At 38.3% G+C, this 71,754-nt stretch overlaps 8 protein-coding genes across 8 annotated transcripts; all 8 read left to right on the top strand.

The window, feature by feature from the left end:
• The first annotated feature begins 10,804 nt into the window (after nt 1-10,804).
• On the top strand, nt 10,805-11,979 carry LOC120058006 (homeobox protein Hox-D13-like). The gene is made up of 2 exons (XM_039006491.1): nt 10,805-11,393; nt 11,720-11,979. Exons 1-2 carry the CDS (start codon nt 10,805-10,807, stop codon nt 11,977-11,979), a joined length of 849 nt encoding a protein of 282 aa, XP_038862419.1.
• Nucleotides 11,980-15,266: 3,287 nt separating this feature from the next.
• Nucleotides 15,267-16,567, top strand: LOC120057875 (homeobox protein Hox-D12a-like). Its single transcript, XM_039006351.1, has 2 exons — nt 15,267-15,870; nt 16,097-16,567. The coding sequence occupies exons 1-2, from the start codon at nt 15,300-15,302 to the stop codon at nt 16,333-16,335; spliced, it is 810 nt and encodes a 269-aa protein (XP_038862279.1). The 5' UTR covers nt 15,267-15,299; the 3' UTR covers nt 16,336-16,567.
• Nucleotides 16,568-21,051: 4,484 nt separating this feature from the next.
• hoxd11a (homeobox D11a) lies at nt 21,052-22,629 on the top strand. The gene is made up of 2 exons (XM_039006352.1): nt 21,052-21,670; nt 22,339-22,629. The coding sequence occupies exons 1-2, from the start codon at nt 21,052-21,054 to the stop codon at nt 22,569-22,571; spliced, it is 852 nt and encodes a 283-aa protein (XP_038862280.1). The 3' UTR covers nt 22,572-22,629.
• A 4,376-nt stretch (nt 22,630-27,005) lies between these two features.
• On the top strand, nt 27,006-29,001 carry LOC120057877 (homeobox protein Hox-D10a-like). The gene is made up of 2 exons (XM_039006353.1): nt 27,006-27,881; nt 28,613-29,001. The coding sequence occupies exons 1-2, from the start codon at nt 27,146-27,148 to the stop codon at nt 28,885-28,887; spliced, it is 1,011 nt and encodes a 336-aa protein (XP_038862281.1). The 5' UTR covers nt 27,006-27,145; the 3' UTR covers nt 28,888-29,001.
• A 2,780-nt stretch (nt 29,002-31,781) lies between these two features.
• On the top strand, nt 31,782-33,336 carry LOC120057878 (homeobox protein Hox-D9a-like). The gene is made up of 2 exons (XM_039006354.1): nt 31,782-32,447; nt 32,750-33,336. Exons 1-2 carry the CDS (start codon nt 31,889-31,891, stop codon nt 32,992-32,994), a joined length of 804 nt encoding a protein of 267 aa, XP_038862282.1. The 5' UTR covers nt 31,782-31,888; the 3' UTR covers nt 32,995-33,336.
• Nucleotides 33,337-46,684: 13,348 nt separating this feature from the next.
• Nucleotides 46,685-48,388, top strand: LOC120057879 (homeobox protein Hox-D4a-like). The gene is made up of 2 exons (XM_039006355.1): nt 46,685-47,153; nt 47,579-48,388. Exons 1-2 carry the CDS (start codon nt 46,685-46,687, stop codon nt 47,878-47,880), a joined length of 771 nt encoding a protein of 256 aa, XP_038862283.1. The 3' UTR covers nt 47,881-48,388.
• Nucleotides 48,389-57,715: 9,327 nt separating this feature from the next.
• On the top strand, nt 57,716-59,427 carry LOC120057881 (homeobox protein Hox-D3a). The gene is made up of 2 exons (XM_039006356.1): nt 57,716-58,443; nt 58,688-59,427. The coding sequence occupies exons 1-2, from the start codon at nt 57,990-57,992 to the stop codon at nt 59,425-59,427; spliced, it is 1,194 nt and encodes a 397-aa protein (XP_038862284.1). The 5' UTR covers nt 57,716-57,989.
• Nucleotides 59,428-63,105: 3,678 nt separating this feature from the next.
• Nucleotides 63,106-64,634, top strand: LOC120057882 (homeobox protein Hox-D1-like). The gene is made up of 2 exons (XM_039006357.1): nt 63,106-63,907; nt 64,017-64,634. Exons 1-2 carry the CDS (start codon nt 63,343-63,345, stop codon nt 64,355-64,357), a joined length of 906 nt encoding a protein of 301 aa, XP_038862285.1. The 5' UTR covers nt 63,106-63,342; the 3' UTR covers nt 64,358-64,634.
• Nucleotides 64,635-71,754: the final 7,120 nt, after the last annotated feature.

Below are 71,754 nucleotides of genomic sequence, written 5' to 3' on the forward strand. Positions count from 1 at the left end.
CGCTTGAGGCGGAAGTCCTTCCCGTGATGTACAAGGCTATACACTGTGTGATCCATCTCTTGCTAAAATCATATGGGCTAACCCTTTGGAGTCAATATGACGGGTTAAAAGAATTGTAGTCGCTCTGTACTGTGATCATTTTAAGCAATAAGGCCCGAGGAGGTGTGGTATATGGCCAATATACCACGGCTTTGGGCTGTTCATTATATAACGCAAATAAACGCAAAAATAGGACGCAATGCGGAGTGCCTGGATACAGCCCTTAGCCGTGGTATATTGGCCATATACCACAAACCCCCGAGGTGCTTTATTGCTAGTATAAACTGGTTACCAACGGAATTAGATCAGTAGAAATAGGTGTTTTGTCATAACCATGGTATACGGTCTGATATACCACGGCTGTCAGCCAATCAGCATTCAGGGCTCGAACCACCCAATTTATAATGAAAACTATGTCATATGGGCTTCTTAAATATTTGTAGAAGGGGAATGGGAATTAGGGCATTCATTAAAAAACACAAACATTGTGGATGTTTTGAGAAAAATAAAGTGGACTAGCTCAATCGTTGGAATTAGAATACCGTTTTTTGATCTTAACAATGGCCGATTTCATTGATGCATGAATAGGCTATTATATCACCTGATATAGCTGTCATTTTGTCAGTATAAAAGCCATGTAGCCTTCGTGTTTTTCCTTTACGATCCATGAATAGACTATTATGTCACCTGAAATAGGCTAGCTGTCATTTGTTAGTAAAAGCCGTATAGAGTATTGTAACAATACTCAAATATAACAATTATATATTCATGAAATTGCCTACAATGAAACAAATAGTATAATTATTGGTTGATTCATATTATGATGTGCTTATACAATCTGTAGTATTTGAATTTGTCAGACCAGAGGCATATTTATATCTAAATATATACTCTGTGTCCGTTTTATTGTAGGCCTAGATGCATTAGCCACCATGATACTTAGGTGCTATCATTGGAATAATTCAGCGTTATCTATTTTATTTTAGACCTATTTAATTAACTTAAATTAAGGACCTCTATTCCGAAAGCTCTTCATCAAGTAGGTTTTGGCCTTTCTAGGGAGTTTTTCCTAGCCACCGTGCTTCTACACCTGCATTGCTTGCTGTTTGGGGTTTTAGGCTGGGTTTCTGTACAGCACTTCGAGATATTAGCTGATGTACGAAGGGCTATATAAAATAAACTTGATTTGATTTGATCAAGTATAATTGTTACATATGTGACTCATTTATGATGTCCTTGAAGTTAGGTGGACAAACTCTGCTCTCTCACTTCTCTCAAGTTTTACAGTGAGACACCCGTTTGAGTAGAAGTCAAAGACAAAACCGTAGGTTGGAAAGCACAATTCGAAGTCGTTAAGGAATTCGTTTAAGGCCAGGTGTGGCTAACACGCTGGAACTGGCTTCTGACTGGGGTGGATATTCTAGTCTCCACAATTTATGAATTCCTTTTCAATGCAAACTGATAGAGCCATCTAGTGATAACTTTATACCATTGCAGGCTACCACCCTTAAGAGCGGGGTCTGTGTGGTTAAAGGTTTAGCCGTCTCCTATTCATTAGCTTAACAGAACGCAACCATTGTGCCCCAAACGGGAGACTCACATCCAAAGCTCACATTCGACATTGACTGAGTTGACCGGTTAGGAATTCAACTCGTTTTGAATATTCATAGACACGTATATTATGTTTGTGACACTGTTGTTGCCTTCAGAAACACGGGATATATGAAGGAACTATAACCGTCTTCACTTTTGAAGTGCAGCTACGATGTGTGTTGCATGATTCCTGTTTCAGACCTTTCCTTACACTCTTAGAAAAAAAGGTTCCATATTGAACCAAAAAGGGTTATATCACTTGTTTCAGATATGGAACCCTTAAAAGTTCTATATAGGACCCTTGTATATCGTTCTTTGATCAGAACCCTAGGGATCCTTCTTCACTGAACCAACATTGGTTCCAGATAGAACCATGTATGGTGTCATTCATGAATTGTGGCTTCTAATGAAGAGTAATATTTCTAGCTAAGAATAGCCTACAATATATTAAACAATTAAACTATGGTCAAAATAATACCAGCATAGTTTAGAGATTGTAATTATATAGATGCGGTAAAGAGATCAATGGAACGCAGACCCGTGGGATTGAAAAATGAAGGCGGAATAACGCACATTCAACAAATCTGGGCCTCGTTTCACATAGCCTTTGTAGCGTTAAGACCATCGTTAGAACCATATTACGATGTATCTTTAGTAGTCGCTGTTTCTCAGAGCCTTCGTCAGTAACGTTGCTCTTAAAAACCTTCGCGCATCTACGAGTGAACCAGACCGCTTGTAGAGCAGCCAAAATGCATCGTTTTATGTTTTTTGCCTTTCTGCGTCACTTTATTCATACATGAACAACGCTAAACATAGAATCAAGATGTTTAGGCTAGGTAGGCTATCTGTCTGACTGTGACCGCGGATAACTTCAGAACGAAGTTGACCACAAATACAAAGTTGACAAAGTATTTGCAATTGTTACAAACAAGTGAAAGATAAAACGATGTTTCAAATAAAAAATTAGATGACTGCTTTAAAATGTAAGTACATGGCCCTATAGGCCTATATTTAAATCATATTGAAATCATATTGCGTTGTATTTTTCCACGGGGGTACTGTCTGTAATAGGTTTAATGATGTGTGACAAGAGTTGGGCAATTACGTGCGCAATCTGTGATTTAGCCTAGTGTATTATTATTGGGTAAGCATAACAAGCCGCCTCCATATTTGCAGCTACAGGTAGTAATATCTCGCTAGGAGCTGATCCGTTTTCAGTGTTGTGGAATAAATCTAATGTTAAGGTAAAATATGAGTGGAGAAGGCTGGGCCCAGTTTCCTTATAGTGACGGAATTTAGGCATAGAAGTGTTTTAACCAGTAGAGGTGCGTGGGTAAAATCACTTGAGAAGCCAAGTCCCCCTCCAAAAATATATTACAACCTATGTGTTGTGATAATTGCGTTGTTTGCTCCATAACCTGTTAATTCATATGCCTTGCGATTGTGATTTATAGGCCTAAAGGCCGAGACAATAAGAAGACACAGTGGCAGAATACATTCAACCACACCCTTGTTATATCACAAAACCCGATAGCAACCTCTGTCCAGTGAAGTCCACAAAGCATATTGCATGTACAGTAACAGACAGTTACATGATCTACAGCATGGTCAAGCAAGTACATTTTTCAGACGTTTTTGGACCACTAAACAACTATTGATTTGGAACCACAGAGAGTTACCGTAAGTCGCAAAGAAAACAGGAGCTGCCTCCACTATTCCAGCACCATTTCAACTTCAACAATTCAAAATCATGCTTAGTCGAATACAGTGACATCTAAAAGATACCCAATACAATTTAGTTCAATCAACGTAAGCTAAGCTAAATATGATGTGGTTGTCCATGGTTCTGATTTCTGTGTGCATGTGTGTGTGTGTGTGTGTGCGCGCGTTCGTGCAAGTAGAAAAACATGTTGTCTAACCCTACATGCAGAGAAACGCCAATGTCATCCTCCTCTCTTTCATGTTTATGAAACTGTTTATCACTCTGTCATACAGTACACGCTTTTATTTTTTGTTGTCCTAGGCTACCTAGCTAAAATTCTTACTCGCTAGCCTAACTTCCATTCATGGGCAACATTAATAGTTAACATTAGCCTTCTACATCTAGCTACATATTGAACTTCCATCCTCTCAGGCCAGGGGTACAACAATGTATGAATTAACTCTTAATGGTTGGATCAGAATCACCATTATAATCATTGACCAGTATGGACAATTAAGTTTTCTTATATTCTTATATTCTTTGGACACTGTGTTAACAACCCTCCAGGCGAGCTTCAATGCCATACAACTCTCCTTCTATGGCCTCCAATTGCTCTTAAATACAAGTAAAACTAAATGCATGCTCGTCAACCGATCGCTGCCTGTACCTGCCCGCCTGTCCAACATAACTACTCTGGACGGCTCTGACTTAGAATATGTGGACAACAACAAATACCTAGGTGTCTGGTTAGACTGTAAACTCTCCTTCCAGACTCACATCAAACATCTCCAATCCAAAGTTAAATCTAGAATTGGCTTCCTATTCCGCAACAAAGCATCCTTCACTCATGCTGCCAAACATACCCTTGTAAAACTGACCATCCTACCAATCCTCGACTTCGGTGATGTCATTTACAAAATAGCCTCCAATACCCTACTCAATAAATTGGATGCAGTCTATCACAGTGCCATCCGTTTTGTCACCAAAGCCCCATATACTACCCACCACTGCGACCTGTACACTCTCGTTGGCTGGCCCTCGCTTCATACTCGTCGCCAAACCCACTGGCTCCAGGTCATCTACAAGACCCTGCTAGGTAAAGTCCCCCCTTATCTCAGCTCGCTGGTCACCATAGCAGCACCCACCTGTAGCACGCGCTCCAGCAAGTATATCTCTCTGGTCACCCCCAAAACCAATTCTTCCTTTGGCCGCCTCTCCTTCCAGTTCTCTGCTGCCAATGACTGGAACGAACTACAAAAATCTCTGAAACTGGAAACACTTATCTCCCTCACTAGCTTTAAGCACCAGCTGTCAAAGCAGCTCATAGATTACTGCACCTGTACATAGCCCATCTATAATTTAGCCCAAACAACTACCTCTTTCCCTACTGTATTTATTTATTTATTTATTTATTTTGCTCCTTTGCACCCCATTATTTCTATCTCTACTTTGCACATTCTTCCACTGCAAATCAACCATTCCAGTGTTTTACTTGCTATATTGTATTTACTTCGCCACCATGGCCTTTTTTTGCCTTCACCTCCCTTATCTCATCTCACTTGCTCACATTGTATATAGACCTGTTTTTCTACTGTATTATTGACTGTATGTTTGTTTTACTCCATGTGTAACCCTAGTGTAGTTGTATATGTCGAACTGCTTTGCTTTATCTTGGCCAGGTCGCAATTGTAAATGAGAACGTGTTCTCAACTTGACTATCTGGTTAAATAAAGGTGAAATAAAAGTAAAACGACCATCAAAATCACTATCTCCATCCATGGCTAATTTAGGAAAGGGCTAATTTAAGCTAGCTTGCTAGCTAGCCAACGGAGGAGAACAACACAATGAGATGCAACAGTTCAAGTTTTTCTGTGAATGATTTATGCTCTCAATGGGATTTGATAGGAGTGACGCCAAATCCAAGTTTGCTTCCCTTGACACTTTTTTTTTGGTGGGCCAGGACCATTCACAGCTGAGCTCGCTAAGTTTAGCTCAACGCTGATTGTCAAATTTTTTATACTTTTTTTGTCAAGGGAGGCCAGATGCTCACTTGCTTCCCTTGCCTTCAATGCTGCGGACGGCAACAATGTCATACTCGTTTGGACCAGACAGCATCAGATAGGTGGCCTACACATAGAGAGACAAAGGGGTGCTGTTTCGTTCGCTCGGGTGTTTTCTCCTGTGAGATACATTCAGCCTCTAGCAAATTGAAGGAAAAATATGAAACACAGAGACAAAATATATATTTTTGTATGTTTGTATTGGTCAATTTTTTGGGGAAGCCTGACTTCCCTCGGCTTCCATGAATACACGCTTACAGAAATCGGTGGTGGTAGTCAGTCGTTTTGAACTGTAATGCAGTTAATTGGCGATGATGACAACAAATCGAATATATTTTAATTTGCCACATGCACCGAATACAATAGGTGTAGACTTTATTGTGAAACGCTTACTTACGAGCCCTTTCCCAACAATGCAGAGTTAAAAACTAAGAACATGAGCACAAAAAACAACAACTAAATAGAAACACAATAAAATAACAATAATGAAGCTATATACAAGGAGCACATGTACCGAGTCAATGTGCTGGGGTATGAGTTGTTGAGGTGATTGAGGTAATATGTACATGTAGGTAGGGGTAAAAGTCACTAGGCAATCAAGATAGATAATAAACAGAGTAGCAGCAGGGTGTTTGAAGAGAGAGAAAGAGTGTGTGTGTGTGTTGGAGTGTCAGTGTAGTATATGTGAGTGTGTGGGTAGAGTGAGTCTGCATAGAGCCAGTGCAAGAGAGTCTGCGCAAAATAAATAAGGGGGTCAATGCAAATAGTCCGGGTAGTCATTTGATTAACTGTTCAGCAGTCTTATGGCTTGGGGTTAGAAGCTGTTCAGGAGCATTTTGGTACCAGACTTGGTGCTCCAGTGCCGCTTACCGTGCGGTAGCAGAGAGAACAGTCTATGACTTGGGTGGCTGGAGTCATTGACAATTTTTAGAGCCTTCCTCTGACACCATTTGGTATTGAGTTTGTGGATGGCAGGGAGCTTGGCCCCAGTGATGTACTGGGCCATACACACTACCCTCTGTAACCCCTTGTGGTTGAATACCAAGCAGTTGCCATATCAAGCGATGATGCAGCCAGTCAAGATGGTGCAGCTGTAGAACTTTTTGAGGATCTGAGGGTCCATGCCAAATCTTTTCAGCCTCCTGAGGGGGAAGAGGTGTTGTCGTGCCCTCTTCATGACTGTGTTTTTGTGTTTGGACCATGTGATGTGGACACAAGGAACTTGATGCTCTCAACCTCTCCACTACAGCCCAATCGATGTGAATGGAAGCGGGCTTGGCCCTCCATTTCCTGTAATCCACAATAAGCTAATTTGTCTTGCTAACGTTGAGGGAGAGGTTGTTGTCCTGGCATCACACTGCCAGGTCTCTGACCTCCTCCCTGTAGGCTGTCTAATGGTTGCCTGTGATAAGGCCTACCACTGTTGTATCGTCTGCAAACTTAATGATGGTGTTGGAGTTGTGCGTGGCCACATAGTCATGGGTGAACAGGGACTACAGGAGGGGACTAAGCACGCACCCATGAGGGGCCCCAGTGTTAAGGGTCAGCGTGGCAGATGTGTTATTGCCTGTTTAATCCCAGGGTTCTTAACTTGGTGATGAGCTTGGAAGGCACTATGGTGTTGAACGCTGAGTTCAATAGAGATTGCGTCATCTGTGGAACTGTTGAGGCGGTATATGAATTGCAGTGGGTCCAGGGTGTCTGGGATGATGGTGTTGATGTGAGCCATGACCAGCCTTTCCAAGCATTTTATGGCTACAGATGTGAGTGCTATGGGGCAATAGTCATTTAGACATGTTACCTTGGGTTTCTTGGGCACAGGGACTATGGTGTAGGTATTACAGACTGGGTCAAGGAGAGGTTGAAAATGTCATTGAAGACACTTGCCAGCTGGTCAGCGCATAGTCTGAATATGTGTCCTGGTAATCCGTATGGCCTTGTAACCTTGTGAATGTTAACCTGTTTAAAAATCTTACTCACATCGGCTACGGAGAGTGTGATCACACAGTCGTCTGGAACAGCTGATGCTCTCATGCATAGTTCAGTGTTGCTTGCCTTGCAGAGAGCATAGAAGGCATTTAGCTTGCGTCACTGGGCAGCTAGAGACTGGGTCTCCCTTTGTAAAAGACATGAACGTGTATTGGGACTGACACAAGGATTATACTCAGATTTTTTACCTCAACATAGTGTGGAATACACATATAAATAATAGCCTAAATGTAGACAAATTTTGCTGGGGGACAACAGAGGTGCCATGCCCATAGGGGGCACAGGTGCACTTGTCCCCTCAGATTTGTCCTGTTAAAATAATAATAATAATCATGATCTTTTTGTAATACTACTAGCCACTTAGTAATTTTATGAAGTTGGCTTTAGCTAGCCAAGATAGGTTCCCAATCTCCCAACACTATAATTAGCTACCAAAAAGCCATTTCAGGCTATCAAGCTAGTTAGACAAGCTAGCTACTCTATCTTAGCTGGCATGCCTGCTGGCAAGGTTGGTAGACTTTATAAAAGCAAGCAAAAACTAAATATACTGAATAAGACTCACATTCCTTTCAATATTTTACCCAGATTTCAGCAGAGATGCAGAGAAGCATATTTAGTTTATTTAAAAAAAAAGAACCACCCATCAAGAGGATACAGACAGCTCAAGAGGTATGCAGAGATATGCAGAAAAATATAAAAAATGTTTTTACATAGAATTAAATGGAATGAGTTTGACTCTAGATTGCAGGAAGAAGCTGCTTCAGGTTTTTGAAAAATGCAAAATTCTTAAATTTACGGACCGGGGGCGTAGCCCCCCTACTGACCACCCCCCAGTCATCTTCACGTACTTTGTGCCCACTCAGAGTTTTGGGGTACATGACGCCCCTGGGGGGCAATGAGGAGATTTGGGATCTTTCCCCCACAGCATCTTTCCCACACGCGTTTAAATGGCATTTCCATTGTTTTGGTCGAGTTCCATTGACATCTTTACCGCATCTATGCAAACATACTGAAGTTTGGAAATATGCACTGATGGCCAGGGAGGGATCTTTGTTTGAATGATGACCTATGTCAATCTTGGTACCAACTCTGGCAGACTTCTTTACAGAACAGTAGGCCTACAGTAGCTTATGGGTTGTTGCCTGGCTGGTTCCTAAGAATAAGAAAAAAGGAGCAAAATCATGAGTTAATCTGCTAAAATGAAGACAAAATGCTACGCAGATACAGTATAATTATTAGGATGTAGAAGAACAATTTACATGCAGTTGTTGTCAGCAGCAGCAGAAAGAGAGATCCTCTGCCTCTGATAGGTGGGTTACTGTCAGACAGTAAAACATAGATAGTATTTTAAAAGTAATGTAGGCTAATGATTAACTAGGCTATTGAATCACCAAGACTTATTATAAATAATTTATTATAAATAATTTAGATAGCTACGTACCTCCTTTCAGTCAGCCCACTGCCCACCACGTGCGTTCAACAGAGGTCAGCAACAGTAATGTCTTCATGAAACATAGTCCCCTCATCTGGCTCAACACTGAAATGCTGAAATAAGTAACAATTAGATAATTGACAATGTCATGCTGTAGTCTATAGCTCTATTTGGCATATTCAATAACAAACATGTACATTTATTTGTAATAGCTAGCTAGCTATCTTCTGAAGTGGCTAATTAAAGTAGCCTATCCCATAAGCTTTTTCCTGTCTAGCATTAGCTGATTCTGAAATAACCGTATCTACCTAGCCTTTAGTTCATTATATGATTATGGCCCAATGTGTTTCAATTAAATAATCAACTTTGCTTAACTTAATAAATGTAAAAAATGACGTGCATATTGGTAGGGTATTTGCAACAACCTTGCTCCTGCGTCTTCATGCTGGAATGGCCGTTGATGCCTATATAGAACGCCATTATTTTTGTTTTAATCTAAGAGTGTATACTTTTATTAAACGCATTATTTCCACTTGCTTCTATGTAGCATTTAGTTTGCAACAGCAGAGGTTTGTATGAACCTTGCTTTCTGCCACTTAGACCTCGGCAACAATGTTGCAAAATATGATTTCGATCTACCCCTGCCTGTTTCCGGACGAGACAGCTAGCCTTTTTTCTGACCAGGCGAAATCATGCAGAAGCATCATCAATATGGATATACCTGACAATGCTAAAAAAAACTACTAAAACAAGTGAAAATGCAGCTAGTTAGCTGTCATTTCAGAGTTTGGTGTGACTGTGTTAGCTTTTGTTTTCTGTTGTTGGCTAAAATCCACATTGCACTCTGGGAAAGGGATAGAACCCTCAAGCCTCTTTGCCTTCAGGTTAATATATATAACCTTTTTTGTATAAGGATTCAATAATTGTTTAAAGGACATGATTATATTACTACAATCTTTGAATATGGGCCTATTTATAGAGGAGTGGTAGACTTATATTCTTGTTAGACTCCTATTTCAATCAAATGTTGGCACCATGGTTTGTGGAGTAGGAGAAAACTACCCCCAACGAAAGAAAACTACATCCAATAGCCACTTTAAACATATATTATTAGTGGTAAAAAATGTGAAGGCCTATATGTGATCATTGTAGCCTATAACAATCATTAATTGTATTTAACACGAAGTTAAAAAGGTGTTAAGTCCTATATTGCTAAATTATGGAATTATTTTGAATATACCATAGTGACGTTTCTCATTATAATTACATGCAAATATGTTGATATAAACATTTCAAGAATAACTAAGGAAGTCGATACAAAGCCTGCAACAGTTTTCAAATGTAGACTCCTCCCTGCATGTTTAACAAGTGGGCATATGTATACAGATATGCGTTGTCAGATAATAATGTCAGTTTTTTCTGTTCTGGTTTTGTTCTTTTGTTCAATTTAGGATTTATTTCACCCTTGAAAATGATTGGATTGGTTCACCCGTGGGAAAATATCAGGAGTTGGCAACTATAACATTATAAATGGAATTGTAGGCCTATATTTTCAGTGAAATAAAAGCTGACATTGATACAAAAACATTGGCTATTGTTATATTTGTTAACAAAACCGTTGTTAAGAAGAATTTTTTTGACGCTATAAGCATTGCCTATTTGATATTCAAATGTATTGACGTTTTTTTCTTTCATTGATCATCTTGGAATCCTGCGTATGCTGTTATATGTTTAACATTCTCCTATATTTTACAAACATTCTTGCCCAAAACAAAACCACAATATATATTTGCATGTCACGTGAAAGCAACCGACCAACCACATTTAGTTGTCACAGTTCTGTAATGTCAGGCAACAAAAAAACGAAAGGGTTATTTGTATTCATCCTTGCTTTGCATTCATGCACTGCAAAGCAATATGTTCTGGATCTGAGGGGACTATGTGAGGTTTTCACCGAGAAAAGTTGCATTGGCAGTTCGTCAAACTGAAATGGAGGGTTTGGGAGATAATATCCCTTCTGTCCATCGCAGATGTTTTTATTCCTCTGCTCCCAGGACTAACCCAAGCCGGTCTGTACCAGGAGTAACGGTATACACAATTTCGGACAAACCAAACTCTTTTGGCTTAGAATCTCTTAAACCATATTCACCTCTTTCTACAATTGCCAGAAATACGTCACTCACATTTGACTGTCATTTGGGGAGCAGTTGTTATGGTTTCACAATCCCCGACAGCAATCTATTCCAACAGGGTGTGATGAAACCAACTTCTCAGGCGTCTCTATCTGGACACTCATCAGATAAACCAATGCATTTCTCCGGGTTTTCAAGTTCCAACATACACTGCAGTGAAATGCAGTCCAGACTGAAAGACGTTGGAAATGTTTACCAAGGCTACACGGGTCTTTACCCGATAATCTCTGGATACATTGATGTACCTGTTGTGACAAGGGCTGGTCCTGGAGATCCGAGGCATGAGGACTATCAGCAATTGAACTGGGCTAATAGTTGGAGCAATCCGCTGTATTATGCCAGAGAACAGAAGCAAGGCTCGCAATTCTGGAAGTCATCCCTCACAGGTAGGTTATATCTTCTGTAACCTCTTCTTTGAACTATTATTTCACCCACTTGAATTTTAGTCTGTTTTTAATTGACTTGTTCAGTTTAGCCCAACCGAGGAATCCAGAAGAATAATAAACAAAGTCTATGCATTAGCCTGAGAAAAAAAACTGCGAATCAAATATTATGACTTTCGATGTAACTTTACGTAGCCTATGTAAAAAAAAAAATGTCAGAAAACGTCCTACACATAAAGACCACACTATTAACTGTAAATTACGTTTAGTGGTCATTTGTTTTCGTCTTCTCGAAACATGAACTGTCTTCTTGTTCCATACTTGTGTAGAGGAAGCAGTAATGAACCAGCCAGATGTCTGCACTTCATACGGACGTGGGAGGAAGAAACGGGTGCCCTACACGAAACTACAGCTCAAGGAACTTGAACGAGAGTACACCATTTGCAAGTTTATTACCAAGGAGAAAAGACAACGGATAGCTTCTTCCACCAACTTGTCTGAGAGACAAGTAACAATATGGTTTCAAAATCGTCGTGTCAAAAACAAGAAGCTTATATCAAAAGATAGAGACCTTGAAACTTTCTCTTGATTTTTTAATTTCACCATTTATGAAATGCTGAATTGTCTCAGGTATTAGTCTCACAATATTTTGGTAAATATTTATATTCGTGTGTTATAATGTGTGCTGACTGATAGACTGAGCTGCTGTCAATTGTTTAGAGCTATATTATATCATATATTCTGATGTTGAATTTGTATTTGTGCAATTTTGAAAAAATATTTTTCCTGCTCTTTATTTAAACTTTTTTTGTTGAAATTATAGGCCTGGGTTGGGTTATGTAGGTCAAATTCCAAGTGTATTGTAAGAATATCATATCACCTATATGTATTTTAAAGATTAGTCTACATTTGGGGTCCGTTTCCCCAGACAAAGATTAAGCCTAGTCCTGGACAAAAAAAACATTCTTAATGTAGAATCTCTATTGACAGTGATTCTCAATGGAGATTCTCCATTGACAGTGCTAGTCCTGGACTAATAAGCATTCTCAATGGAGAATCTCCGTTATGGATACATTTGTTTCAAGGTCAAAGCTTGTTCGAAAAAGTGACCACACATTTAGTCCTACAATTACGTACATTTGTGTTGATAAGGTAAAATATGTTTGCCAAAGAAAATGGTGAATTAGGTATGATTGGGCCAATAAAATATAATAATTTCCCGACAATCATTGTTTTTTTCCTCATATTTCTAAGACGTATCAAGTCCGTTCTTAAACACTAAGTGTGCTTGTCATGTATATGGTCTAACAACATTCCAATTTTAGCAATGTGGCTGTGAGGGTATGCAGTCCTATAGGCCTATATACTTGCACGTAAGCCTACTTAAAGTTGTGCGATTAGGCCCGTATTTGATCATATCATTTCAAATATATAGTAATATTTTATTTGTCGACGAGAATGTTGTGTAACGGATATAAAGCAAACATTCAACTCAAAGGAGACATTTCCACCACGCAGAATTAGCTGAATGTTTACAATCAGGTCTTATTAATTACACATAGGCTACTATATAGGTTCTAAGAGAAAGTCATATCGGTATGTAGGCCATCGCGAGGGAACCAATTCCATAATTCCACTAGAACTGCGGGTGTTTATCAATAGGTAGGCTTAAGGTCTATATCAATCTAATCTATCAATCAATCAAAACATTTTCATAATCATTGTTTATGACAATTTTATATACATTTTCATTCTGACCTATTGTAAATACTATGCTCTCACTCAAAGGAATGAATGATACAATTGCAACTATTCATGGACTTGTTTCGCCATCTACTGGTTTCAGCACGCAATTTCTCCACAAGAGGGATTTTCTTTAAAACAAATAACTGAATTGAAAAACAATTTTATTGCGAATAAAATGAACAAAGTTGATTGAAAATCGTTATATTCTATATGCTGAAAAATCATAGTCGGTTTGGGGACATCTTTTATGAAAATATAACAACCTACCATTTGGTGTGAGCGCAACATTTACCCACCCACGGAGGCACAGAAAACGACATGAGTTCATATAAAACATACGTCTGAACTTAAGTTTTAGTGCTGTTGGCTATTATCTTACGGAGGGATCCACCCACATCAAAAGTTGCATGCATTATCTTTCAAGAAAGGACATCAGAGGCGATTCTTTGTTTTAATCAGTGAACAATCGCCTCTGCCAAGAAACTACACCAAACATGCACTTGGACTTGTTTTTGCTTAATCTGAGCTCTCTGGACATTGACCTTGAACTATACCAATATGAAACGCTTTCAGTAAAACGTTGGCTTTTGCAATATGCGTACGATATATTTTGGTCCTCAGTTTCTATGAGTGGCTAAAAAGAACGTCGTTTTAGGGTATTCTTAAATTTACTAGACTCGTAAAAGATGGGAGGCCACGCTGTCGCCTTTCTTTCCGGAGACGGAGCGTTTACAAATGTCATTTCTCGAGTCCGAAGTTCCTGACTGTCTAGCTTTGCTGGGAAAACTAAAGGATAAGTATTAGTTAGCCTAGGTAAGATGACTGATCTAGATATGTGTCAAAGGCCAGTATGAAAACAATTGTTTAGAGTATGCTATGCTAATATCGATATTAAAGGAATCAGGAAGCTAGTAATTTATCTTGTGAAATTGATAAAAATATATATATTTATGTAGGCTAGTCTAATCCAGTTGCTTACATATTTATAACCAGGGTTGTAAATTAAAAGTATAAAAAGGGGAAATGTCTTTACTGTAGGCTATATTGTCAAGAGATAATAGCCTATTATTTAAAAGTGTGAACAAAAAATCCGTTCATATAATTTTTTATTTATAAAAAATGAATCATAGCGTATAGGCCCAAACATAATTTGTATTTTTCAGATGGCACAAAGGGTAGGCTAAATAAGAGTATAGTAGGCTATCTATTATTATTTCCAATATAGTTATTCGTTCGTTATCATACTATGGTCTTCTCAGAAGCAATTCATTTAAAGGTAGGCCTATGCGAGGCTACCGTTTTGTTTTAACATTGCAGGCCTATTTTTTTGTGTTACTTTTCTATACACTAAACTGTTACTAAACTGTAGAGGGGTATGTGTAGACCTATATCCATGAGTTGTGAATAGGGGAAGAATCGTTCGTTAGTAGGATTAGTATTATTGCTTTGAGATTGTATGAAAAAAATAATACTGCATAGCCTATAATATAGTGGTGGTTATTGGACTTGTAGCAACCATACCTGTCTGTCAATCGTCAATGACTTGTGAGCCCTATAGATAGTTTTAGGAATAGCCTTCACAGAAAACTATCCATATGTCTATGTTAATCTTGGTTATTTTATAGAAATGTTTTTTTTTTTTACACTGCTGCCTTATAATTGTAGCTAAATCTTAGTCACCTCACATAAACCAGCCTGGCTAGCTATATTATCTCTCAACTTGAGCATGTTTTGCGTAAATTACATTGTCTTGCATTGAACATATAGCCAATTGTTTTTCAATTATAACAATAATCAGTATCATCATAGTTCAGAAACCTAGCAACAGTACCTTATAATAATATATTGGCATTGAAAACGGTCTCTTTGATTTTGATAGAGACATCTAACCAACACCTTTCCATTTGACGATTCTGTATATAATTTCTCTACGAGAATAACACTCTCATTTGTATTTCTCATATAAGGCTATGCATTTTTTATTTTACTCTTGCATAACATTACCTTGTGGAATATCTTGCCTTGCAGTATTAAGGCCAAGGGTGGGACTGAACAACATGTTTTGCATATCACGTGACACTGTATGAGCAAATCAACAATTACCTTCCCTTTATTCATTAGGAGTCTCTAAAAAGGGTTGTAAGAAGCGTTTGAGAGAGCTCCATGGAAATGTGTGAGCGCAATCTTCTGAATTCTGGCTATGTTGGTTCTCTGTTGAATTTTCCTACCCCGGAGTCGTTATATTTTTCCAACCTGCGGGGCAATGGAGCTCATCTCTCTGGGCTGCATCAGATTTCCTACAACAGGCGAGAGGTGTGCTCGCTCCCGTGGACTTCCCCAAGTTCGTGCACATCTCCGCCTCAGAGCCGCGCCTTCAGTGGCTACTCTCCGCCGTTTCTATCCAATTCAGTGCCTGTAAATACTAATCCCAACAACCACAACAAGGGACCACTTGACGAGTCCAATAAATACTACTTTCAGGATGTAAACCACAAGCCAGAAGAACCTGCTAGACATGCGCAGGCCTTTTCTGGTGAACATGGAGTTATCAATTTCGGTAGCTCGAAATATGAATTTTCGAACTTGGACAGACGGTCCCATAATTCCGGTGCACAACACGAACTGAATCCCACCAACCAGGCAAGTGCCGCCGGCTTCAAGCAGTCGGCCCATTCAATTCCCACAATTCAACCATCTTCAAGTAATGCAGGTGCCAGGGCGTCATTTTCTCATGGTAAGATACTTCTAACGGTTTCTAAACTGTATGTCGAGACTATTTATTTCACCTCCAAATCATAGTTCTTGTTTTGTTATATTTGATGTTTACACAGTGATAATTGCAGACCATGCCTGCATGCTTCTGTATTCTCGAAAATATATATATATATTTTCTTACCAAGTGTGGGAGATCCACAAGTGTATCCACAAGTTGCTAAGGACTGTTTTTTTTCTTTCTCCAGATGCACCCTGGTGCTCTTCACAAGTGAAACCCAGAAAAAAGAGAAAACCATACACAAAGCCACAGCTCGCTGAACTTGAGAACGAATATATGATGAACGAGTTCATAAACAGGCAAAAAAGGAAGGAACTCTCTGAAAGACTGGACTTGAGTGATCAACAAGTCAAAATATGGTTTCAGAACCGCAGAATGAAAAAGAAGAGGCTGATGATGCGTGACCATGCATTTTCCATGTACTGACAGCCTTGGGTCTTGATAATGACCTCGTGTGGCTTCGGTTCAGACAAGCGCAGCCACTTCAAACCTCTGTCCTGAGCCACTGATCTTGGCAATATAGTTATAGGCCTATCATTTTTTTTTATTTTAAGAACGATTTATTGTATATTTTGGATGGTTATACAAACAACTGAGCTTGTGAATTGTTGTTACTTTTGGCCTTGTATTATTAGTTAGTTGGTGATGAAGAAAGCATTATTTATTTTCTGAAAGTCACGTATTGAACTTGTGTTTGAGTGTTTGTAAAGCATGCGATTTAGGTCAATAGGATACTTCTTGGCCTAATGATTTTATTCAACGACTCACACACTATATCTGAGCGTATAATAAGGTATGGTAATGTCAATGGATGATTGTTTTTAATATAGGTAAGCTATGCAAGCGTTCATTTATTTGATTTGTTTCTGGGACATGAATGTTATTTATAATTGAATCTTAATACATGTATAAGTTATGTAGGCTTATTGTATTGACGAAATACACAATGATTATATGGTTAGAAATGTATATTACTCATATCTGTGATCAGTCCTGCTACTAGGCCTTCACAATTGCTCGTCCAAGCTCAAGTTCGTGTTTTGTCGGTGGAAAAATGAACCATGAAATGTGTTTTTGATTTTTTTTTTTAAATGTGTTTGCATGTCTATCTAATTCAATACAATAAATGTGTTTTTGTCTTATTTTTTGGTGTGTTTGAGTTTGCGTAATGGTGCATAATGCAGCCTCCATTTTTCTGCTGCATTCAAAGCGCTTGGGTGGCTCTAGTATTCTCTGTAGGCCTATAACTGCATTGGGGGTCCAGTTTATGAATAATTAGAACAGTTTACTGGCACATATCATGTGTGATATTGGTATCGACGTTATATCGAAAAGCTACATATTTTACATCAATGCATACAATTCCATGACGACTTGGTGTACATGTACATGCAGGTACATGTGCACATTTGTGTTGACATTTGAGGCTACATACATTGCTCAAAATGCCACTATAACACTTGTGGTGCTATTCCATCATATCTGTCCAGCACGTACACGTAGGGTATAATTTACTGCATAGTTAGGCCTATGTGGATTCCACTTAGTATACCGCAGTACCTACTGCTACGATTACATGTTTGTATTATCTATTTATTCAAGCGGCACATCGACACATACAGGCTAGGCTATTCCTAAACAGACCTACAGGAATTGACTACTTACTGAATATGATCGCTCTCACTCCTTAGCCTATGATCTTTACCGTTTTGTTTGCTTGTAAATATTCAATTTAATAGCCTACCTTACATGAATTCATTGATTGTTAAATGTATAAATGGTTTGGGGGTTTTAGAGGGCGTAACTTGTAGGATATATTCAGTGGTGGAAAAAATACCAATTTGTCATACTTGAGTAAAAGTAAAGATACCTCAATAGAAAATGACCCAAGGGAAAGTCCCCCAGTACAATACTACTTGAGTAAAATTCTAAGTAGACTTTTGGTTTTAAATATAGCCTACTTAAGTATAAAAAGTTAATGAAATTGCTAAAATATACTTAACTTTCAAAAGTAAAAGTATAAATAATTTCAAATTCCTTATATTAAGGAAACCAGATGGGACGATTTTCTTGTTTTTCTAATTTATTTATAGCCAGGGGCACACTTAAAAACTCAGACATCATCTACAAATTAAGCATTTGTTTTTAAAGATTCTGCCATGTCAGATCCTTCAAAGCATTCGAAATGTAAGTACTGCTTTTGAGTGTTGGGGAAAATGTATGGAGTAAAACCTACATAATTTTTTTAGGAATGAGGCAGAGTAAAAGTGGTCAAAAATATACATAGTAAAGTAAAGATACTACTTAATTAGTACTTTAAAGTATTTTTACTTAAGTGCTTTACATCACTGGATATATTGTCATCTCTGGTTGGCTATCAGGGACGCAGGAGGCTATAGGCCTAACTGTTAGAAAAAATCTACCATTATTCCCAAAGCACACAAGCGCTTGAAGTGCTTCAGAATGGCCTATAGCTAAACATTTGTTGTTAATGTTCCGTTATTTACCTTATGACTCTGAAATTATATTTGCTAGTTTACAATCCCATTGTTTTAAAGCGATCAAAGGGGAATGGAGTGGCTTTTTGGTCCAGCAAGGTATTTTTATGAGAACTCTGCCAGATGACGTCTGCTCATGCTCTCAAGATAGGAGGGCGCCAAAACAAAGTTAAGGTCAAGTTAGTGTGTAATCTTGCGTTGCAAAATACGCACTCAAACTCATTTTGGCATGAAAACAACAACAATCTAATTATTTTTGTTTTTGTGTGCTTTAAAGACGTGGTATTTGCAAGAAGGAATCTATCTATTTGATGACACATCCGCATGAGACGGGCGTGAAAACAAGGCCCAAATCGCCCATTTTGTCTACAAGGACCGTTTTGCAGGTTACTCATTGTTGCGTTGTCAACCAACCTGTACTCATTGCCAATGCAATTTATTTTGCATTATGCTACTGTTGGTAGTATAGGACTAGATAATGTTGTTTTGATATAGTTAGTACATGGGTAGCATGTACAGTACTCTCTGCTCTTTGTGTAGCTCCTAGTTTTTGGGAATTATTTCTGGGTAATTTGTGCGTAATTACTTTTTAACATTGTATTAACTCGTGTGTTTCACGGTTTATTTTTCACTGGAAGATTAATAGAAATAATGATAATATAATCAAGTGTTTTTTCACATTCATTGTGTGTTTAAGATTGAGAATATTTCACTGTAGTACACTATATAGAAAAATAACACGAGCTAAACGCATTTCGGGGAGACTGAGGGGAAAACGTGTCATTACAAAAACATTTGCATTTGGGCCAAGTTTTTCAGTCCAAACAGCAACGCTCAAACATCATGTGTTATTATTGTTTTCAGGGTTGCACGCAGGGTTATTTATATATGCTATAGCCTACTATGCTTTTCCTGTGGGTTTGAGGATCTAAATATATAACTTGTTACTTTTAGTGCCCCCCAAAAATAATTCTGTATTGTGTTCCTGTCGAAAGAAACGTAGATTTTTTTGTGTGTAGATTTTTATCCGTGCAAATAATACTAGGGATGTAATAGAACATGGGACGTTGGGCCCACAATTACAGATCTAATTAGTTAGGGATTTGCTATGGTGAATGCTATACTGTTTACTTCCCTTTCACGTTATTTATATTATTTAATAGGCATATGTATTTCTATAAAGTGAAAAATGGTGTAACTTGAAAATTAAACTCCTGTAGACTATCTTCTAAAATAGTGTTGAAAGTAGGCTAGACATATCTCAGGCCACGGTTTCAAAATGTCTAAAGCACAAAGTAATCGCCACCCACCATAGTGTTTTTCCTCCAACAGCTACAAGATACACTTAAACTAGAACACTTCCTTTTGTCTGTGCAATAAAATGATTTGAGTGCCGACGTTATTGGTGATTGCTTGGTGCACATCGTCTCAGACCGCAGACGGTCAAAGCCAGCAGAGATGTTTTGTACTTGGCAGTGCAAAGCCTTCCTGCAGCCAATCATGCTGATGACGCTTCTATTTTTAATTTACATTTTGGAAGATCTTATCCGGAGAACCACTAATTACATATGTACGAGGAAAATGAACGATTCTGGATTTGGGGCGAACAACCAGGTAAAGAATTTCCATGTATCCCTTTGTCAGGCCTGGATGTTTTTGAAATCGGAAAATACAAAAAATATGAATGCTCGGAGAAAATATAGGGCCTGGAAATATAATGGAAGCGAGTCAAAATATAGTTGATGTTGAAATCAGAAAAGTATATTTCCCCCACATAGTCCTAATCTTTCTCTATAATTAAGTTGTCTTTATATGTCTCTCTTTCTTGTTTTCGTTCTCTTCATGTTTTTCTTTTCTACCTTTCACCTTTTCTGTGTTTTTGGTATCCTATGTGGATTATGTAATATAATTTGAGATTAGGTTTGTGAAGATTGTTTTGGTGCATTTTGTGCATTTGTTTGTATTGTTGAGGCACGAGCGTTAAAAATGTACTTTTGTTTTATCTATCCGTCCAAGTTATTACGCGCGTAACTTGTGCGTAATTGTAGGCTAATGTTAAATTTGTGAGTATAGTTTTGGATGCGAAGTAGACTGTGCACGAGGGAACATTCTGTGCCCTTTAACTTGGACTCCAAGGGGAGGTCAACTACAAGTATTTCTTAATATGTATTCAACTACCATGATGCATAAATGTCATACTTTCATAATAGTGCGCACATATAGGGCTTGCATGGAATACATACAAAGTTGTGAGTTTGCCATTCTATAACTCGAATTCTATTGCAATAACCCATTGATTAAATATCTCAGGGATTGTTTAGTAATGTCTATTTCGGAGGGTAGCGCAGATCCACATAGGAGTTGCTTCTGAATCCAGGCAACCAATGAACTGTCGTGTGCGCTCACATGAGTTGCTCTAGACAGTTCTTAATGACTGATATTGATATATGGTAATTCCTTAACCGGATCACATGACACAATTACCTCGAGAATCGATAAAGATGAATTGCACGTCAGCCTACGTTTCCGATTTTTTCTCCCTCGCGGGTCCTTTCCACGCGCCTATGGTGCAATAGATAGACAAAGTTTAACACACTCAAGCTGCCAATTCTATTTCGCTATAGCAAAAGGGTGAAGGGGAGAGATGGCGGAGTACGATGAGCGTGGCAACTGTGCGTCAAATATGTATTTACCGAGTTGTACATATTACGTTTCGGCGCCTGATTTTTCTTCAGTCTCCTCGTTTTTACCCCAGACTACTTCGTGTCAAATAAATTTTCCTTATTCTTCCAACATAGCTCAAGTCCAACCTGTTCGAGAAGTGTCTTTCAGAGACTATGGACTGGATCACTCAAACAAATGGCATTACAGGGGCAATTACGCTTCTTACTACTCAACGGACGAGATAATGCACCGAGACTTAATCCAGTCGTCGAACAGGGCGGAAATGATATTCAAAAATGATTCCTTGTACGGCCATCACGGCGGTACGAGCTCGCCATGCAATTTCTTCACAAATGTCGGCCGAAATGGGGTTCTTCCACAAGGGTTCGATCAGTTCTTAGAGACTGTTAACTCTGAGAAGCCCAACCCTGACGACTCAAAACAAAAGACACACTCCAGTCTCCCCGGAGATGCTGCGTGTAATAAACAGACTTCAGATAGGCCTACATCTGAGGAGTCTAAACGAGACCCAACTGAGGACATGGACGAAGATGATTATTCGATATCAAACTGCGCTGGGGACAAGAACAACGGCCCAAGTAGGTACAAGCATTAAATGGGGTTATAGTAAGTCCACTACTTTTGTCGGTCCGATTTTATGTGCCCCTTTATAAGCATGCAAAGGTTTTATATACCCCAATAAGATTTACTTTTCTGTTGTTAAAATATTTACGATGGGAAGACAGTTTAGGTGAGCTGTACTGCAATATTTCTGATGTGTTGTGTTTTCTGAATTAATTAAAGTTCTCTGATTCGCTTGCATAGTGTAAATTACAATGCAAGCATGTTTATTAGGCCTATTTGTTTATGACAATGCATTTACAAAGTAATAAAATAATTATATAAACAGAGAGGTAGGCAATGCTGCAATATTCGAGATAGAGGAGAGCCTACGTAGGCTATAGGCCTAGGCTATGGGAAGAGGTTGTCTTTGGCTGCATAATAATGGTTTACCTATAACTTCGAGAATAACCGTGTAGGACAGACATGGACTCAAAATGTGTGTGTGTGTGTGTGTGTGCGCGCGCTCACTCGCGCGTGCACGAGCATATCTGCTTGTGTGTTTGTGGATGCATGCGGGACGATCATCTTTTTACTCGGCTAACTTGTTAATTATGTTCTTTACTGACTAACATTGAGCCAACTTTGATCTGAACTACATTGTACTACATATTTGTCGTAAATAAAGTGTTTTGTCTTTGTTTAGGTTCTTCAAAGTCCAGAAAAAAGAGATGCCCCTACTCCAAATACCAGATCCGAGAACTTGAACGAGAATTCTTTTTCAATGTGTACATAAACAAGGAGAAGCGGCTCCAGTTGTCAAGGATGTTAAACCTGACAGATCGACAAGTGAAGATTTGGTTCCAGAACAGAAGAATGAAAGAGAAAAAGCTCAACCGGGACCGGCTTCAGTATTTCACTGGGAATCCCTTATTCTGAACCCTACGCATTTGGAGTCAATAGTTGCTAAATGCTTCACAACATATTGAATAAAGAGTTGTTTTTTGGGGGGGACATCTCATAATCTATCAAAACAACAGAAGGTGAAACACCGCACAGCATAATGAACATTGCAAACAGGCTGGATCTATCTATGCAAGGCTCTTGGCATCTGCCACTTAAATACTTACCTCAATGAACACATGAATCCTGTTATTTAAAATAAGATTCAATCCAGTGAAGAAATCATCCAGGAGACCTCGTCATAATGTCCATTTGTATATCATTATACTAATTAATTATAATCTCTAGGCTATGCATATCTTTTTTATTTATTTAAGTTTACATGGTGGCGTTTGGTGGATTCTAAAATATTGCAGTAAGCAACGCGTACTTTGAGTAGATTAATCAATCAAGTAGACTACAATAAGTAATTTATAATAGTAGAATTGTGTATGCATTTAGTAGACGCATGTGATGTATATTGTGGTTATGTGATATCAAAATAAAGTAAACATGGCAAATGTAGTTATGCGTTACCTCATATAATTGCAATCACAACGAACTAATTTCGTATAACTTTGGTCAGGATCCACATTTGGCATCAAAAAAAAGTTATGCATAATTTCATACAATTCAACAAGGTTTTTAATACTCCACTATAGGGATGCTCTTGTCAAAGCAATCTGATATATTTGTAAAGGACCAATTGCACTGGCACTAGTAGTTATATCAGTAGGCCACAGGACTATACAGCGAATTTCCTGTTATTGTAGCCAAGCAGTAGCGCCTCTTACTTGCTTCAACTTCAAAGTTTAGACTAGACCTTTTATTCCCTTTATTTTGTCTTACACTTAGGCGGTTTTCTAAACCTTGAACCGTCTAGACAGTATACTAAAAACTAGCTGTAAATGTCTAAATTGGGGGCTATTGGACCCTCTGGCCACTCCAAATGCGGTCCTACCCCAAAATAGTCGAGAAGAATGCAGTAGGCTACTGTTTACTTGTCAGGCTATTGAGTTTAAAGGAACGCAAAATGTACACGACCAAAATTATCTATTACTTTATATAAGTCTTTATAGTATATATTTTTCATATTTAACTTCAATTGGCAAGACCATGAAAGCGAAGAAAACCCATACGTAACAAGGCCTATGATTTGATTTGGCAGCTTTAAAAAAAAGTGGTGTATTTATTATAATTGTTTTAATTATTTGTATCAAATAGCCTATTGTTAATTGAATTAATAAATGTTCTTTCCTGCCTTTGAATTTCCCGTATAACGTCAATGTCGTCCCCTATCACTTTTTTTTTGAATAACTAGGCTATAGGCGCCTTTGGGCTGATGTCTTGAGAAACGACGCCTTCTGAATGATATCTGCATTGCAGTAGAATTCCAATATGGCTGCGAAGCAGTGAGTTTTCCTTTATGAAAAGTAAGCAGATACAGGGATACAGTTTCTTGTTTGAAGTTGATAACTGTCTTCTACATACTAACCAATTAAGATGTTGCATTACATTTAGCCTTTATGCAATATTCATGAAATCATCCGCAATCTTCTGATGTGGTAGCATTACGCACGACTTCGACAGTCTTACAAGAGTATAATATAGTTTAGCTTAAGTAACAACACTGAAACCAAAAATATGTGTCATAATCAAGGGTTTAATTCGAATCCACGGATAGGTCCCTCGTGTGTTAGAATTTAACAAAGTAAGGCAGTGCACTGCAGTAGTGCAGTCGACCAGTGTGTCATCCTAAATAAGCCTAAATATTTCTGTGACCAAGGTTTTTTCACTTATAGCATCGCGCAATGATTTTCTTTTCGATGAAAAATGTAGGCCTATGTGGTCTAATAGGCATGCCATGTTGGACATGTTAGTGTATCTGATCATTCGAATTGTGTTCCTAGCTGTAGGAAATAAGTCACAAACACACACATATCAGTCAGTCTTTTGATTGAACATTTTTATTGGGTTTTTGGTTCAATAAATAGGCCTAGTTGGGAAAAAACATTGTGCAGACATGGTAACTGCTCGTTCCTATTCTAACCACACGAGGGCAGACGTGTAGCAAGTTTCGGTCTGAGTTTGTTCATGAAAACACACATAGGTTGAATTACAGCTGTGGTCTGGAATATTATTGAAAGGCTTGTAAATGTTCTTGTTTGTGGTTTGGTGATAGAACATAGCATACGTTCGGTGATCTGGCTGTCTTTTTTGATTTGGCTTCCTTCTGGTAAACGTAGCTTCATTTAAAAAAATTAAAAACACAATAGCCCAAGCAGACTTTGTTTCGTTCATGCATTCCATGCATTGCAATCAAAGGGGCACCATCACTGTTCCTAACGCCACCATTTTAAAGTGGATTAAACAGTAGCCTTAACTATGTGGATTTGTATATCATAGGCCTATAGAAGACACCAAGTTAAACTTAACCCTGGCATATATTGGACATGACTTGAAATGTTGCTGGGTTAAACTTAGTTTCCATTCCAATTAAACCCTAAAGTAATTAAATACTTGTTAAATGATGGAATAAGGCACATGACCTATCTGGATTCCTCAATCAACCCTGGTTAGACTGAAATTATCGTGTGCATTATCGATGCATTAAACTAGGTATTTTGATTTGGACGGCCGTTAAGCCTTATCTAGTAAATATGTTGTCTAATCATTTCAACCGATGTTACCTGATAGGGTAAAAGGATGATTTAAAATGGGATGTGTAAACCTAAGATGTTGAATAGACCATGGGTTTTTATATTTTACTGAATTATTTGCTGAATTATTAAAGGCCCTATAATCACGGTCAGAACACCTGGATGGTTTTGATGTTGTATTCCTGAAGGTAAAAACAACACATGGCACACTGGTGAATTCGTAACGTGTCCTAAAACGTGATTTTTTCATTTTCTACGTTTAATAGAAGCATATTGTATGTCTGCATTTTTTGCGTAATTGACCATTTGGCATGTATATCCGTATAGGACATTTATAACTTCAGAAATATTTTGGAGAGCAAATTCTATTTGAGGCTATTGTTCATTTAGACATATATTGAAGCAGCCTATATATCGCACTTCTAATTAATTCCTTATATTGTCATCTTTCTCACTCTTCTTTCGATCGAGCTTATATGTTAGATTTCTCAAACGTGTTTCTGAAGCATCTTCATATTAGGGTTGACCTGAAGCATTGTTTTGGCCTACAACCTTGAAGGTTAAGCTTCAGACGTAGGGCTATGCTGTTTTGGACGTCCTTGGATGTGCACTCGCGCTCTCATTGTTGAAATCATGTTTAAAAAACAATGCTCCCCTTACGCGTGCATGTATTTGGGTTCATTTACAGGTATGTAAGGCTATCATAGGTTCATTTACAAAAATCGATGCTTAAATTTAAAGAAACATCATGAAACAAATGTACATATGCCACATATAAATATATAGCCTATTAGATATAATCTATAGGCTGATATTTTCCTCCCATATTTATTTTCTTTAGTAAATCTACGTGCACAAACTTGGCTCATTGAGGTAGGCCTATTCAGCGTGTCATTAATGGCATCCTCTAAATACAATTAGTAGTCTTATTCAGCAAATAATCGGTTTATGTATACTTGTTGATTTGTTCATTCATTGCTATTTCTCTGGGTAAAAAATCCACATCATCTACCTATTTGAAAACGTGGACCTGCTAAACCGATGTGAGATGATGAATTGAGAATAGGTGTATGTTTAGCGCTGTAGTGGATTGTTATTAAAACGCATTAGTTTCCTATTCCGTCATATAGGTCACAAAGAAACTAAGTGCGCCATACCCAGAGCAGGCATTCAAAGGCTATTACAATTGTTCTGAAAAAATTAGAACCGGGTAATCGATATCACCTCTGTGTAGGCTTTCCTTGTATTTTCATGTTTAGAGAATAACATCCTACTTAAACCAAACGCTGTTTAATTAAGAATCCAATGACAAAAAAAAAATATAGGCCTATAATAGCCATATTTGCTTTTAATTTTGGTTGTAATTGTTTAATTACCTCCTGTAAATTGATTTTTCTTTTCAGTTAGGATTAGATTTCGATCACTACACCGTCATTATTTTAGTTAATGTCAAAGCATTGGCTTTAGTAGTTCTATAGCCTATAAAAGTGAGTAGATTACCTATTAGTCGTGAACTTAAATTGTGTTAAAGGTGTTCAAAGTGGTCAAGGTATGGGCATTGGAGCTTGATGCAACTGTACATTATTTTCAGGTTAAGACCATGCACATCAGCTTTGATTTTGTTTCATGCCAAGCAAAGAGAACAGGCTAAATATTCAAGATGTCCTTTGTCAGTCTTGGAATCAATTTCAAGTCCGTGTTCTAGGTGTCGCTGTTGACCACGTCTGCCTCCCAGTCATGAGTCAATTCGTCCATGTGATGGGAAAAGAGGCTGCGTCTCAAGGCCATTTTCAAATTTCATTGGTGAGCTTGTCATGTGGTAGAGAGGCATCCTGAGCAACACGGAGATTGTTGTGCTAGATATGTCAGCCTACAAAGAACATCTCTCTCCTTTTTAAAACTTCTCCAAAAATGTCCTTTCCCAACAGCTCTCCTGCTGCAAATACGTTTTTAGTTGATTCGTTGATTGGCGCTTGCAGAACAGACAGTTTTTACTCCAGCAGCAACATGTACATGCCGTCCGGTGCAGAAATGGGAACTTATGGAATGCAAACCTGTGGACTCCTGCCGTCTCTCGGTAAACGAGGGGACGTCAACCACCAAAATATGGGCATGAATGTCCACTCTTACATACCTCAAATTGATAACTGGACAGATCCGAATAGATCTTGCAGAATAGAGCAACCATCCAACCAGATGCCCAATTGCACATTTTCACAAAACATTAAGGAGGAGAGTAATTACTGCATGTATTCAGACAAGATAGCAAAGGTCAACTCGTCCGATGTCCCTGTATATTCTAATATAATCCCCGAATCGTGTTCAGTTGATGGCCCCGAGATCCCTGTTCCGGGCTATTTCAGACTGAGCCAAACTTACGCGAGTGGGAAACACCAGGACTATGGCCACGAGATGACGAGTCCAAACACCACATTGATGCAGCTCAACAGAATTACTCCCAAACCGCAGTTGTCTTCCTTTGTCGAAGTGGAAAAGAAAACGGCTGATATACCGCATAACCGGGAGATCAGCAGGACACCCATCCCCGCGGAAAGCCCGGATCCAAAGTCGAGCGCGCAGGAGGAGAAGAATTGCTCCACTGAAGCTTCAGTCTCCAGCCCAGAGTTGCCAAAGAAGGAAGCGAAAGGTAGGTACAATACAGGGATGAATCGTGTCATGGTGTAATATGAACGCTCCAGCATCATAAAAGCCAATATAAAACACAAACAGCCCTAAAGTCGTAATGTTTAATGAGAGCCTTACTCAGGTTGCAGTAAAATGCTACAGGAAACTGTTCGACTCGCACATATTTGCATTGAGGTCTATTCTCTTCTATATTTTTCTATATTTATAATGTATGTGTTTCTTTGTTGATTGTAGCAAAACAGAAGATTCCATTTTATAGTTGGGTAAATGTTATTTGGGAAAAGTGTATTTATTTATTGAAGTGTAATCCATATTATTAACATCTAGTAGACATAAGGCTTGTAGTCTGTTTTGTATCTTCATCCTCAGTGTTGTGATTATCAATTTCCCCCGAAATTATAATACAGAAATACTCCAGGCTCTAACAAATGTGTACTGTAGTGGATTTCATCAGTATGCCTAATATGCATGTCAAATATTACTTTGGTCTAAAAACTCAGTCGTGTAATTTAGAGCAGGTGTTGTTAGTTATAGTTTACAGCCTGTAATATTTCAACATGGTAGTAGCAGAGTACGACTACTAACCAATAATACTCATACAGGCTAAAACTAAATCAATATAATTGAAGCGTTCTATCATTCTGACCAGAGCTGTTTGACTAGTGAAAACATATTTGTGATAGTTTCATATTTTGCCATGTTAAAACATTTGTTGGTTTGATTTCATTTCAGACAGCAAAACTGACCCTCCAACGAGCAATTGGTTGACTGCAAAAAGTGGAAGGAAGAAAAGATGCCCCTACACAAAGCACCAGACGCTGGAATTGGAAAAGGAGTTTTTATTCAACATGTACCTGACTCGAGAGCGCCGTCTAGAGATCAGTAAAGGCGTCAACCTCACCGACAGGCAAGTCAAGATCTGGTTTCAAAACCGCAGGATGAAGCTCAAGAAAATGAGCAGGGAAAACCGAATTCGGGAACTTACCTCAAATCTCACCTTTTCGTGAGCATGCTTACAAATGCTTGTTTTATTGTCCTTTTCCTCTCTCTTCAAAGTAGTGCTGTGGCAGCATTGGACTTGTTTTTTTTTTTTTTCACTGAAACTGTGACTGTAATTGCTATTTTTGTCTCATTTACATTGTGACGCATTGTGTATTTTGAATGTTTCATCACAGGGTACAGGAGGCTAGATCTTAAATTATTAAAATATAGTAGGTATTCATTATTGGACTGTTTGGTTTGATTGAGTCTAAGGAAGTCACGGTGAATTGTTTGTAAGATCTTTTTTTTCGGACATGAAAGCACATTAATAGTGGTTGAATAGTTAAACATTCGTTTAAGAGTTAAGCGCAAACCGTCAGCTGAATCGTAAGTAATCTTATAAACGTTTCTGTATTATAAATGTGGTGAGCAATGTAAATGGGTGTACATCTTATGCATGTTTGTGGCATGTATCCTGCAATAAATTGATTGTCAAATGTCATTTCTTATTTCAGTGTTTTGTTTTGCAGTAAGACAAGGCTTTTTCATCAAGGCAGATGTGTAAGAAATAAATTAAAGTAAAGTAGAGCACTATTTCTGGAATTGGTATACTATAGGCCCTAACGTTCTTTCAGTTCCGTTAAAATTAATAGGGACTGATCCGTAGCTTCAAATTGTTATCGTGCTAGAATCAAAGTAAATGAAAAGTAAGAGAAAAACAAGTCTAATAACGATATAAGTCTTTTATCTTTAGGCTTGTGTGCAGGGTCCCAATATGAAGCATCTCAATTTTAGCGTTAAGCTATACTCAACATAATTTCGCCCCGGCTATTTTCAAATGATCTTATAAGGCCTAAAGTTATTATCTATTGAATTATTTTTTAATTATTATATTTATCATGAATTAGTTATTAGGACTATTTTCAATTAGCTTTCAGCAACTTGACTGAAATGAAAAAGGAACGTTAGCCTGTAAAGTTAAGTAATTTTAGCTGTTGATTGTGAATAAGGTATCTAATTGGCGTTCGTGGACTGTAAAACTTATTCAAATACACAAAATACACATTTATACTTACTTCTATTCAAATACACAAAAATAAGACTAATATCCAATAATGCCCTATATAGCTATGTAGCTAACATGTTACGATATTTACACGGATCTGGGAAGGTTCCTAATCAACCTACAAAACAGCCATTGGCGTCTGGATACATGCTACTATAAAGGCGCTACACTCTTAGAAAAACGGTTCATTAGGGTTTCTATATAGAACAATTCATTCTAAGTGTGTGGAGGGATAGGTCTATAACAATAGCCTATTTAAATAGCTCTTTTGATCAAAACGGTTATGTTTCCATACCACCTAAATATAAGGCTCTGATCATATATATATAGCGTACAATAATGTTTACTTATGATTAAAAACAGTAATAATTGAAATAAAATATTGCCGCAACATTCTGTCATGATTCAAAATGTTGCTGATGTTGATGCAGTTAAACGTCATGAGATGTTTTGTCTTGTTTTGTAGGCTTATAATAGCATATTAGTTTGCCCAGTAGTAGACGTGTCTTCAGCCACTGTGTACAGTCCAACCCAAGTTTATAGCTCTTTATCTGTGCAGACTATTTGAACTCGGTACTTCTATTTTCCGCTTTCCTCTGCTTCACTTTTACTCACACATCACCCCCTCATGTCCAGATGAATGAATGCTGAAACGCACACACACACACACACACACACACACCACCACCACCAACAACAACGATTGTATGGTTTTATTTAACATTGGTCGTCTTGGCCGCATCATTCATTTGGTAACACTTTACTTAAAGCATCCAGGTATAGGCTAATGCTCTATAACGTGTTATAAGCATATGTGAGCCCTTATACTGTCTTATAACAAGACCTATAATATGCTATGTCTCTCGAGTTAACGCTGACGAAGCGGGTCCCTATAGCGTGTATGGACCTAATGACGTTCAAGCACAAATTCATTGGCAGCTCACCAGTGTGGTTCTGTTCCTTCTTGCTCGTTGTTTTTGCTCCATCCTGACCATGGATTTTAAATAAATCGGTTTATGGATTTTATTTAAGTTTCTAGGCCTATTCATTGTATATGTGTCTTGATGGGAGTTTGCAAAAAGTAGGCTAGTTCCAATGCTCTTGGGGTGAGTCGTCGACTAATAGCCTAATCAAGAAGTTATGTGTTCTCAAAAGTAAGAAAACCTAAAAGGCCCTCTTAAATCTAGATTTTTAGACATTACTCTGCACAGATCCACTTTGTTGCGCCAAGAGTCCGTTTTATTAAGGGCACATTAATGTATAATCAAACGCACCTCATAAAGATTTTATTGATCATAAAAGCATTAGGCCTATGGCTCTCCTCTAGATACATACAATTTGTATACAAATAATACTTCCTGATTCAAACTTACAAGACCAACCAAACTAGTGAAAGTGACTCCTCGTTTAATAAAAACTAACAATTCCAAAACAGAGTCGGTGCGGAAATGGTGTCTCGTTATTTTACAGCATGTTATTACATTTATTTTACGAGGACTTACAACTTAGAAGTCTATAAAATGTTTTACAAGCATTGAGTGTATGACATACCTTATGACGATATCTTGTAAGAGTTTACATGCATAATATGCTGTGGCATCAATGTTGAGTGGTGGTTGTGAAATAAATGTGTGTATTAATCTGTTGACGTAAAAAAAAATAGTCCGGCACCGCCCTCAACCGTATGCACATTCAAAAGGCCCAGAAACACAGCATTTCTTAAGGTTTTACATTTTTTCTCCTCAAACATTTGGTTTTATTGGCACTCTTGAATAAATAGGCAAATTAAAGATAGGCCTACCGTTACCAGCGGACTGATTTACTCACTGTATTGGTAAATATGATCACGTGATTCATGTAACCAATCCCTGAAGATTAAGCCAGGAAAAATACTATGATTGTTCAGAGGGAAGGTTTCCGTAACAGTGTAACCTTTTATATGACTACGAAGGGATCCAAAAATGTCGACCAGTAGCACTCTAAGTAACTATTATGTGGACTCTATAATGGGGCATGAAGTGGAGGATGTGTACGGGGCGCGTTTTATCCAGGGTCCGCACACTACGACCTCAAGGCCATCAGGTGTTGGGGACAATGCAGATTTTTCCTCCTGCAGTTTTGCACCCAAGTCAGCCGTTTTCCCAGGGTCTTGGTCCTCTGTTCACACGCAGTCCACTGCCGCAGTGTCAGGGATTTACCATCCTTACGTCCACCAGTCCCATCTCTCCGCAGCAGACAGCAGATATGTTCGGTCCTGGATAGACCCAATTTCTAACGTTTCTTTCTCCGGGTTTCACTCTAACAGTCGGCATTATGGAACCAAGCCCGAAAGTTTACCACCGAAAAGGACTGAGAGTGCCACTTTTGAGACAGAGACTCCGGTGGTCGACCCTGGCCCTGATTACGCATGTGGAGTATCCGAATGCCCAGAAAAAGTAACCAAAGAGAGCGTTGGCAGTGATATGTCGAGTCACAGCGAGCCTAAAGAAGAGAAGCAACAACAACAACAACTTGACCCAAGTAAGTAAACGGAATTGCCCCTTGATTTACAACCGTAAGAACTGTAGGAGCTGGGTGTGTAAAACTGGAGGTTTTACTAACCTATAAAAGTGTCTAGCTCATAACCACGGGCCGAATAAAACTACCCACTGCTGTAAAGTGGGTATTTAACACAAAAGTGTGATAATAATTCGATCCACAAATTCAGTCTTTTGTACAAATATACAGTATTTAATTAAATTCCGATGCTTGTATTTGCTATTTTATTTAGTTTTCCTGCTTATTCTCATGTGAGTTTCAACTTTGTCCCCTCTCTTCTCCAGACAACCCTGCAGCAAACTGGATTCATGCACGTTCAACAAGGAAGAAGCGATGTCCATACACAAAATATCAGACACTAGAACTGGAAAAAGAATTCCTCTTCAACATGTATTTGACACGAGATCGACGATACGAAGTTGCTCGAATTCTCAATTTAACTGAAAGGCAGGTCAAAATCTGGTTCCAGAACAGAAGAATGAAAATGAAAAAGATGAACAGAGAGAGAGGCAGTAAGGATCACTTATAACTAGACTGGGTGTAGTCCCTCGCCTTTTGATGTATCATATTGTTGTGATTACTTAGAATAAAACCTTGGTTGGAGCTTAAGCTATGCATTTTTGTGTTGATGTACCAAATGGAAAGGTTGACTCAACATGCCCGGAAATATGCTGTCTTTCTTTTTTGTTTTAATCAAAGTAATGTTGAGTCTTAAACGAATTACTCCATTGATTAACCCGAGCTCGAGTATTTATGCCCAAAATGAGACCAGGGAATAATATGCTTGCGTATATAGTTTTCTTAGTCGTGTAGCCTTTTAGAAAAAATCGAATGTTTTAAGAAGTTGCATTTATGCTTATATTTCGGTGAAAGAATCCTCACGCAAATTGGAAATGATTTAACAAGGTAGAGGCCGACTGAGTATGTTTGTCCGACTAGGGCTAGAATTGAAAACGAAAGGGTCATGTTTTTGAGTATTTATGATATTGTCACCGTGTTTTTTCTGAGGTTGCTAGTTTTGAAAAAAAGACAAGAAAGCTATAGGGCGTAGCCTTAATCATTACATAGGCTAATATTCCTGCATTTTTACAATCCAATTCCGGCCGTATTTAACCGTTAAGTTGTTCTTACATCTTACAACTTTTCTGCTCAGTGGTTTTGAAGTGGTTGTCCCTATATAGACATGCTTGTTATTAGCCTAGCTACGTTGTACTTGAATATATATATATATATATATATATATATTTCAATTTGAGATGCATTGCTGTATATAGTTATTCCTGACGCTCTGAACACCAATTCAACAACGTGTATTAGCCGACTCTTAATATAAAGCTATGGGCTAGTGTAGGCCCCATCGCATCAATGCAGTAGTTTGTAAGAATTGAGAGGGAGGACTAATAACGCCTTATTGCAAACATAATTAGATGGGTTGATGAGGGGCGACGTAGGGTTAATGAGAACGTTTCTTTCACTTAAATACATTTATTGTATGAGCCTGGAGATTCAATGTTTGGACATTTCGTTGTCTTTTTTTTATTTTAAGGTCAGCAGAATGAAACATCTAAAAGGTGCCACTTGGTGTAATGAACTACCATTTCAGAATTGTTTTCCTGGTATGAATTTGGCTTACAAGGTGGTTGGATTTCACTTGAAAAGTAGGAGAATGAACATGGTTTAAAAAGACTAGTAATAAAGAATTTATGATTGGGAGAGGTGTTGCACGGATTTCCAATTTATTGTCCAACCTGTACGTATAATTGCTTTAAAGCAGGAAGAAACGTGGTCCAATAAACCCATATAGATGGCTAGACGTCTGGTCTAAATGAGTTTATGAGGCAGGGCAATAATTGCACTCTCCTTTGAAACACTCTTACTTGGGGTGTTTGAGTCTGTTGCTGACTAACAGAAATGCAGCCATTTTTTTTCTACAGGGTGCCTGGTCGATAAATTGTCTGTCTTCGTGACTGAGAGGAAATCAGACCCCCTAATGGATAGAAAGTCACGTTTATTCATCAACTGCATTTCCTATTGAGAGGGCAAAACTTAACTTTGACTGCTGCTTAGAAGGCCGTTTACAGCGGTGGATCTATTGGCACTGCGAGGGTGGATTTAAACCCTGTTTCTGAAATTCCATGAAATGTCACATGTCATTACTGTTCTGTGTGTAAAAAAAAATATCCCTGCGTTTTATGTGAAAAAAAAACGTACATTGTTTATCAGGGGTGTTGAAACATCTGAGAATACAGTTGGATTTTGATGCATAATTTCTAATCGCTTTGGTTACTTTGATGAAAATAAATGATGATGATTGACACATTAATTCCCCCTATTCTCCAAGTATTGCTAAAGTAGTCTACTAGATAGTATTATTGGTTAATGAAGAGACACAACTTATTCTATACTGGGGGAGCATTTTGTTGGTAATCAAGAGCGCTAGAGGGCGACGTTGTTCTACACAAGACTACATCTCAATGGCGGTCGATGGGTTGATCGAGGCCCGGGTATAGGCCCTAAATGTGTGTTTCAAATATAATATTCAATTAATTCATAAAAAAATATATTTTCTATAGATTGGAGGCTTTTACCGGTAGATAGAATATAGGCCTATAGGCCTACATCAAATAACATATTGAGTGTTATAGTTGCAATTTCAGATTCGGCGAAAATTCTCATTTAGTATTGTGTCGCTGACTAGATTTTTATTTTAACCCTTAAATATAATGAGCGTAATTAGCCTATAACCATACCTACATAAATAACAGAAAACAGTGAAAATATGCTTTTACATTAGAGCAATGGGTATAATAGTTTGTAATTAATGATTTAAGTTACTATGATAATGAATAGGATTATTATTAATTACGATAATTTATTTGTTTATTTGTATTAGTTGATTTATTGGTTCACCAAGGCCTATCAGAAATGTCATTGAAATGTTAGCGAAGACATTTACATTTACATTTAAGTCATTTAGCAGACGCTCTTATCCAGAGCGACTTACAAATTGAAGACCAATGAAAAGGAAAGGATAGGCCTACATATACGAAAATATTGGAAATGTTTTCTTTCATGGGACAAACACTGAACTCTGAATTCACTCCACTTGTATTTTTTTTCAGCCTCATCCAGTGATGTTAACTACTGTACATATAGGATGTTTTTGCTCCTACAGTATGCGGTTGTATCATAACATATCTCTTGACCTTGCCTGTTATAGGTTTCTTTTCTGCGCTATTTTGGGGACAAAGTAATCTATGAGTCTCATTAAAAACAAACATATAAATAATATATACCGCAGGACAAGTCGACCTATAGCAAAACATTCTCCCGTCCCCTGGTTCCTTTCATGCTTTGGGATCAAAAGAAACGGCAAATGTGTCTTTAGGTGTGCTTGATCAATGTTCAGCAGTCGACAGTTACTGACTTCTGGAATTTAAAAAAACTAAGCCAACCATAAGACTATTGGACAACAAAACTAGCCTACTCCAGTCGCCATTGAATCGTTGGAATTGCCCTTAAAATTAGGCAGAAATGTGTTGTTATTTCGAGCCTTTTTATTGCAACTGGGCCTACAAACAGAAAAGGCATTTCTTGCAGCTTACAATTCAGCCTTTCCACAAGCTTGCCTGCTGGGTCTGTAGCAGCGCTCTGCATCAAGTTCAATAATTTTATAATCATGCAAAGCAGCAACCGAATCCTTGTGGAATTACGTGTCATAGCGACTGCTCTAAATTTCACAAATACGATAATTTACAGAGACAGCAGGCCTTTACGACACCGCAAGAGACCGAGCTGCTACAATACCTTGACTATAAATCGTCCGGTGGTAATACTGGCGAACTACCAGAGCGCCTAAATGAAAGCCCGTCTTTTCCACAGACGCTCCTCTGGATGAGACCTCAAGGTTGGTTGATTCTCGTAAAATGTGCTTTCAAATCACGTACAGGCCCAATTCCTAGGCTTACTGTTTTCAAAAATATCATTCTCTTGCCGTAAAATTACACAATTCTTTGAAAATAATGATAATATGCTGGAATGGAACATTGCATAATGCAGTCTTCTAACCCCTAGTGAGGAGAAGAAACAGACAGTCGGTAGGCCATAAAACTGAAGCAGGAGAGAGAATTCCCCTCCAACCCCATGTGACCAGGGAGATAAGGTTCGATGTGTCGACCCCACATTAAGAAAATTAGTTTACCATTTAAAAAATGCTGTCTCCAATGGTACCAATCCCACTGAAACACAACAATAGAATGCAACAGAATACACCCCCCATTTTACGCACGCATTACGCACACCCATGCCCAGCCGAATCACGCTGAAATACACACACGAAAACATCCTAAAGGCCATTTGTGTACACTGCCTTCTTGCTGTCTTTACAGACCCGAAGCACATTGGTACTATCATGAACGAAAGACTGCTACAATGAATTGTGACTAATAATAATAATAACATACACATGTAATGTCATTTTATATTTATTTGTTGCTTAGTGTTCCCAAGAAAATACTGAGCATTGATTAATACGCCAAAATACATTATAGTATTATTATTATTATTTTTTTTACATCTTATGACATAATGCGTAATAGTCTTAAAAAATCATAGTCCTGGATTCCCTGGACTAATAGAGCTACATTTGGTTTGCCTTAATAATACGTGCATGGTGCATTCTGTGTTGTGTGCTGTATTAATGTGTTTAGGTAGCCTATATTTGCGTAAATATTCAATCACGGTCCTTTATTTCACCTTTATGAATTCAACATATGAAAAATATGCCCACATGTATAACTTTTTAGTTAGAACAGCACCTCATTTTATGATTTTAATATCCTAGGAGGAAAGGATGATAGTCTGGCCAAAAAGGTGTGTGAGGACTACAACCGAAGCGCGTGCATAGCCTAGTAGGCCTAAGAGTTTATTTTTCAATAAATACCACATTTCCATTTTGGGGTTGATTTCGTGTAGTTATTTGTTGTACCCTATTTTCAACACCACATTGAGCCTGATCGAACTTGTTTCGATGGGGAGAGCCTATAGACCTTCCTCTTTCGATTATTATTATTATTATTATTTTTTTTAAATATCATCGTTAATACATTTGTTATGCGACATTGTAACCAACGTAAGACATACATTTAGCCACAACGGAAATGCTGCTAATGAAAATATTATCTTTGATTAGTGGTCAAAATATTGCATAGTGCCAGTGCCAATGAAGGTTTTCATTATTATTTTGTATCTTGTTTTTACAAAAATACTATGTTGGCATCATGAACTGCTCTACATCCATTCGTTTCTGTTTCCTGTTATATAAGACCAAATGTACTTTATTACAACCATTGACCTATTCTAGAATATAGGTTATTAGCTGTATGAAATGTTTAGGCTCGACATTTACTTAACATGTTTAGTATGACTGATGGTTAGGCTCGTCAACATGGTAATATCTATGTTATTATAATAATGTTATCAAAAATTATATATTCCGTATGCACGAATCTTCTGACTCAAAACTAGCAAATTTGGTTTGTCTGCGGTTAAAATCTAACATGTGAAATTTCAATTCAAGAAGCAGGGGCATTGTTCGTTAACTTTCCAAATTAGATTTTCAAGCAAAGCTTTCTGAGAAGAAATGGGGAATGGCCCCCGCCATTATGCGCAAAACAGGGTGAATTGCTGCAGTCGAAATTTCTTTTTGTGAGAGGAGAATTTACAACTTGGTAATAGACCTTTTTATGTGCCTCTATCGCCTGTCATTGGATGCCACTGGTCATGTGCAAGAGGCAAACGTCTTCATGGCCCTTTTCCTGATTTCCCAAGCGGTTTTTTCTCTGCATTCTGCTGCTATAGCTTCCCCAACCAAAACGCTCAGCCTACACTCGCTCAAAATTTGCCTTATTATTGCTTGAATGAAAGTGTGAATCTACCAGATCCTCGATAACTATATTGTTATTTACTTGACTTGTCAGGGCTAGCGTTTCTTCCTGTGTGCATACCGACCTCCACATCGAAAGGAGAGCCTCTGCTGTTCATCACCCGTATAGTTTCACTGTAACATCATGTATTATTTATACAGAGTCACCACAAGAAAAGACATGGATTACCCAACTGCATTAGGTAAGCATTTAATGTTACAAACATCATGTTAGAATGGTTGTTTATTGACTTGCTCTATGCTACTTCCTGTCTCGTTGCACCAGGGTATATTAGCAGTATAGGCTAATCAGAACCTCAGTCGAGATGACATGTATAGACTAAAGCCAAAAGACACATGTTTAAGACAACTAAACCTGCTGCTATGCATGTATTATGAGTCAACACCAATGAACGTTTACATTTAACATTGCATGTGAATCTGAACGCATACAACTGTGATCGGTATTTTACCAATAGGCTACGTATGATTGAATTGTAATTTGCTGTGACAGTGGGTTGACGTGTTCATGTTAGTTTAGCCAAACGGATTAATGTATAAGGACGCATATTTAGCTTCAGTAGCCTATAACTAATGTTTACTAACTTTGAAGTACTTGCAGGGACGGGTTCTTTCGATGTTTGTGTGTATGAACAGTATCTGTCGGTCTGTCTGTATGTCTGTCTGTCTATATGTTTTTGTTATATATGTGTATCTTTGTGTATGTTTGATATATATATATATAATTGATTGTATAATGTCTCTGAAGTGACACGCAGCCTAATTGAGTTTTGAGGAGCTGTCTGCCAGATGATTTTAGACAGTTCGATTCTCTAAGTGAATTCTATTCATTAGTCCTCTTTTGGTGCATGACGTCGATGTCATTACTGTTGTGCGAGGTAATGGATATCTGCATGATGGAATTTTTATGAAGTCACCTGATATTGTATTAATATTAGTTCCACTTTCTATCAGGGACGTTGTGTAGGCCTACTTGTGAATATATCATTACACTCAAGCTATTGCTCTATTGGCTATATAATAACAATAATAGACCTACACAGGGTTATATAGTTAAACTAAACAAGATAACCATTTGCATTGTATTTTCAGATATGGATGTTTAGAACATTTGAATTTGTCATGTTGTAACAAACACGTGTGGGAAAATGCAACATATAATGTTAACCTTTCAGATATGCAGTTGTTGAGCTTTCCCACCCAGTTTTCATAGATGTTTTCGGCTGCCTGAGATGGGGGCAACGGAACAAAGACAGTATTTCACTGTTGTCTGACAGGCAGCTGCGAAAGTATTTACAGCTTTACTGCAATGCGGCAAAAGAGAGAAAGCCTGGAAAGAGTGCAGCCTATAAAAGTGGGGCCTGCGAATGACAAAACCCTGAGCATTTAAATGACTCGATTAGCTTCTAGTCTTAACTCTGGATCGGAAATCACATCACGTCCCAATATATGTATGGATACAGCGTTGTCATTTCGTCCTTCGTTCGTTCTTATATCATATCGCCCATAAATTAAATACAATATTACACTGTATATCAACGTATGGATAGATCATTTATCTAAAAAATTAACAGAGCGAGAGAACAGTTCCCTTGATTATTATGTTTGGTGTGTGTTTGTATTGCAGTGTTTAACATTTTGCGGTTGTAGTGGTTAGCCATACGAATGAAGTTTTTTTGATTGTCAGTCTAGTTTAGCCTATAAAGTATGCAATTATTGAACATCATGGGAGCTAATTAATTCAATCATCTGCGGTATAAGGCATGAATGAATAATGAACCTAGATCATCTATGGATATTTCTCGGATTGAACTGCATACAAAGCCTACCATTTAAACATATAGCAAAATATAATGGCATGCAAGTGGATGCTAAAATCCAGGTGCAACAAATTGGTTATGCGCCATATTGATTGGGAGAAAAACTGAACACGCTGAAAAAGGGAAATTATTGTTATGTTCCAGCAAGAGGCGCTGTTGTCCAACATTCAGTTATCCCTTGGTTCTTTTTCCGCATAGTTTACCTTATAGGTCACTGAACTGGAATATGATTGGTCCTTACACAATATGACCTAAGAAATTGAAAGGAAGTGGTTTCTGAATTGAAATATCAGTCTAGATGTAGGTGAAGTTTTCGTATAACCAAACTAATTTTTAAGGGCGTATAGTTAATAAGGAGAGTGGTGGGGTCATATGAGACTGGCCTACACCAATGCATGTGATGCATTTGATGGTTAGAACGTTTAGGTAGTCGTGTGTGCTTCTGAATCACCCCAAGCCAGCAGGGCATCTTTTATGAAACTTTACAGAAAGGAAACGGTGAGCGAAACACCCACAGATGTGTGTAGACTACGTCAGGGATCACAGAGTCATCATCCGTTTTTTTGAAGTTAGGCCTTTATGGGCAAGCAGTCAAACAGAGCAAAAATATACATAGGTAGATGTTGACCTATACAGTCAGGTCTAAAATTATTGGCACCCTTGACTAAGATGAGCAAAAAAGACTGTATAAAATAAATTATACAAATATGAACCTATATTGTATGTTCAAAACAATTGGGAAGATATATTATTTTATACTAATATAACTGCTCACAGAAAGAGATTTTGTGGTAATACTTAATTTTATCAAAAAAATAGGGGTCAAAATTATTGCCATGCCTTTTTTCAATACCTTTCAATACCCCACCTTGCCAGGATAATGGCACTGAGCCTTTTTTCTAAAATGTTTGTGATATTGGAGAACACATTGGGAGGGTTCTTAGACCATTCCTCCATAGAGAATCTTTCCAGATCCTTGATATCCTTCGTCTGCGTTTTTGAGCTGGCCTCTTCAATTCAAACCACAGGTTTTCAATGGGGTTCAAGTCCGGAGACTGAGACAGCCATAGCAAAATGTTGATTTTGTGTCAATTAACAATTTATCTATGGATTTTGATGTGTGCTTGGGCTTGGGCTTATTGTCTTGCTGGAAGATACACTTGCAGCCACGTTTCAGCCTCCTGGCAGAGGCAACCAGGTTTTGGGCTAAAATGTCCTGGTACTGGGTAAAGTTGATGATGCGGTTGACCTTAACAAGGGCCCCAGGACCAGTGGAAGCAAAATAGCCCCATAATATCAAAGATCCACCACCATATTTTACAGTAGGTATATGGGGTACTTTTTTACATGTGCATTATCATTTCAACACCAAACCCACCATTGGTGTGTGGCCAGAGTGTTCTATTTTCATGTCATCCAACAAATGTAAACGCCGGGAGTTTGCTAAATGACATTGGAACATGGATTGGAACCGGTGCTTTGGTTAGATGACATGAATATGTAGCTCTTTGGCCACAAACACACCAGTGGTGGGTTTGGCGTCAAAATTAGGAGGCATTTGCAGAAATGAACCCCATACCTACTGTAAAATATGTTGGTGGATCTTTGACGTTATGGGGCTATTTTGCTTCCACTGGTCCTGGGGCCCTTGTTAAGATCAAATGCATCATGAACTTTACCCCAGTGCATGGATATTTTAGCCAAAAACCTGGATGCCTCTGCCAGGAGGCTGAAACGTGGCCGGAAGTGTATTTTCCAGCAAGACAATAACCCCAAGCACAGATCAAAATCTACAAAGAAATGGTTAATTGATCACAAAATCAACATGTTGCAATGGCCGCCTCAGTCTCCGGACTTGAACCCCATTGAAATCTGTGATTTGAATTGAAGAAGTGAAGGTTATCAAGGATCTGAAAAGATTCTGTATGGACGAATGCTCTAAGATCCCTCCCAATGTGTTCTCCAACTCATAAAATATTTTAGTAAAAGGCTCAGTTCATTATCCTTGCAAAGTAAGTGAGGTAGGCTATTGAAAGTTATTGAAAACAGGGGTGCCAACATTTTTGACCCCTATCTTTAAAAAATATATATATTATTACTTGTTGGACAAAATATCTTTCTCTAAGTAATTGTATTAGTATAAAATAATTTAATTTCTCCATCTTTTTGAGCATACAATATAGCTCAGTATTGTATTATTTATTTTATTCAGTCATTTTTGCTCATCTTTATCAAGGGTGCCAACAATTTTGAACCTAGCTATAGAACAGATTACTTTATTAGACTTTTGACATGTCTTCTATTGACCTAAAAACACATATTCATATGAACGACGCACATCAAATTCCACAACAAGGTGAACTTGAAACAGCAAGTGTGAACCCAAAAAATATATATTCTTATTTTTTTCTATTGCATAACATGTATTATAATTACACATCCCTTTTATTTTATATGCCATCAAGCTAATCGGCGTTATTGAATAAGTGCAACTTTGAGGGTTATTTATGGCACCAGTGCGGTGTCATGAATGGCTGTGGGGGAGCACGTGATGCCATTAAACTTTGTTTTATGGCCTGGGAGTTGACAAGCCAAAATATAATCCTCATTGTGTATTAGTAAGGCCGTGCAGATGGCTTGGAATAGACCTTGGAATTGGTGGAAGCAAGTATAAACCTCTGGTTTTGTCTGAACATGGATATGTTTGCCTATTCGATGCAATACGTTGGTCTTTGCGGTGAGCTCTGTTTTATCATTTGATAGGCTACTAAAACTACTGCGTGCGCATGCTGATGTCATCAGGTATACATGTCTGTCTCCTGCAGTTTTGTTTGCCTGCTTCGAAATCCAGGACTTTAACTACAGTAGGATATGTATTTTGCATTGGCCAGGATGTACGGGAAACAATTAGGAAGTGTTTGAATATGTCAATACTTGGCTGTTTACGGCTGTTATAACAAATAATCGTTCAAACCAGTCGTTAGATAAACAATGCATTTTGGACAATGGCTGATAGCCTAATATTGTAGCCTATAGGCATATTCGTTTTTGCTTCAAATAGACTAATATTGCGTGATGGTTTATTAAAACCTGTAACATTTGAATTTGTCTGCAATACGCACATATTTGAATGACAATGGCTAATAGGCTTGTGGGGATCTGAAGTCTATGGGCTGGCAAGTTTTGAATTCGGAGGGAAAAATATCAACCTGTTGTCACAGACTCAATGGCGTTTACAGTTATTAGCGTTTCCTTAAATGACGTTTTGGTGACATAGGCCTTGTCACAACACTGTATTAATTCAGTTAAATACACATCAGTCCTTCTGAATCGTAATACCCCAACAATATCTTAAAAATAGCCATGCTCTATCGCGCCCCCTAGTAGTGTACAGAATATTATCGAATCATAATTCCTTGTACTATCGTCAATTGACCCATATCAGGGTGTTTCTATAGGCCTACATTGTGACGTTATGTAGGAAGTGAAGTGATGACATTGGAAGTGGTGATTTAGTTTGTTATCCAATACAAACACATTTACATGAGGCAGCATGAGGCAAGGACAACATGCACGAATCAGTATTGTGTTATAAAGGACTACACTACAGTAGGCATAGGCCTAGGTTTTTCTTTTTTCTATTCTTTTAGCAATGTAAAGGAGTCTTTTTTTATTGTTTTTCTGCAGCCTGTCTGCCACTTTGACAATTAGTCTATTTCGAAGTTCAATGCATTGACAACGGCTTTAATAGGCCTACAATTGACAGGCTATATTATATTGAGATGGTATTTTTATTGAAATGAGAATTGCATTTCTAAAAGAATTTCAGTAGTTTATGATGGCATGTTTAAAATAGTAGTTTTATTGTCTCTTTATTTATACTAAATAGCCCACAAATAAGATTTCAGGAGAAATACAAATGTTTTATGTAACTTAAATCCATAGGCTAAATTATACATGTTGTCGATGGCGTTTTGGCACAGAATCTGGCTTTAGTGACATAGCTACTTGAAATCGGAACAATTACCTATTAACAGTTGTATAGTAAAATAACTCTAAATAGATCAGAAAACATAGCAAGTTGGTTCATTCTTGGTTCAAACGAAGGATAAAGACAAGTGCTGACTTCATCGTTCTTTTGTTCCTCAGTATCCTATCTCGGCTTTGACCGAGCAGTTGTCTGACCAAGTCTCAGGGCAAGGTGAAACCTAGGTCAAATGTTGTGACATGTAATTACAAAGGTGTAAAGAGTGTGATTCATATTTTCCAATAAGATCATTTGAAAATGGGACGAAAACCTTTTGACTATCTCAAGGTTAAATAAAGGCTTCTAAAGTGGTCAATTTTAGTTTTTGAAAACGTTGTAGAAGTGTTGTGAAACGTTCGGCCTATAACCTTCGTTCTTAAACTACTAGAATTAGACTACCGAAATTAGACTACTAAAACTGTCCAGTAACAAAACATGAAGTCGGCCTGGCCTATAATTTTGAGAGAATAATTTAAGGACACATCTTCGGGCATCTTACTATAAGGCCTGTGTGAATACTCAGTCAAATTTAGAAAGCACTTGGCCAATTAAGTGTTTTAAAACGAACAACTTTATTTAATTTAAATAATTTATGTCATTCAAAAAGGTATGTTATTATAGGACATTTCCACAGTGGCATATTCCCTAGACTTTAGACCAACGGAGGTAGTCAACTGAAGGGTCGTTTGGGAATCGTGAACTTTTGTACTTTTTGAGCTGTCGCTAAAGTAAAAATAATTGAACTTTTTGATACGTTTGCAAATCATTTAGTTTGACCTCGTGGCCTTTAGCCTTTTTTCTTATGGGTCCACTCGATATTCAAGCCTTGGACAGTGGGTAGAGCGTAGGCTGGTTAACTAGTTTTTTTAAATGGAATCCCTCCAAAGTGAGAATCGGTAGTCTATACCAATTAATAGTGAATGACCTATGTTGTTTGCCTATACCTCTAACCAATAGGCCTAACCGGTTTACATTTTTTATGCATTTCGAAGCTGGAACAGAATTGCTCATTTTACTGATGAACTACTTAGGACTTACCCATATCTGATTAATCAGGGGCTATGATTTGATGGAAGTTATCGAAACATATTTTGATACACATCCATTGTTTACAATTGTCGACGGTATAAGAGTGTATTGAGTATGAATAGGTTTTTTATTTTTATTTTTGAGAACGGAATCTAAAGGCTGGACTCTTGAATTGAGAGAAATGATGGGACCCCTGTATTCCGTCGTCTATATATACCCTGTAGAACCGAATTTGTGTGATAAAACAACAGTCACAGATTCGATTCTAGGGGAGTATATGGTCGATGCAAAAACTTCGATTTACTTATCTACTTTTATAGAATTTCTAATCATAACAATTTATAACATTGGATGATGGAGTGCACATCGTTTGATTGCTGGATTGTACCAGCTATTGTGTCCAGCTATTGTGTCTAATGGTAAAATGATATTTTATATATTCTATTGAGTAGAATCTGTTCTAATTGTGAAAGTAAATGTTTGAGTTATATGCTCTTTCAGTGTCACTTGTCATTTCATTTGGTGATTTACGTTGATATAACGACATCGTCCTAGTCATGCTCAGGAGAAGCCTTTTTACACGCGTCACTTTTTGGCCTGTACACCTATCATTACAGCCAAACAGTCCTTTTCGTTTTGATAGTGAACAAAAAAGTAACTTGTTACTTGTACTTGCCATAACAAAAGTTATAGGAGACTGAAATCTAAACAGATTTTAACATGGCATCAAAGTAATGCATTTTTTCTTACGTTTTCATACGTTTTAACATTTCAATCATTGAATTATTGACTGTTTGGCATTGGTTGGTTGCCACGAGGCTCTTTCAATAGTTTTGAAAGGGATAGGGTAGATGAAATGATGAGATTCTTGTAACTTTTGGATGACCCCTTCTTGACAAAGACAGTCCCCCATCAATTGTCCCCAGGCTTTATTCCCCTCTTTTTGTGCCAGGGGGAGGTTTTGTATCTTTTGTTTGTTTATCTGTCAGACTCACTGGCCTTAGTTTGATTTAGTATTGTAGAACAATAAGCATATTAACCATATTATTACACAAAACCATCTAAATGTCCATCTATACCCAAACTTTGTATTTAATCCATTCAGATTATTTTCCATTGACTGTTAGGGATGACCACAATTGATATTAAACTGTTGACATTAGGTACATAATTTTACATTTCATTTTTCAATATAGCGAGTACATTGCCAATCCTGCATTGGAACTGGTTAAATATTTGTTTTTATTCAAAATAATTTCGGTGGTTTTTTTAAGTTTGTGAAAATTGCTGCTGTAGGTGTGCAGTGTATACCCGTTAATGAACTAGCTTTACCTCCATTGGCCAATCTGGTCACATGGTTCCCTAACTTTATTCAGTTGACAGCAAGTAGGAGGGCTTTATGGAGGGTGGAAAAAAAGACAACTCGAGAAAAATTTGTATTTTCTACCTTCAGAAATTAATGACCATGAGTTCGTTTATGGTGGACTCTAAGTATGTGGACCCAAAATTTCCTCCTTGTGAGGAATATTCTCAAAATAGCTATATACCTGAGCAGGGGACAGACTACTACGGTCCAGCGCAGGACCCAGGTTTCCAGCATCCAGGAATCTATCCACGGTCAAACTACCCCGAGCAACCCTTCAGTTGTACCACTGTGCAGGGTTCTACAGTGCAGCCGCGGGGTCATGTGCATGAGCGAGCCAGCAATCCTATCCCTTTCACTGCACAGACCGAGCCGTGTCCCCCGGTCCAAGTGACTGGCCCCCGGACTTGTGGACAGCAACAAAACACAAAGAACCAACATGGGATACAAGCCAAGCAGCCTACAGTAGTTTACCCCTGGATGAAGAAACACCACGTTACTACGGGTAAGATTGACTCTCTCCTCCCCACGTCTCGTTGGGACAAATTGAGCTCCAGGAATTTAGCCACATGAAAATTATTGCGTGAAATATTTATGAGTTGCTTTGAAGGGGCCGTCAATTACTTCAGCCATAAATGTTTATTGCTAAGGAAATAGGCCGCTGTCTATGTGGCCGTCTCAGAGCTCTTGAAATGTCCACTTGCCTTATGACTATGTTTTATTTTATTGTGTGTCGACAATATTTCAGATGAAGAGGGTGAAAATAGAACAAATTGAATGAAAGTTTGGTCATAGTTTCGTCCAATTTCATTTGTGGATCAAGTTTTTCATTGTTTTGTTTTTAGCTAGAAGTTTGGAGCGTCCCGTGAAGGGATGTGTTTTTGTTAACTGGGACCTAATTGGCTCACATTGGTGTTTTGTTTCTCACAGTAAACCCGGACTACACAGGACCTGAACCGAAACGGTCTCGGACAGCTTATACAAGACAGCAGGTTTTGGAACTGGAAAAGGAATTTCATTTTAACAGGTATCTGACCAGGCGGCGTCGCATAGAGATTGCCCATACACTCGTTCTCTCCGAGCGTCAGATCAAAATCTGGTTTCAAAACAGAAGAATGAAATGGAAAAAAGACCACAAACTACCGAACACAAAGGGAAGATCTGCATCGGCTTCCAGCCAACATTTACAAAGTATTCAGAAGGATAACCAGACTGATATCACAACTTTATGAATATTATGGGAAACTTTGAATCTTACATGAACTGTAGGCCTATAAAAACTATTTCCCATTTGACTTTGCATGATCTCAAACATGGCATTTTCGTCATAGGCAGTTACATTCAGAAGGACCCTCGATTTGTGTTGGCTCGCTGAATTGAGTCAACTTCCAACATTGTAACTGATAGGTGCTCAGAAGATACGAGTGCGTCATTACATGCTTCACATGCTTCAAAGAGGTAGCAGTAGATGAACGAGAACTTTCGCTTTCGGACGAAAGCTTGTGAAAGAGGTTTTCATATGGTAGGCCTATTCTTCTTGCTTGCTATGGTTCTCTTCTCACCACAAAAGTCAGAGTACTGCCTGAACATTTATGTCTTTATTTAAAAGGGGGGGAAAATGTACAATTATGTGAAGCTTTTGTACACTTTAATTGGAAATTGTCTTGTGATGAAATCAAGCTTTTAAAAAGAACAATATTTGATTCATATATTGCAAAAAATAAAATGGCCATTGCACACAAAGCATCAGTTGATCCACACATTTGTGACAATATTTGTTACTTTTATATAGCCTAGCTTAAAAAAAAGTAGTGAACTCGTATTTATGGGTGCTAACTGGTTGAATTTGTTCTGTTTACGTTTTCTGAACTTTTATACAATAAAGCTTTTAAAATGGCGTTAAATTCTATTGAGAAACAAGACATTCCTGTGTGCAGACCTTTCCCAGTGCCCTTATTCGGTTATAAATCTCTCTTGACATCTTTGTAAACAGTGTACATTTAAAGAGGGTCTCACATATGGATTCTGAAACTCTTTCATGAGTTCCCTTGTTCTTTGCATCGAATTTATATTTTTTAAGATGCTTCGCTATTTTTATTTTGATCCATATCAAACAGAACACTATTAAAACTATATATTAAATGTTAAGGACGTTGAGGAATAAAAATACGTGTCATATGTTTCCCCCATTTTTATTATACTAATTTTGTAATATAGTGTTTAAATTTCATTATGATTATTTATTTAATAAAATATTTGTACATTTCCTAAAACCCACAACTGTTCTGAACATGTTTGAGAAACGAACGTTTATTTAATGAGATATGTTCAAAACTGTTGTGGATTATTAGAATTGTCTCTTTTGTTATGCATTGTAAAATCGTTTAATTCATGCGCTTAGCTGGCGTTAAAATCTAACTATGGCATTAATTTATACCAAACCAAGTCACACAGGCATTCATGTCATGTTTCAAGACAGATATTCCTGTATTACTCCAATCATCGTCCTCGTGACAAAAATAATCATAACCTCTTGTATTGCGAAGATGTCTTCCCTCTGAAGAGTCTTCATGATGAGAAGTTGAAAAGCTATTTCAACTGAAGTTCGACAAAAAGCTCCAGAGGCAGGTTCATCCAGAGGACACTGTTTCTATCGCCTTAGACACATTTCAGCCGCGAGGAGTGACCTCTAAACCCTTGACCCGCCGGACCTATACAGCCTTTTTTCTCTTACAGGCGCTATTCGCATTGAGTTTCATTTAGATACTTTTTCTATTCTACCTTAGTATTGGTTTGCTATAGAATATTGGACGCTTATGTAACTCGGTTAAACATGTAGGCTAACTTTTTAAAACCTATATGTATTCTGCCAGATGCACCTCAAACGGTACTGATTGTATATTAATGCCTCACCATGTTAATATGCAATCCTGTCTGACTTTATTTTTGTACCTGCTTTTTATTCTGTACATTCCCAGGTGTCATGCAAAACTTTCATGGAAAAATAAAGATTGTTACTTGATATGCATTATGGTGGCACAGAGCACTCACGTTTGTCAATAGATTTCTTTATCAAGTAGTCAGAGGTTCATGCTGGGCCATTGAGCAGATAAAATAGTTAATCGCGCGCGCGCACGCACACACACACACACACACACACACACACACACACACACACACACACACACACACACACACACACACACACGCACACACGCACACACACACACGCACACACACAGCTGTCTTTCCCAGTTTAGATCTTGTGTGGCTTTCATGATCGTGAAATATCAGATACCCCCAAAATATTTCCATAATGTGTAAAATGAGGCATTCTGTAACATTTGGGTTCCATAGCAAAGCATACAAGAACCTGGAATAGGGCCTTACTTGCGATACACCCACATAACTCGAACTTCATGCATGTCTCTCATTGACATCAACCCATGATTTACTCAAAGGTTACGAGTCGATACCTCAAATTAGGATTTAGCCTATGGGTTGGGTTCGACCACACATCTCGCAGACAACGTTTTACTTAATTGTGCTTGTTTGAAAAAATGATGCCCCCTAACCCACATCAATGTTAGATTCAGTGCCATAGGTTTTATGAATGTAGGATCAGTGGGATTATATTTGTGATCAAATAAAATGTTCATGCTTGGATTAAAACTTGTTTCATTTGAGTGCTTATCTATTTCTCTTTGTGTGTGTGTGTGTGTGTTTCTATGTGTGTGTGTGCGTGCGTGTGTGTGCGTGCGTGCACGGGTGTGCATGTGTCCTCACATTTGCGCGCACTCCCTTATAAGTTTAGCTGGGGAAGCCTTGTGTCACTTACACTTATTCATCTTCAGTTTGCCACCACATATATTTCAGTGTACAAGCATGATGATGTCATTGCAAAAGAAAGACAACTGCACCAACTTCACTCTGACCAAAAAAATCCTTATGTAGCCTAACCATAGGCTAAACAACAGTTCTACATGCAACCCATGTTGTTGTACGTGTGTTTTCAAGACTATCCCAATGGATTGCTGAATATTATATTTTGATGTTTCTTTTCCACAGTGGACCTATGAGGCATGTAAACATGTAAATTGTCTCTCTTGTTCACTGAAATGACCATGGGAATAATCATAAAATGCCTTTTATGTAACACAGAGTTTGAGAAAAGCAATCATATTTCAGTACTTGCTACACAATGTGCAGTGTGCATTGACCTACATGTCTGAACACAATAAATGAGAGCCATAAGCAGTGCCATTTTCAATGACACTGCACCGAATATGGTATACACCATTGCCGCGCTCACAATGGCTTTCAAACGGCCATATTTGATTTCCTGCTGTTCGCAGAAACTGTCTTCGCCAAGCGAGACAGCCCTTTAAGATATATTAAACTGTGCTGTCTGCATTCAAAGATATAATTCGGAGTCTATACCGCTCCTCTCTCTATTTCTGACCACGTGATTGTCTAAATAATTAATGCAGCACGTCCCCTAGAAACACGGCGTCGTCATTAATCGCGAGGACTCTATCAGACTTGAAAACTGAAGAGATCCCAAGAAAATAATATCCAAACGCTCCGATACCCAACGCAACTGTAGCCAGCACTTTAGCACAGCATCTCAACCAATGGAAGCTTGGTAGGTAAATATTTTAAATTATTTTTTTGAGTAAGATGGTAAATGACCATATCTGTCAGATATTTGATAAATAGCGCCCTTTGATGAGTGCGCCTTGGACAGGCTGAACTTGTTATGGGTTCTTCAGTGCTGTGGTTTTTATGAAAAAATAGACCAAGAGGACAATGTCGATATTATAAAGTGGTAATATTTTACAACTAAGATCCGTGTTATGTTTCTTAGCAAGTAAGTACAAAATATAAATATTTTCAGCCACATTTACTGTGTGAAATGGTTGTGATTATGAATGTGTGGGCAGAATGAATACAGCACTGTTGGGCAGTTCTAGTTCGTTCTTGAGGGCTGTATTTTAGGGCCTCTGTGATTTATAATATCACCAAAGAGAGCAACTCAGTTATTGGTTTACACCAAATTGCCTGTTACAAAATGTAAACAGAGTGTTAAGATGAAAAACATTTCAAAGTGGTACAAGTGCAATATGTCATAATACAAAAGCTTATATTAGACTATTCTTTGGATAACACGCCAGCTACCTGCATAATGTAAAAACAAAAAATCGGAAACGTTGTAAGAATATATCTCTTTGGAATGAACTCTGATGACTCCCCTTTGCTAACATTGTTTATATTGTTGATGGGGCATAATTCGAAATGTATTTCTGAGAGTAGTAAAAGTAGTGTTTGAGCAGGTTGACAGTTATCTGCCTCGTTGTAAATCATTCTCTGTAATTCCTGAAAGGGTGCGAGGCTGTTGGGGGGCCGGGCGAACACTGTAAATCTTTCACTTTTATTACCCCATGAACATATGCTGCGACGCTAGTAGTCCTGCATCCTTTCCTCAGTACAAGATAGGCCTACCTCTCGGCCAGCTTCCCCGCTGTCTTTTATGGCTTTAAATCTCCATCTTCCAGTTGGTTTTTGAGCTCACGAATTGTCATTTGAAGGCGTTTTGTTATTTACATCGAAAACAGTGACTGAAACAGAAAATATGACTTTCCTTGCATGTGTTCAGGCTCAAAGCAGGCTACCGTACGGCCGAACACCATGAGAAATAGCACAGCAGACACACAGAAGACAAACGGGTTTCCAAATTGGTTTATTTTTATACAATTCCACAGGCCTTTTCTCATGCATTACTATTGGTCAATAGATTTCATAACATTCTAAAATGCACATCTCACATCTCATATTGTTGATGTAAAAATACGTTTTATTTTTAAACAATTGTGATAACAATATGATAGCAGTTTCAAGTACCAATAATGCATCTAAGTACACGTCCAAATGTACAATCCTGTATCAGAAATTATGTTCAGAACCCTACATTTATACAGAATTCTCAAAACGACATTAGGGTTCTAATCAAAGGTTGTATTTTTAGTAATTAATTTCTCTTTCAACAGCAGTTTTATGAGAAATCAAATATTACCAAAATACCGTATAAGGGCTATATAATCAGGTAAACATGAAATGCACTTTGTATGTATGTATTATCTTTTAAAGATGACTAAATAGTCACCCGTGTCATTAAATTGGCATAGTATGCATGTAACCTGACCAAATAATACATCTAATTATATTTCTACAATGGAAAGAAGAAGACAAAATCATCACCAGAATGAAATCCTATCGCAAGTTGAGCATTTTCACTATGGACACAGGTCAGATAAAGAAATGTAAACGCCATCATTTAAAAAAAGGATTTGGGAGTTAAGACTTGCTTGCAGAAGCAGCCTCAATCAGAACATCCCGATCACGTGAACAAATATGCTTGTATTTTAAGGCAGTGCCTTTATTTGTCATCATAAAGGTTTCCTGAAACACCAAAAATCTTAATGATAGCTTCATTTCGGTGACTGTGTCTGAAAACCTGTATTTTTCAATGGGAGATGATTGCCAGATTTTTTTGGGTGGAATAAGGATCCCTTCATCGTTTTTTATTGGTAGTTGAGCGTGAGTCTTTCCATTCTATCGGGAATACTGTCTGCATTGGTATATGGAAATGTCTGAAAAACCGCAAGATCAGGTTTAGGACAGTATTGTCTACAGACAAAGGGTGAAGGATATATTCTAGAGACTGCAGGGAAAGGAATTGAGACTAAGAAACGAGTATATGATAAATTGATTCACAGGTAAGCAATTGTATGGCAAAATACAACCTTTAACCATAGCTTTACATAATGCTAGAGAATAAATATGATTTATTCCATTCAAAGGAGTTGATCTTTAGTAATGTCGCTCTTTTCGGTAACTACGCTTATAGCTTAAGTCTTATGGACCTTAGATACGATTTTAAGACAGGTTCACAATTTTGAGCAACCACTTTGAAAGGTTAGTTTGGACAGACGTATTTTGACAATTGGTTTTCAGCTGATTTTGCAGTTTGATGAAAACTGACCAAAAGAAAAGGAAAAAGAAGCAGAGGAACTTTTCATTCTGACTCCTAGGTTGTTAGATCGTAAATCACATTAATTTGTTGTCTTATCGTCACAGTGATGTTAGACATGATTTATGTGGATTCAGCTATATGACTTTGTTAACCTACAAATGTTATAATATTTTGAATGGATTCAATTGTTTTAATTTGTGTTTGAGAACTACTTTCAGGATTTCTCCATTTGTAAATAAGAAATATATAAATAGATATAGACGTATTTTTCATTTAAATAACATAGGCTATATGAAACACTTTCAGTTGACGTCCTGCACTCATTTTTACTTAGGCTACATGATTCCTTCGTGAAGTTATTGATAATTCTAAATATCAAATGTTTTTTTTATAGGCCTTTGAGAATCAAATATTAATTAAGAACAGGTCTAAACAATAGGCTATTGTTCGAATAGTGCTCAGGTTGATTTGTCCTTTTATGTTATTGACTTTAATATATGTTCAAGTCATTATGAATGATTGTAATTCACTATTGTCTGACTACTACTGCGCTTTGATAACGAAATATGACTGGCTGACAAATACTGAATTTAAACAAATGTATTCCAAGTAAATATTTGTAAAGTATGCTTAGTTTAGAATGTGCGTCTAGTGACAACATATTTTAATGGAAACATGCCTGGAAGCTATAAAGAGCTGCCAAACTAGCGATAAGAATCAAATTACAATAACAAAAACAACACATCCAATAATTCGGAGGATTTATCCTCAAATTCGTCTTAAATTTAGCCAAATTAACAAGCTTATAAAAGCTATAGGCCTTAGCTTTATACACATGTTTAAGTATGAACAATTAGTTAATTATATCATATCTTGCTTCCCAGCCCAGGGATGCACAAAAGGGATATTATTGGTTATTTTTGATTACTAAAGTAAACGTTCAAAATAAACCATCTTTATTGTCAACTTTATATCCAAAGCGCACAATGGACACAAAGAAAACGATGAAGTACAAGCAGACATTGTATATACCAAACTTACCGTAGCAATGCGTAGGCGAGAAACATTGTTGTCTGAAAAGACGTTCATGTCTGGCCAGAGTAGTAACAACATGTGGTAACAATACACGTTCAAATCCACTCAAAACTTATCGACTTCGACATCAACATAATTTCGGAGTTCTGCACATTTCTAAAACACGCTAGGCTATATGTCAATGATAACATGTGCTATTCTCAATCATGTTCTATTAGTCTACAGATAGCTAAGTAAAGCATAGTTAAAACTTACATCAAGTAGCCTACAGACTAGTTTCTTATTTCTGATGTTTATCTCCTCAAATGTGGCCATGTGTCCCATCGTCAGGCAGTGTTTCAGCTTTTAAAAAAACGGGTGAAAAGTACTGTGGTTAGGATTTCATTGTGACTTTCTTGAACGCCTTCCGCTCGTTGTTCATTAATCTATGAGTTATTGCTGAACAAGCCAAAGGTCAGCCAAAAGGCTTATGACTGCTAAATATTTTGGCCAGCTCTTTCTTTGTTTAGAATCTTCAGTGTAAGATTTTCTTCTCCATCACTGAACTACATTTTCGGTTTAAAATGCCTTAAAAATAAAGAATAATGTGTTGGAATTTGTGGTTGCTGAATTGTCCCATTTCTTCTCGTGTATGCTCTTATAATGATTAGAATAGATACTTGTTCATAGAAGTTAATTATGGTGCTGTATCAAATTCTCACTGTAAAAAAATTAAACCAGTAGGCCTACAATGGCATTTGAACAGAACATCTAAGCAATAGAAATGGTGCAATTTGTTATATGAAATGATTACACTACAGTAATCCAATGTCCTTCCAATAAAATGAGGAAATGGTGGTGCTCAAACAGTTTTGTGAAACTCCATGTATTGTTTTCGCTTTCAGGTCGAGGTGGATGTAATGATGAGCACGTGAAGAAAAATACGATACACATCTGCATAAAATACGGTGAGCAGCATTTATTTAATGAACTTCCGTTACATATTCACATCAAATATAGAAAACAAGCCTGTACGTGTCATGCATAGGCCTATATCATTTTTTTATTCTCAAAAAACTGTGTTCAATAGGTAAAGTTAAGTCAAATGTAAAGATAAACAGATGATCTAGATGATAAAATCCACTGTTTAATTCAATGCTCCGGATTAGCATGTTCAGTTTCCCTTGTAGGCCAATATAGCCAAGTCTACAAGAGGCTCGTTTAAAACATGCACTTTATCCTTTAAACATTGAAGAATGTTCATCATCTTGACATGCAAGAATGCAGAGTAAGGTCAGATGCAAGTTGCAACAGAACATAATTTCTTTGTTTAAACAGAGCATAGGCAACATATCCATACACTAGTTGGTTATAAAATATACATACCCCACTGGGCACAGATGTCATTTCAACGTTTAGTTTGGATTTACATTTGGTTGAGTTGTCAACTAACGTAAATTCAATGTGAAATCAACAAAAACATTTCTCAATGTCATAGGATTTAGGTGAAAAGTAGGGGTTTTGGAAAAATACGAAATTCCCGTATGCTTTTTGCAATTCAAATAAGTTTTCCACGTTGAGTCAACGTCATCACATATCATTTTGCTGTTGAAATGGCGTGGAAACAACGTTGATTCAACCAATTTTTGCCCAGTGGGACATTCAGAAGTAACATTTAAAATCAAAACAGAATTCACCAGTCATCCCATCACCTCAATACGAATTTCAAACAGGAATATGTCCACTTTTGCGTCAGTGACGATGGTCCTCTTTATAAACAAAATGATTCCATTTTCTGCGGTTTCAAACGTGCGTTTGCGAGAGCGTAGTAGCGGCAATGTAGAATGATTGTTGAGGCTCGATTTATATAAACGGCCTCTCTATTATTGCTGCAGAACTTGCAGAGTATGGCATTTTTTAGCTTGCCTTCCTCCTACGCTTAGTTTTACACTTCTGAGGGTGGCAAGTCTTGAGGAGTGATTTTCTTTTCATTCCTCTCTAAGGCGTTTACGATCATAACATTTGCAGTCATAAATTTCGCTGCGGTCCACAATGACAGGTGCATTGATATGCACGCGCGGACATTCAGGGAAGACTGATTCAACTACTGTAGGCTATTAGTTTGTCTCCATGCATGCCTTGGTCATTCAGTGTGTTACTTATGTCAAGAATTGAATGTGAAATCGTTTCCAAAAGTAGTGAGATATGTTGGGTGAAAAAAATATAGTTTTTATATGTAGTTTAGGCTCTGGTAGATTGCTAGCTACAGTCTAAATATAGGCTTACTGATTACAGGCTACATGAGGGTGCCAGAATTCAAGAGCAAAGTTTTGACACCGATGCATTTGTTTTATACGCACATAATTAGCATATAGGGATCCCACCCATTCCGACCACCCCAATATTTTTGGTGAGAAACAGGGAGAGGGGATTGCACTTCTTTTAGCATCATAACCCCCCTTAGCACACGTGCATTGTGATAATATTTTCAAAAATAATTTCATGGTTTAATAATTGCTTTTTGAATAAGGTTATGAAAGTAGCATTCAAAATATAAAAAATCGTACAGGAGCGCGAGATGTTGGATTTAAGTTAACAACAAATAAACAAAACATATGAACGGGATTTCGTTTATAAATCAGATTTCCAAATAAATCGAGAGAAGTCGTATTACATGTTGGTGTGTTAAAAAGGCAAGAGCGTAAGAGCTGATGGTGGTTTGTGATTAGGTAGGCTACTGAAAGGAATATTGTGTGGGTAACCAAATGCTGATTCAGCTTATTTTCTTAAGTAATTCAAGAAGATCTTTTGATCTTTTGACAAAAGTTAAACGTTAACTCTTTTGTGCCAAACATGCCAAATGGTTCAAAAGGGAGAGGTTAAGAAGGCCTATTGATGATTTGATAGTTAAAGAAAGCATAGTTTTGAAAGTGAAGTTATAACTATTACAAAACAGCATTTTTTGTGTGTTTTTTCCATACTAGATCACGTGATCAAATATGATTGTATTTGTTTGTAATATGGCCTGGACTTATACTGAAACCAACACCAGACTTCAGGAATCTTAAGAAAATGACTAAATGTTCGGTTTATTGATGGAAGGTTATTTTTCAATCCAGAGTACAGTGTATGCTCAATCATGATTTAGTACACGTTCAATTCATATTGCCTGCATTATGAGCCTAACAACTCTTCTCTTCGTAGGTCAAGGAATACATAGGCGGTGGGAAACTCCAATCACGTGATACAAGAACACCCATGCCATTGGATAGGGCCTTGGTTTGAATCTTCACAATGCAGAAAGCTACATACTACGACAATTCTGGACTTTTTGGAAGCTACTCTTACCCCAAATCCGACTCATATATGTATGGCCCATCTCACCAGCCCTACCCCACTTCTAACATTGAGAGTGATTATCAGGGTCCAGTTTGTCCAATACAAACCACAACTGTACGGCCACCAACTCATAAAGACAATGACATGAATGGAAACTGCATGCGACCAAGTAGCAGCCAAGGAAACACCCAACAGTCGAGTATTGGTGAACAGCCGCAGGCACCTCCATTGTCGGCATCTTCCCCTAACTCCAGCAACACTTCATCTCAGAAGAAGAAATCTCCCCCAAACAATGCTTCAAATACTGCCACCCCAGTCATTAACAAACAAATATTCCCATGGATGAAGGAGACGCGATCGAACGCAAAACAGAAAAGCAACAGCAGCAACAATTGTACAACTGCAGAAGGTACAGTGTGTGTGTGTGTGTGTGTGTGTGTGTGTGTGTGTGTGTGTGTGTGTGTGTGTGTGTGTGTGTGTGTGTGTGTGTGTGTGTGTGTGTGTGTGTGTGTGTGTGTGTGTGTTTCAGCATGATTCGTCTGGACATGGTGGTGCGTAATGCGTGCGTAAAAGGGCGATTATTCAACTGCGTAGGCCTATGTGAAATCATTCATAATACATAGAGACTTATGGTGTTTACTATGTATTTTCAGGTGAGTCCTGCGATGAAAAAAGTCCACCTGGTCCAGCCTCCAAACGGGTCCGAACTGCCTACACCAGTGCACAACTTGTAGAACTTGAGAAGGAGTTCCATTTCAACCGGTACCTGTGTCGTCCCCGAAGAGTGGAGATGGCTAATTTATTGAATCTCACTGAGCGCCAAATAAAGATCTGGTTTCAAAACAGAAGGATGAAATACAAAAAGGATCAGAAGGCTAAGGGGATAATGCACTCTCCCATCGGACACTCCCCGGACAGAAGCCCTCCATTAAGTGGCCCAAATCACATTGGATATTCTGTAAATGTAAACAGCCTCAGCTATGATGCTCCCTCGCCCCCGTCATTCGCCAAACCCCAGCAAAACATGTACGGCTTGGCTGCGTACACGGCACCATTAGGTGGTTGCATACCGCAACAAAAAAGGTATCCGGGGTCCGAATACGAACACCACAGCATGCAAGGTAATGGTGGCTTTGCCAACGCTAATTTGCAAGGCAGTCCGGTGTACGTTGGGGGAAATTTCGTTGATTCCATGCCAGCCTCGGGCCCCATGTTCAACCTCGGCCATCTCCCTCATCCCTCATCCGCCAGCGTGGACTACAGCTGTGCCGCTCAGATTCCAGGCAACCACCACCATGGACCCTGTGACCCCCATCCCACATACACAGACCTCACCTCTCACCATGCGTCTCAGGGAAGGATTCAGGAAGCGCCTAAACTAACGCATTTGTAATTTGTGAGGATTCCATCTGTGTGCCCAAATTATGTTACGCTCTTTTATTACCTCACTAGTCTAAAGTAATTTATATGATTACACTACAAGTGAGTCATATGTATTACCCAGTATTATTATTGATATTACTATTAATGCTATTGTGTAATTATTTTCTAAGAATAGCTGTGGTACATTTTTCTTGACTGTTGAGGATGCGTAGGGGAGACCGTTTGTTTGTCAGTTGTTCGTTTTCTGAAGTGCAATGCGCAGTATGGGGACTGAAAATGTCATAACATTACTTGAAGGTAAGTCCTGTAGATCTGACAGTAGTCACCCATCTTTATAGGGATGGATTTTATAGAAAAAAACCCTCTAAGGTGTCTGTTTGTTAATTTCAAATTTTCTAAATTTGAAGCGTCTTATTTATTTTTCCAAGATTGTATTGCATTTATCCCCTTTCCTATATGTATTATTTAACGATTTTTGTATCACACATTATTTATAATTTACATATATGCCTATTTATATGGACATCTAGAATTTATGCAACATAGTTCGACAGACTTTGACATCATAGCCCTTCAATAGGTACACAGGTTTTTGGTGAATGCTAGTTTTAAGATATGGTTTCAATGGCTGGTGGTTTTATGTTGTTGTAGTAGAAACCCCTAAGTGTAAATCTTGGAATATTGGGGCATTTTTCATGATTTATCTTGTGTCAATGCCTCTATGAAAAACAAAGTTATATGTAGCCTTTTGAAATACCGAATATTATAAAAATGTAACACACCAGCATGTCATTTGTCGTCATTGCCAATTTTCATATCACGTCATTGTTATTTCATCAGTTGGACTGTCCATGCATACATTTATGAAACGCTAATGATATGAAAATGTTATATTTTATTGTGTTTAACATTTTGTAAATAAAGTGCTTAAATTTACACAATGGATTAAAAGCACCGTTATTGATACACATAACACACATAGAAACATGAAATTGCAACCATTTTGAAGTATAATGACATAGTAAATAGAGGCTTATAGTCTTAACAAAGAAATGGCATGTCTCGTCGTTTAAATCAAATCAGTTTTTCATATGTGGGGAGAGTGAAATTGAATCGAAAGAGTAACCAGATACCGTGTATGTCTGCTTGATGCTGAAGAAATGCACATTTTCCATGACTCACAGACACTCCTGTTAGGCCTGAAGTCAAATTGCGCAGGAAGACTATATTCTTCACAATGTAAGCTCCATTTTTGACAGAGAAGGCTAATTCATTTGCTTTTTCTAATTATTTTTTGTTTCCAAAAAGTATATTTCATCTCAAAGTTGCTGATTTATTACCACAGTCTATCGTGAAGCAGACCACACGTTCTACATTTATATGAGGATTTTCCTTTATCAATATGTCATTATTTGAAACTGTAGGCTAAACAAGTCCACATACTGTATAGGCGTATAACAACAGAAAGCACTTGGACTGTTCTTTTACGTTTGAAAAGCACTAAGAAAATATTTACGTAACAAAATATTGGTAAATCGGAAAAATACATAGGCCACAGTATAGGCCTAATCTACAATAGTCTGTTCAACGTTAGTGAGTGACAAAGGAAGGATGCAGCAGCGATAGGCTATGTTGAGCTAGGCATCTATAGCAGAGTGCCCCGCATCCTTTCTTCCTACTGGAGAGAACATTTCAAAGCTCATTAATCAAAAACTCGTCGCTTTCAGACTCCACACTGATTCCACCTCCTTGTGAACAAAGCATTTGCATTCCAAATTCTAGGAACACATTTCTAACTGAGAGGCCAAACTTTGGTAGACGTACAAAGAGCACACAGCCCTGGCTTAATAAATATCACGGAATGAGAGGGACGAGGGAGCGCTTAGACAACGAATCTGAGCCACGGAAGGTATCATTAGAGGCGTCGAGAGAAAGTAAGTGGGTCTGGAAATGTGTTCAATGCATTCAATTCCTCAGATAAGAAAAGCATTATAGACTGATTCAACGTCTGAATTAAATTAAACCAAAGTAATTCGCGAAAGCTGTTTATAGCACATGATTAATAATTTGCATTTTTCTAATATGGTAAAATAGAATCTCAGCCTTTTAATTACATTGATTGTATGCCCTACATCAGAGGCACTGAAGTACCATCTTGTTCGACACAGTGGATGGCGGCCATTTTAACCCTCGGTGAGCTTGTCCTTTCATCTTTTCTCATACATTTTCTCCATCCAGATAACGATGACGTTGATACCTTGATATAATGGACTTTGCGCACAGCACCCAACCAACGCTGGAGCTATTATAATGGGGTAAAGCCAAAAATAAATCTCTCTCCAAAGAAGGAAGCAAATTCAAATGAGGATTCAACGAGTGAATTAAGATTAAATGTACGTTTGATCCTTCCATAAAGGGTACTTGGCACCTATGATTCCTTCAGTGATATTTTCGTTTTATATATGACATGGACACACCATAAAGGTGAAACAGATTGCCCACGTGCGCCATAACGTTAATCGGTTAATGATGGGTAATGGCCCTGGGATGGTTTGCCCATATATTTTATTTAGTCAACAATATGTTTGACATTCAAGCATACTCTTCAGTTAATTATTGCAATATTATTATAAAGCTTATAGCTAATACAAAGGAAATTAAGAGGGAAATGAATTTATTGTTACAGTGGAGTGTGCAGTAGAGTGTGCAGGTGTAGCCTATCATAGGTCACGCTACAGGATCAACCAAGAGCAACTTTCTCTGTAGTTCCGCCAGTCCCCCTCTCACATGGTTGTAAACATAGGCCTGTCTCCATATGGTTCAAATAAGTTACAATTAGTTATTGTACAGAAGTCCCACAATGTTATTTTAGACTATTCTCATATATCTCGAAATTGTATTTGGTAGCCCTATCTGATATTGGTGACAGAAACTGTACTATTCAGGAGGCATTCGAGTACTTGGCTGTCAGCATAGTGTGTATCTGGGCGGCACATTATCACTTGAACATACATAGCTAAGTATCCTTCTATCAAAAGGGGGGTTTTGTGCATGGCTAGTCATATATCCGTGGACCCCCATCATTTCAGTCACTTGTCGGCATTTGCGGTGCAGGCCTGTGCATGCTTTGTGGTCAGGCCTGTGCATGCTTTGTGGTCACTAGGCCTACTTCTGAAAAACTGTATGTGGAATTTGGCATGTATTTAAACAATAAAAAATGTATTGTGAACATGATAATGTGTCAAACAGTTTGTTTTGACACAGAAATACTGCCAACGTTAACTTGTTCCGTATAACTTTTATGAATAAATAAATTATAATAGATATACATTTTACTGCCTCCCTGTTAACGTATCATATGGGCCTATAAATAAATATGATATTGTCATTATTGATTATCGTTACTAGTAGTATAGGCCCTAGTAGGAGTAGTTTTTTGTTATTGTTATGGTAGTAGGCCTAATAGTAGTAGTGGTGGTAGAGGCATGCCAGGGCGTCTATTACATTTCCACACATAAAACGGGTAATAATGATTACAATAACAAAACGTTGGATGTCTAAAACCAAACCATTCCTGTTTACTTCACAATAACTTTAAACATGAGCTTATATACACATTATAACACAAACAATGATTCTTGTTATGACACACACAGTGTATCCGTCATTTATATGGAAAGTACTTGGGAGTTATAGTCCATGCACATCCTTGCCGGTCCGTAGGGAACGAAGTTAAGTGCAGCTCACTTGGGTACTCCACTTTGTGGCCCTGATTGGATAAAAGGGGCCCAGACCACGCCTGCTCAGTAGTGGGTCATATTTACATGTTGGGCCAGGAAGTACAGTAGGCCAACTAATGAGGACAAGGGGCGCTGGAAATCATTAACCTCTGGTGGATTTACAACGCCGATTTACAAGGGACAACATGAGCTCGTATTTAGACTTCTACTCGGAAGGCGACATGATGCCATTGCCTGTGAAATTCTGTCACGACGAACACAAACCAGGGACACTTCAGTACCACGGGGAGATAGTTGGGAGACTTTCGTCAGGTATGCTGGACCACCAGAGCAGCAGTCGGTCGATATCAGGAGGAGTGCATCATCAAGGTATGTTTAAGGTGCCACGCGATAGCGACGCATCTGTATCTGATGGCAATTACGTGGATCAGGGACTTGCTTATAATTTGGCGTATGGATGCTACAACGACGTGGAACAGAACAGGGTGCATACCCAGTGCGTGAACCCGGCATATTCAGGAAACGGTCCTTTCCCCAGCCATCCCACAGAGACCTACTACCACGATATTAGAGAAACAAACCAGCAGTGGCAGAGCATAAAGATATCGCGAGGATTCGTCAATGCCAGTCATCAGAATGCATCACCATCCCATGAGAATTGTCCAAGAACTGGTCCTAGGCAAGAGGAGCCGGAAGTTTTGGTAAATACATTTGACTGGATGAAAATCAAAAGAAGCAACCCCAAAATCAGTAAGTAAATGCTACTCTATAATTGAAAATTAAAAATAAAACATATATTTGATTAACTTTAACTGACTATAAAGACTCAACCTGACATTGTTATTTGACTATTTTACAGGTAAAGCTATTGAATATGGATTATCGAACGCCGGATCAATTCCAAGAACAAATTTCACAACCAAGCAGTTAACAGAATTAGAAAAAGAATTTCATTTCAACAAGTATCTCACCAGGTCAAGAAGGGTTGAGATAGCGCATAGTTTGCACCTGAATGAAACCCAAGTGAAAATATGGTTTCAAAACAGAAGAATGAAACAAAAGAAGAGAGAGAAAGAAGGCCTTACTGGGATGTGCGTGCCTCCCATATCGAAGAACTCGGACTCGTCCCCATCATCAGAACTCAACTCTCCAGTTTCATCCCCTCCCTGCTCCCCCATCACGCTCTCCCACAGCGGATAACTGGAGGGGTTGAGCACATCATTGTGGTTGACTCAGATTTCTGTTGTCACCTTAGGCTTTTCTTATCTGTTGTAAATACGATACACTCACTAATTGCACTAATGTATTTTATGACATTAAGAATAAACACTGTGCATTTTGTTTAGTTATCTGACTGAGGGAAAGTTCCAAAATGTTGTGAATGAAATTGTTTGTGAAGTTTCAATCAAGGGCCACTGTTTGTGTCTTGAACTATAATTGCCTTACTTATTGATGACTGATCGAAGCGTTACACTGAATTAACCAAATATTAAACCAAATGCCTTAATATATAAAGATTAGGTTTATAAAATCAAGTGTGAATCAGAAGTTTGCAGGGGGAAGCCCCGAAGTGTTAGAAGTGATGCAATTGTTAATAAAATGTCAATTAAGTTTACGTCATTCTCAAACTACTCTCCGACTTCTATCATGAGCTATACAGTCTTTTTTTTAACTACCCATGTACTGTATGTCTATGTTACCCTGAATTAACCAAATATTTTCAATTTAAAAGTCATGGTGTAAGGTTGTGCTCAGGATATTTCTTCAGTCTGCTGAAGAATGCACTAACGCTCAGGTTTAAATATACGATTGTTGAGTATAATAGCATCATTGAAGAGTCACTGCAGTCATACCATTTGAAGTGACAGCAATTAATAAAATACATATAACTCATATCGACATTTTATCATGTTGTATTTCGTCTCAGATTGAAAACACACCTTTCATGAATGTCAATTTTGCAAATGGTTTGTCCATTTTCAACTACAAACAAAGTTCAGTGTGTGTCAAAATTCGTTACAAACCTGTACTGTGTTGCTCACGCAGAGTTTGTGTGGCAAACGCATTACAACTAAAGGCTAATGTTAGGACTACACCCCCTACCCATCTTTAATTTTACAATGAAAGCTTCTGACCCTTGTCAGAACAACATAAAGTCATTGAAAGTCTTTGATTACTAGAGTTGTGGTAAGGATTAAGCTACCTAGAATTAACATGCAAACACTGAGGGAAAATTGGTCGGTAACCCAGGGTTTTCTTCATAGCCACATTTACCCTCTTTGATATCCAGTACTCACATTTGAGGAACGGAAGGACCGTGGCCCTCCAGGAGGAAGCTTGTGTAGATCGAACAGTGGGGAACTCGCTAGGGGTACTGGGTCACCACAAGTTCAACTCAACCCAATGAAAACACACGCAAGCACGTGCGCGTTATGTGAGAGTTGAATAAGTTCCTCCCCGCTTATCGAGGAGCAAGTGACTATGGATATGACGTCAGATAAGTATTTCTTTCTTCTTCAAACTGACCAAATTGAGAAAGAAAACATATACGAAAACAAATAAAACATAAAAAGAAGGCAACAGTGTGTCAAATGTCTACCTTACTCTGGTAAATTCATCAAGTTGAAATCTGACCAGCGAAGCTGTAGCCCATTTCCCGTCGTGCAAGCTAAGTCTATGAATGGCCTTGTTCATGTTCACAAATTATTAATGAATCTGTACCATAGGCCTACCAAGGGATGGAAATGTAATGCACTGTATAACCACCCAGCAACTATTCTAGAATTTGATTTAGTAGGAGTTATATTCACTCTTCTAGAGTTGGGATGCTGGGACACAAAGGCCTAGGTGAGGTAAAAGATTGTAGGCACTCAACAATGGACTGTAGCATGATCGAACTGTTTGTGAGGATGCACTGACTGCATTTTCCCTTTGTGGTAAAAGAAACACAGCATGTACTGTCAAAATGACTGGTGTGATTTGAGTTGGGGTGCGTATTCATTTATCGTAAGATCACATAGCCACCAGTTTCACTCTGTAGCATGATGTAGTTGTCAGAAATGCAAATAATGAAGACCAATAGTTACAGGCCAAAGCCTAGCCTATAGTTCGATCATTTAACTATACTGCAAACATCCTTCTCTATTATGTCAGCTTTGGACAAGGTTTGCAATGAGCATTTATTTACATTTTTACACATCCCTGTCAAATAATACAGTTGTCAATCTACGCATTTCCACAGCTCTTTTACTGTTAATAAAAAGGTATTCATTAGATTTCTAATGTATGAATCTCTTATTTGATAGTTCTGATATGATAAACTATTGCTATATGTAACCCAACCAGGGCAAATCTAAAGTGCATAACCAAAAAGACTCTTCCATTCCACAGTTACCTGGAGAATAACTTAGTGATAATGCAGAAATGGGGGTCATATACTGTATAAGCCTTAATATATAACACTTGCCTTGTCTATAATGCTTCCTATTACAAGTACCTTTCCCTTTGCTGATGCCAATATGGATCTCCTTAATGGCATTTTCGGTTTGAAATTATGACTGAATAAATTGCATCTTCATTTATCTTCCAAACCTTCTGTGCTGACTGCGATACCTGGCTCTCAGCTCTTCTTTCCATAATTATATTAGTCCTCTACTACACCAAGAAATGGATTACTCTGGAAAATGAACCTGGCTTTGCTATAAATTACACCTATGGATTCTGAGAAATGTGTTATTTTGGTTAAAATAGTCCCTAATATAATTAGAGTTGTAATTCATGGAGAGCTACAAGTGTGCATATTCCAGTAACAGGGTTTGTAATTTAATCTGTCTGCAGGATAAAGAATGATCCTGTGTGCTTTTCATTTGTAATCTTAGACACATTATTTCAGTAAAATAGTCTGTGACCATTAGATATGAGCAATTGATTATTGTACGGACAGCTTTATTCAAGAGTTGGGTTTTTTAAAAGTTAACAGTCCATCCACGAAAGCAAGTTAAATAATGGGTAATCAAATAACTTATCATACGCTGGCTGGTGACACTTTAAGTATCAGTATTAGCTGAGCCTTCTGGTTAGAGAGCCTACCTGTTCTGGCCAGGCCAGTAGATCTCTACCGTCCTGATTTATGTATCTAGGTGGTCATGCTGGTCAAACCTCTTCCTCTGAAATAATTAGCCTACCAGCATTTTAAAAGGCTTAAGGCTGCATATTATCTGTTTGATGAGTCATTTCAACAATCCAGTGCCAAAGCGAAACAGACATATTGCCTTTTAGTATCAGCAGAATTATAGTTAGAGTGAAGGTGCTTTTCTAAATTTGAGAGGTTTTGCAAACGTAATGCTACTTTCAGTGGCTCATGAACTTTGAGGTAATGGTTTGAGATGCTGCTGAAGACCATGGATGAATTCACAATTGTTTTCGCCCTGTCTCTTGTTGGTGTGGTTACGGATGTGGCGGGAGCCTGTAATCCTCTAAGTCGGAGGTTTCTAATGTGTGGTGGTGTGAAGGCTGCAGCCATTATCAAAGTCCAAAACACTGAAAACGGTTGTGATAAACCCCCATCTGTCAGAAGAGATCCCAAGAGTGGATCTGATTGCCTTCAGTAAGAACATGTACCTAAGTGCATGTACTCAGCCCCCTCAAGGACAGGGGATTTGGAATGTGCCATAATGGTTCGGTACAAAGTATAGTAGTATCAGGGCAGTGCATAGACCTTTCAGGGGGCAGGTGCTCAAAATTAAGAAAGCTAGTTACAGTGCCTCATAAAGACATAGCCCCACATGGCTAAGTGATGTTTTCAACGAAATTCACGCAAGCGGAGACGAGCGGGGTACAGATTTTTTAAAAACTATTATAACTGGATTATAGCTCCCGTACCAATGTTGTGAATGATACATATATTAATGTCAAAGATACAGGTCAACGCTAGCGATGGCTATAGTGATGCTAGCTATTCTACCAGTCTGTCTCAATGAGTGTTAGCACGCTAATAGCACACCATGCACACAAAAACCTATATTTTTAAGGGGTATGCAGTAGGTTTATGATGATATCACCAAAGTATGTTGTATCAGACATTTCAAACAACATTCCCAGCTAATGAGAACACAGTCCTGGTATTTAATTGAAGAAAATGAACAAGATTTAACAAGGCAAACTTGGGGCTAATTTTAATGGGCACCAACAGAAGATTTTCAGGGATTTTTACTTCTGTACCCTAGTACGACCCATGTGACCGCAGTTAACATCACTCCGTGAGGGACTATGATTGACATAGAGAAAAGAGGGTGGGCTGTCAGCTGATCATTGATGTTGATGATTGATGTAAATCTGCTAGTTAGCTAGCTTGATTACATTTTTTACTGATTGTGATTTATCAATGCTCATAAATTCTTAAATAATAACTTAACATAATATTCACAGTCTCCTAGCTCATGATATATGGCTGGCTGGCTAGTGGCTTGTTTGGATATTTTAGCATATGGTGGTTAGCTACAGTCTTAACTAGCCGTGTTGCTTCTGCCCTGACACATTGAAGAAGGGCTGGAGTTGAGTCAGAGGGTCATTGATGCAGCAGATCCTCTCTATGTCTTTCTGCCGCTCTCTGCTGCACATATTGATGACGATGTAAATCAAGTGTTATCAAGTGTTAGTCAAATGTTATGCTGCTGTGGCAGTACTGTTGATATTTAAACTACACTGAACAAAAGTAGAAACGCAACATGTAAAGTGTTGGTCCCATGCTACATGAGCTGAAATAATAGATCCCAGAAATGTTCCATACGCACATAAAGTTTATTTCTCTCAAATGTTGTGCACAAATTTGTGATTTGTGAGCATTTCTCCTTTGCCAAGATAATCCATCCAGCTGACAGGTGTAGCATATCATGAAGCTGATTAAATAGCATGATCATTACACAGGTGCACCATGTGCTGGGGACAATAAGAGGCCACTCTAAAATGTGCAGTTTTGTCACACAACGCAATGCCACAGATGTCTCAAGTTTTGAGGGAGTGCGAAATTCAATGTCTGCCAGAGAATTGAATGTTAATTTCTCCACCATAAGCAATGTCGTTTTAGAGAATTTGGCAGTACATACCGAGGCCAAGGGCCTCCCGAGTGGCACTGCACTCCCGAGTGGCACTGCATCTTAGTGCTAGAGGCGTCACTACAGAAACTGGTTCAATCCCAGGCTGTGTCACAGCCGGCCGCGAACGGGAGACCCATGAGGCGGCGTATAATTAGCCCAGCGCCGTCCGGGTTAGGTTAGGGTTTGGCCGGCCGGGATGTCCTTGTCCCAGTGCGCTCTAGCGACTCCTTGTGGCGGGCCGGGTGTATGCACGCTGACTACGGCCGACAGCTGTACAGTGTTTCCTCCAACACATTGGTGCGGCTGGCTCCCGGGTTAAGGGAGCAGTGTGTCAAGAAGCAATGCGGCTTGGCAGGGTCATGTTTCGAGGACGCATGGCTCCTGACCTTCGCCTCTCCCAAGTCCGCACGGGAGTTGCAGCGATGGGACAAGACTAACTACCACGAAAAAGGGGTAAAAAAAGGTCTATATGTATATCTATATTCCCAGTCATGTGAAATCTGTAGATAGGGCCTAATTCACTGATTTCCTTATGAACTGCAAATCAGTAAAATCGTTGAAATTGTTGCATGTTGCGTTTATATTTTTGTTCAGTATAGGTAGCTAACTACACACACTCGAAACTGTCATCTGGTGACCGCATCTCAAGCCATGCCTGTTTGGATACCGGGTATGTGCAATCTCCATACAGGACAGACCAATAGGCGCAACCAATGGACAGGGTGGGGGGTGGTGAACTTGACGACATTGTGACGACTTGCGGGCAGTGGATTCAGAACAACAACTCAAAAAAAATATAAACATATATACTATCAGCCAAAAGGGCACCTGGCGAGTGGGAGGGAAAAGGGGCATGTGCTAGGCACAGGTAGACTCCCATCTGTCCACGTGCCTGAGTAGTATGTATGCCAAACATTGGAGTAATGTATCACAGAAGCATGAATGGGATCTAAGTAATTTTTGGGTAAATCATAATACAATGCTATTGTATTCTTCTGGTAGGCTTGACAAACAATTTTACAATGCTCCCCCCCCCCCCCCCCCTAACCTATGCTGCGCTCCAATCCAAAAGCACGGGAGAAGCAGGGTTAAATAATTCATATACATTTGATTTCATTTGTAGTGTGTCTGGCGGCGGGTGGAGGTGAGCCCACCTTTGGCTACGGGAAGAGTGAAGCAGCACACATATCTAGTAATTGGAGATACAAAATTGACAATGCATTTATCTTTGAATAATGTGAATGTCCTGAGAATATGGTGGCAGTGGTCCTGGCGTGTCCATCGAGGGCGCTGGGCTGTCAGGCAGCGAGGCTCTCTGGCCCTGCTGCAGTATAACGTGGGCTCCAATGTCTCCCCTAGAGCATCTCGCTGCTCTGCTGCTCAGCTCTGCTGCTCAGCTCTGCCTCAGGCCCACATTCCTCCTTCCACGAGCTCCCTCCACCACACTCCACCGGCTCCTCACTTAATTTACACTGTTGGAGAGGGACTTAATGCGGAAAAGCCTGCTGCCAAAAAGGATCTTATCTGTTTTCTCTTTTAGGACAAAGTAGTCTGGAGTATATTGATTAGACAGGTTGAAGATTTTGAGATAGATTCCCTTAAAACATTCTTGATTCTTTTGATGTAGAAGCAAACTTCAGCCATTCTCCTGTTGATACATTTATGTCTGTAATTATGATGTTCATCTTATACTATATGGTTGGATTCTAAATGAAAATGTACAGAAAAATTGCTTTTTGGGAGAGTTCAGTGTTTAAGAAGATGCTAGCCCTTTAAAATGAGACATATCATGGACAGTCTTTAAAGAATATCATGGGTTGGTGCCTCCACCAATATGTTGCTGTGGGCTGGAGGGAGTAAGACGTATTGTTGAGAATGGATGGCTCCTGGCAGCCTGACAGTGTTGTTCAGTGAGGCAAAGTGTCAGTAAATTGTTTGTCTTCTGCAGTGCAATCCTATAATTCTTCTGGGAACCAATGACATTCTGTTTGCCAAAGAGAATAGTGATAGATGGGGCTAAATCAAACTGGAGGATTTTGGGATGCGTCCTGCCCACCAGACATAATCTGAATACATTTGTTCTACCCTGAAACACTGTTGCCGATTGTTTTTGTTTTTAAAGTGTCTGACCTGCAATTTTTTCCCGCACCAGATCAGACATACTATGTATCATGATATTTTATCCAGAAATGCGTTTACTTTTCTGAAAGGATGAATAGTACACATTTTCAGTCCATGTATTTTGTCTGTGGTAACGGCTGAAACTACATCCATTGCACTAATATTTCATGCGTAGTCGAATAGAACAGCCACCACATAAACATCTAACTTAAACTCCCACTTCAGTGAATACGTGACCCCATTTTAGATTCCTGCAGCAATTGACCAGGCTGCTATGGAGGCTGAATATGTTGGACGCAGTGAAACATGTGGTCTGTGTCCATGTGATTGGCTGGTGTGTTTCCTGCTCTGAAGCGTAAATGTAAATGAGCAATCTGCCAG

The sequence above is a fragment of the Salvelinus namaycush genome, chromosome 13, assembly GCF_016432855.1.
Source record: "Salvelinus namaycush isolate Seneca chromosome 13, SaNama_1.0, whole genome shotgun sequence".
NCBI lineage: Eukaryota > Metazoa > Chordata > Actinopteri > Salmoniformes > Salmonidae > Salvelinus > Salvelinus namaycush.

Bases quoted from the DNA above. Each gene is read 5' to 3' on its own strand.
- LOC120057879 (XM_039006355.1), top strand. From the start codon at position 46,685: ATGGAGGGTGGAAAAAAAGACAACTCGAGAAAAATTTGTATTTTCTAC. The intron at 47,154-47,578 runs GTAAGATTGACT...TGTTTCTCACAG, and splicing joins GAAACACCACGTTACTACGG to TAAACCCGGACTACACAGGA.
- LOC120057878 (XM_039006354.1), top strand. From the start codon at position 31,889: ATGTCGACCAGTAGCACTCTAAGTAACTATTATGTGGACTCTATAATG. The intron at 32,448-32,749 runs GTAAGTAAACGG...TCTCTTCTCCAG, and splicing joins ACAACAACAACTTGACCCAA to ACAACCCTGCAGCAAACTGG.
- LOC120057875 (XM_039006351.1), top strand. From the start codon at position 15,300: ATGGAAATGTGTGAGCGCAATCTTCTGAATTCTGGCTATGTTGGTTCT. The intron at 15,871-16,096 runs GTAAGATACTTC...TTCTTTCTCCAG, and splicing joins CAGGGCGTCATTTTCTCATG to ATGCACCCTGGTGCTCTTCA.
- LOC120057877 (XM_039006353.1), top strand. From the start codon at position 27,146: ATGTCCTTTCCCAACAGCTCTCCTGCTGCAAATACGTTTTTAGTTGAT. The intron at 27,882-28,612 runs GTAGGTACAATA...ATTTCATTTCAG, and splicing joins GCCAAAGAAGGAAGCGAAAG to ACAGCAAAACTGACCCTCCA.
- LOC120057881 (XM_039006356.1), top strand. From the start codon at position 57,990: ATGCAGAAAGCTACATACTACGACAATTCTGGACTTTTTGGAAGCTAC. The intron at 58,444-58,687 runs GTACAGTGTGTG...ATGTATTTTCAG, and splicing joins CAATTGTACAACTGCAGAAG to GTGAGTCCTGCGATGAAAAA.
- hoxd11a (XM_039006352.1), top strand. From the start codon at position 21,052: ATGGCGGAGTACGATGAGCGTGGCAACTGTGCGTCAAATATGTATTTA. The intron at 21,671-22,338 runs GTAGGTACAAGC...GTCTTTGTTTAG, and splicing joins GGACAAGAACAACGGCCCAA to GTTCTTCAAAGTCCAGAAAA.
- LOC120057882 (XM_039006357.1), top strand. From the start codon at position 63,343: ATGAGCTCGTATTTAGACTTCTACTCGGAAGGCGACATGATGCCATTG. The intron at 63,908-64,016 runs GTAAGTAAATGC...ACTATTTTACAG, and splicing joins AAGAAGCAACCCCAAAATCA to GTAAAGCTATTGAATATGGA.
- LOC120058006 (XM_039006491.1), top strand. From the start codon at position 10,805: ATGGAGGGTTTGGGAGATAATATCCCTTCTGTCCATCGCAGATGTTTT. The intron at 11,394-11,719 runs GTAGGTTATATC...ATACTTGTGTAG, and splicing joins CTGGAAGTCATCCCTCACAG to AGGAAGCAGTAATGAACCAG.